This window comes from Ciconia boyciana, chromosome 1 (genome assembly GCF_034638445.1).
Source record: "Ciconia boyciana chromosome 1, ASM3463844v1, whole genome shotgun sequence".
NCBI lineage: Eukaryota > Metazoa > Chordata > Aves > Ciconiiformes > Ciconiidae > Ciconia > Ciconia boyciana.
Window position 1 is genome coordinate 39633715 of NC_132934.1, and position 72089 is coordinate 39705803.

Below are 72089 nucleotides of genomic sequence, written 5' to 3' on the forward strand. Positions count from 1 at the left end.
CAGAAGTTGCCATATTCTAAATCTGCTCTTAAAGAAAACTGGACCTCAGTGTTATTTTCTGGTTAAAATCTACAATACTTAGAAGAAAGGGCAACATTTGAGAACAAATGTGATGTCCAGAGTTTAGTGAGGCACCTGATTTTAGGATGCTTTATACTTATAGATGAATGGCCACAGCACTTTTGTTTTAATCAGTGAGTTGTGTGAATGGCGTTTATGCAACTGATGATAGACTTCCTTACACAAGTTACTGGCAAGTGCATTGATTGTAGACGGCTGGCTTTTTGGGAATCATCTTTGCCTTCTTCCGTGTGATGCTCATGGCAGAGTACTGTTAGGTACTGTTTTGTAAGTCGATGTCTTCCTCACAGCTGCTGGAACCACAGCATGTCCCTAGGGCATGTTCTCTGCCTGAGCCCCTGTCTTTTGCAGCTACTGTCATTTCAAAGACTTCACATCACAGTGCTTGGGGAAGATGAGAAATGAAAAGGCCTCCTTGTGGGAGATTTGATTGCTCGAGGTTAACTTTTGGGTTTGTTTCCCAAACAAATGTTTCTTCTCAACTGGAGGTGTGTTCAAAGATTGTCATGTTTCATGGCTGAGATATTCTATTGATCCTCTGGTTATCCTCTCATGTAGATTTTGGGGGATTTTGCTCCACAGTAGTAAAGAAAGTGTTCAAATTTTCATGAGGATAGGTCAAAATAAATTGAGGAAGTTTCTTTATCTCTCCATGCTAATCTGCAATGCAAACTTCTAAACATTTATGGCTTTCCCTGTAAAAAGCATGAAGCAGTAAGGTGTCATGCCTGATGTTGATGGCCTCTATGAACGGCCTTGTCAAACAAGTTCCTCTCCACTGCTACTAGCTCCCTAGAAGTGAGCATGTAGGATCTGTTATATTCAACTGTTGTTACAGCACACCTAATGCTATGGTAGTTGAATATTTACTCAGAAGCCTTATCTTCTCAAGGGATCAACATGTTTTGATAATTTATCTTTCCATTTAAAAAATAAATATGTACATATCTGAAGCAATGATTTTCTTCTGTGTATACTTCTTTGCACTCCAAATTTCAGCCAGAAAAGAGAAAACTTTTTTGAACTGAATGCCATGGGAAAACTCTAGAAAATGGACCAAAAGATTTTGTGTTCTTACAGGATTTGGGAAAAGCTGTGGAGCAGTGTGGAATTTCTACTTTAAGTCTTGGAAGCAGCAACTACAACTTTGGCTAAAAGCCAAAAGAGGAAAATAATTTAAAAAACACCCCAAAAAACAAAACAGCTATCCTTGGAAGAAGTGTGCTCCATTCTTATCAGCTCTTGTGCCTCCGGTCCTCTGGTTTGCTTCCTGTGGTTCTGGCATTTTGCCAATACAGACTTTCATCTCTAAAATTAAAAAAAAAAAAAAAAGTTAGTGGCACTTATGTATACTGAATTGCTTCATTAAAAAGCCAGAGAGGAGCATTTGCTTTGAAAAAAATGTTTTAACTTTCTTTTCGGCAATATATATGTTATTTCTGTGTTCAGTGGCACTCCTCAGGTACAGAAGATGTCTTAGTTAGGCCTGTGCTTTAACTTCACATCACACACAGCCTGCGTTACCTCTCAAAAACAGACCATTTAGTACATATACTTGAAACTGCAATTTAGGTACAGTCGCCAGTCTGGCACCCCATTAAAACTTCCAGGAGAAGACACACATTTCTTTTCACAACATCTTTTTGCTGCCTGAATGAATCTGTATGTATCCAGTGGTTAAGGAATTCATCCCTTTGACCATGCCATTTTGAGGTGCCATTAGGTTCAGAAGCTCTGAATTTTTGTCAACTTGCAATAAAGCGTTTTCAGTAATGTGGAGACCATCATGCTATACAGGTTATTGCACAGTGACACAAAGCTTGGTGTGCCTTACTGAGCAATTTAAGTGCAAGGTGAAAATCTTATCCAGGAAGCTAATTGTGAAGATGTCATTGCAACGACAAACACTTGGCTGTCAGGGTACCATTCATTGTATAGTCCTCCATGACAATAAAAAGCATAACAGTGGAAGAGGAGGACCTCAGCATATGGGAAGAACTCGCCTCTGCAATTGCAGACTGGATAAATCTATCAAGTTGGGGGGAGGGAAGGAAGGACCTAGAAATAAATGGAAAATGGGATAAAATAAAATATGGATTTAGCTGAAACTAAATTGACCTGAAACTAATGAGCTTTTAAGAAGTCCGTTCCTTAGAAAATTTTCTTTCTTTAATTTACCTATCAGGGCTCCAATTCCCTCACCAAGAGGCTGCCACTAGCTGGGTGCCCATTCCCCTGTGCTTCCTTGTGCTGCAGCTACTCTCATGGGTAAGTGCCCCAGCCACAAATTCTGCAGCTGTAGGGGCAGGACTAGCACAGAGCCCTCAGGAAAGAAACTGAGGAAACGGTGAGCTATTTCCATTCAGGGAAGTCCCTGAAACTTTGCTCAGCCCTCTTAAACCCACTGATCCTTCCCAGTCATCCTCTCACACTTCCAGCTCTCCTTTCTCCTAGCTGATGCCCTGCAGATAGCAGGACTCCAATCTTCACCCACTCTGATTCCTGGAAGGGAGCAGCCCTGTGATGGCACAATTTGTTGGGAGATGGACAGTGTGGCAGTGCAGGGCTGTGGTCCATCTGCAGCCTTCCTATTGACTGAAAGACAATGCTAGGAGAAGAAACAAAGACAAGAAGTCGGAGACAAAAAGTTGACTTAAAACAAGAGAGCACAAGTGGAAGCAGCACTGAATTCAGACAAATTCAGACAGAAAAAGACAAAGGTCAGACTAGTAGGAAGCTAATGGCAGAAAATAAAAGATGCTTATGTTTTGGTTCTTAGCTTCATCCTCTTTACTCTTTCTATGTGGCTTTCCATAATCTTTTTCATGTTATCTTTCCTACCCTATATTGTCTTCCTTTCCTGCCTCTTAGGTATTTACTGCCTGTTTTTCAGTGTGTTTTCTGTTTACAGAAGTAGATCATTAGCCTTTACAAACTGAAGTTAAACTCTACTTGAAAATACTCATTCTGATTCCAAATACTGACAAAAACTTTGCACACTGCATGACTGGGGAGATAGAATATGACTGTACTGTATGCAACATTCAAAAAACACTTTTAAAGTCTAACCTCACAGCAATAGTCTTTTTCTTCTTTAATTTCTTTTCTGTAACTTATTGTCTGTCTGGCCCAGTGAGTCATGAATTCCTGTTTCCAGATTCAGCAGCTTGTAGTTTGTTGCACACCTTCAGAGGCTGAAGGTTGAAGGTATTGACCTTTCCCAAATTAGTGCTTTTGCAATTAGGTTATTGTACAGAAGGGGACTCTGTGATGACAGTAACTCTTTTTCTCAGAAGGATATGCAGACGACATCTCCAGAAGATGTTCTTGAGCTGGCCAGCTCGTGCAGGGTGAAATCTCCGGGGCATTCCAGTCGCCCGTGATTTCTGTCTGTCTGCTTTCACACCACTTTGCAGCATACTTTTCCAAGCACTGGAATGAGCATTGGCACCTATCTTTTCTGCCACATGTGATTTCCTTTTATGAGCTAGGTACTTATTAGACCTAGCCCCAAATGTTTAACGTTACCCATTTCACACACAACTAAACCTGTTTATAGGGAGTTACCTGTAGTTAACAACCTCCGCCTTTCTGCAAATTAAAATTAAAATCACAGCTAAGCAAATAATTTGTTCTATAATTTAAAGCCTGGATCCTAACCACAGGTGGAACTGTGTGTGAGTGGTCCTTTTAAAATCAGTGGAATTAATTTTACTAATAAAGTAGCACACATACAGAAGTGTTCCCTTGGGCCTCCTTTTTCTTTTTCTCTATTTGTAGAACATCTGCAGGAATTCTCCTTTGTTTACTTAATTTTCCAAATTATATAATTATTTTATGTTGCAATTTTCTGAATTGATTGTGAACTGTTTGTGTGCTAATGTGCACATTTATTCCTTTGGAAGGAGATTACAAATAATGGTAGTGAATTAAAGCCTCTGTTTCATTTTCACATCATGTATTTGCTATTTTTCTTCTCCACCTCTTCACATCTGAATACACACATCCACCAAGCATTCACGCAGCAGTCTAAATGAGAGGCTGGGCAGCTTAGGGTACTTCTACGCCAAAGGACCAATAGTAAGATACTGAAGGGGGAACTGGGGAGATCACTCTTAACTTTCCCTCCCCAATATAAATATATGCCTGCACATCTCTTCTTGTTACTCAAATATCAGTCTGACCATGCCCACTTAAAATACTTTTTACACTCCTGAGATAAATGGATAAGGGTAAGGAGGCTCATTACTGAGGAAAAAGTACTGTGTATGTTGCACATACAATCCTTAGGAAGCACGGCCAGGGGCTCCTCTTATCATGCACATTCAACAGATGTAGTCTATGTTTCCCAGTCTAAGTCCATGTAGGGCTTACACCCTGTGAAATGGGGAGCTGAAGAACTCTCCACAGCTGTCTGATACCTTCAGTTTCCACTTTGAGCAGAGCTCAGTTTAATTCAGCACATCAGGTTGGTTCTTTTCTTGTTGCCCTAACAAACCTTGATTATATTTTAATGAGAAAGTTCTTTCCCAGCATGTAGCCTTAAATTTGCTTTTCAGCAGGTGGCTCATGGTTTAACTCAAAAGTCACCATGTAAATCCCAACAGTAGATTATACTAGTTAATAACATAACACTCAGGCCCTGGGACTTAATGATTCATTTTCCTTTTATTATTAATAAATTCTGCCCAGAGAAGGCCTGGGTGAGGAAAAGAACTTGGTAGGAGTTCTTTCTGGATTCTGAGTTCCTCAGACCCATTATCTTTTAATTATGTCTCACTTTTGTAGAGCAGTGATTTTAATGATTTTAATGAGCTTTATCACAAGTGAGCAAGATATGTAATTTCTCAATTTCAGTGCACCCTGTGAGATACTGGGCTCCCTGACTCAGGGGAGCTGAAACCTCTCAGCACCTTACAGAATTAAATCCCAGCTTCTATGAAACGCTGCTGTGGAGAGTAACTGACTCCCATAAACCCTTTAAAGTTAAGTCTCTTTCAGTTTCACATGTGGAATTGGACAAGCAAAGGTTACCAGGGTTTCAACAGCTGGGACTAACCCTGGTGTGTGAACAGCTGGTTTTGAAACTGAGTAGCCCACACAATGCGTGCAAGAAAGATCACACCAAGTTTCTGTATTGATTTTCAAGGTGGTTAGAAAAGGAAACTGAATTTAGAGAATGATACAAAGTTTAACAACTTTGTGGTTTCTCTCTGAAACAGTTTGGTAGAAATCCTAACTATCATCTGCACACTAAACCTGCAGTAACAGTTATTTTATAGGACTTTTTTAGGAAAGACTAACATCCAAGTGACATGAGAGCCAGTAGTTTTAAATGATGTCTTTGCAATTATCACATCTCCCTTGTTTGCGTAGCTGGGGGAATGGAGGGGCTTCACAGACAGGGTGGGAAGGGTCCACAGAAGAAGAAGGGCCAATGACACATATATCATTTCCTTCTTTTCTTGTTCCAGAGGTTCACTTTTTTTCTGAGTTCATAAAGAAGGGTGTGCCAGCAGCTGAAAAGAATCAGCCACCATTAGGTTTTTTTCTCTGAGATTAGTTTTATATTAATGCTACTCCACTGACTCCATCAGGATTGCTTCTGCTGTATGAGAGAGGAAAACAGGAACCTTTCTCCTCCCATTACACATGCTGGGAGTTTACACAAAGGAATAAGTCTAATGTTCTAATGAATATTAACACTCTAAGAATCCAGAAATTATATAGAACATATATAATACAGAGACTTAGAAACATTGGCATGGTCTGGTGAAAAGGAAAAGCATTTTCCTTAATATGCAATTTGCCAGCACTAAAATACAAATATATTGTGAGATAATCTCCTGCAAAATAGCTGTAATAGCATAAGAATAAAAAATTACTCGTATGCTTGCAGACGCGTAGGATCTCAGAGTACCTCTTCAGGGTGTACTCACTGATCACTGAAACATCCTTTGTTGTGTCTTAATACTGTAACAGAAGTGGTGACTTATGTGTTCTTAAACAGCAGAAAGAGCAAACCCTTGAACACAGAATAAAGTTTAGCCTCAACAGAACACACACTGGAATAAAGGCCAACAAACATCTGAACCTGGCAAGCCAGTTTAGCTTCATATACCCTCATGTCAGTATGAATATGTACTAGCAAACTGATCTGTGGCAGTGATTCTCTGCACTCTTGCTCTGAATACATAACCTCATTTTTTATAATTGTATTGAAATACAATTTTACCCTAAGCTACAGGTGATGCTTTGCTGGGAATTTTTTTTTGTGGGGAGGGTAGAGAGAGAGTGGAGTTACAAACCTTACATGTGTACCACACAGTGAATTGCGTGTTTGAGAGCTAGTTGAGCCCTGACCTGTGTGCTTTCCATCTGCAATGCTAGCATTTGTAGGTTGCTGTATTTTGAAGCACCTACACTGTTCACAGCATGATCTGCTGAAAGACCACACTGTAGTCTACACAGTCCTGCTCATGCCTACATTATCCACAACACATTAATGAGAACCTGGTGCTGATTGTGTTCAGGCCATCCTGAGGCAACCATTTACTGGGCTTAAGGGTTTACTTTTAAAATACAGATTACTAGCTGAGACAACAGGCTTGGACCTATGTTTAATTGATGGTGAGACACATCCTAAGTGTTTTAATGTCTCCAGCTCAGCATCTGAGGCCTGCTTCACAAAAACAATGGGAAAAATAATGTATTTTTTAATGGCTTAGGTCCTAGAACATTTTGAAAGATGTTGAGAGTGAGTATAGATTCTCCTTCTTATGCAAAGTCTGCTTAGTATGAGAGGATGATTAAAAGGTGGCAGAAAACGACATTTTTACTTTCTTTGTTCTAGGCTTGTCTTACCTCTTCTTTTCATAGAATCATAGAATCATTTAGGTTGGAAAAGACCCTTAGATCACCAAATCCAACCATTAACCTAACACTACCAAGTCCACCACTAAACCATGTCCCTAAGCGCCACATCCTCCATCCCCATCATATGTTTGAGGAGCCTTGTATTTGCTGTATCTAGCGGTCATTTATCTACAGCCAAAATAGTTTGCTGTGCCCGGTGAGAACAGTCAGAGCATAGCAAGGTGCTGAGCACTCACTGCACCCGTCACTGTGGGAGCCCCCAAAGTCATCACCACAGCTTTGGACACGCATGGCTTCTCAGGAATTCCCTGGTGTCTGACCACATAAGCGTTTGCTAATACCACAATGGCAGAGATGCTGTGTGACTGACCAGCCAGCCTCTCTCGCCCTACAACTACGTACCAAAGCCCCATATAATTAAACCCTAACCAGCATCCACTTTGGAAAGGTAAGAGGACTCGCATGGGAGATCTCACAGCGATGCTAAGGACAGTGCTCTAACAGGACAACTAGATATGAATTGGGTCCCAAGGCAGCCTGGCAAAATAGACCTCAGCAAGCCCTCACAGTTTGCTTGGAATTAATATCTGTCTTGGTCACAAGGGCCGTGAACAAATGGCTCAAGAAACACAGCATGCTCTGTATCTCTCCTCACTGTACTAGCATATTATCTTCAATAATGCATTTTAATGTACTATGTGGGCAGGAATACTTTTAGACAAGGATTTACAGATAACATTTTTTATTCTAGACTATTCTGGTTCTGTTGGGTTTTTTTTCCCAAATGAATTTTAATTTTCTCATTCAATGGTTGTGATTTAACCACTTTATTTTTACCAAATAGTTGCTAATTTTTGTTCTAGAACACTTTGTACAGTTTATCACAGGAGGATGACACCTGTAACAGCCCAACCTAAGCCTCTTCAAGACAGCTGCAGCAAGCAGCCTTCTGGTCCCACCTGCAGCTCCAACTGCTGACCTCTTCACCTCCTTCCTTAGGTGGCCACTGTGGTGCCGAACTGGTACTGCCCGTGTTCCACTGAGTTGGCACTTTCCAGTCTGCAGGCCTGTTTGGGTACCCATCTGGAAAAAAAAGTTTTCAGAGATTTCTCTTAAAAACAAATGCTTTGATGACACTACCTTACAAGCCCCTTGCAAGTACTCTGACACTCATGAACACTCACTAGATTTGTTTGCAAGAAAGGGAAGACTAATCTTCTGTCATTACGGGTTTGTTCACACTTTTGGGTAATAAAAGCTGAGGGAGCAGGAAAAAGGATCAAGAAAACCCTGATTCATTTTGCTCTCTACTTTCTGAGCACCGTACACTTTCTCCTGTCAGGTGCCTGAAACATATTTCTGTCCTGGGAACTGAAGTCTGTTGATCTCATCTTGCATAGTACTGGTCTAGAAAGTGCTGATATGTTCAGTTGGCCTGTATCAGAAAGAAGAAAGTTTTGTGGCCGCTCAATGGGACATAGTTCAGGTTCCTGAATGTAACACTTGGCATGAAAATAATTAATCTTTGCTTTGTCTTTGAGTATTTAGGCTTTGCTTTCTTCTTTTCTTTGTAGATCTGCGACTCTGATTTTGAAGAAGGCTGTTAAAGGCGTTGCTATTTGCAGCCACGGTATTTTACAATTATATTAGCATGTTCCTCCTCTTTTGTCAACCTAAATCCTGCATGAAAGAGGCTTTTAAATTGAAGTTTCTTGTATTGCATTCAGAAGGAATCAAGATGGGCTTGCCCTCATCTTGAGTTCCACTTCAGACTCCATCAGGTACTATCCTTGACAGCAGCTGCCAGGATGGATTGCAGATGGAGAAAGAGACGGAGAGAGAGAAAGAGAGGCATCTAGGCAGGCCCAAGCCCACTCCGAGGTTTAAAGACTAATGCTGAAAGCTTACAATGCACACAGTTTTAGAAAGGGAATAGCTGGACAAATACCAATGTAATGTGTTTCCACTGACTTAACTAAAAGATTGTTTATGATGTGATAGACTAACTCCGTTTTTCACATAGTTTTTCATAGTGGTCCAGGACTGAACAAACTGTGGAAGGCATATTGTGAACAGTATACCTGACTGGAAAGGGGTTGAAACAGGACACTTAATGGGCTTTCTCTTGTCTCGATGTTTAGGTGTAACTAACCCCAGAACATGCCATCTGTGACTTTGACAGTCAGACGACACATAATTTAAGATGAAGTAAGAACTCCTGCAAGCCCTGCAAAAAGATAATTGGTATCAACTTCAGTTTTCTTATCTAGCTTGAATGTGAACAAGCTTCTTGCCCCTTCCCCTCCTTAGTCTAACTAGAAAAGTATCTTTTTCTTGACCGTTCCTTAAACATTTATGGTATCTCACAAAGAACACTAATATTATCACAGTGTTTGTTACTCTGATGCTTTTGATGTGCATGTGCTGCTTGTGAAAATGATGGGAAAATACTGAGAGTAACCAGAAAACAGCATTTATACACCTGTCAGCCAAGGGGAAGGGACATTGGGAGTGCCTGTGGACATCTGGGAGGATGCTGAGGAAGACAAAGCCTTCTTTCTGCTACAGTGAAGGGAAAAGATTAGGTGGGTGTGGGCGGGAGAAGGTATGATTGTTTTCTCTGCAGAACAGGAGGGGTTAGGGAAATTGTTTATTTCTTTGTACCAGTACAGGAAATGTCTTTGTTTATGCATGTATCTGTGGCACTGGAAGAGGCAAAGTCTTGCTCTCTGGCAGCAGGGACGGATTATTTTTTTTTTTTGCTTAGGCATAGGAAAAGGGGAGATTTATTTTTCTGTCTTTTTCTGTGAAAGGGGATGAAGGGCGATCTGTCTGCATATCTACCAGCTGTTTCAAAAAGGAAAATATGCATGGTCTGTACAGACTTCAAAAAGGGTTGAGCGTAGGTAGGAGAGTTCATTTCAACACTGTCCCAAGCTGAGCAAATGTTCAGATATCTATTTTTGGCTGTGGTGACGTTCAAACTGACAAACCAGGAATTCAAGGCATTGTACTCCACAAAGCACGTTGTACAGTTTGGAAAACAAGGCAAATACGCCCCCCCCTCCCCCCCCCCCCCGTTACCCTCATTCTAGCTTGAAGCACTTATGACTGCAGGGCAATCCCAAAAGCTCTTTTCCCTCGCTGCTATTTTTTAAGTTTTCGTCCCATTACACGTTTATTTATCCTTCCTCCCACAGTGTCATTTTTGTCCTTCCAGTTTGACACAAGTGACCCCCGCTGCCTGAGGAGTTGGTGATCCCCCGACTTCTCCCCCCCCTTCCCCCGACTCCCACACACTCCGATTTCCCCGCCGACATCGCCCCCCTCCCCGCCGCACACACCGGCACTGTCGGGGCGAGGGGCCGGGCGGGCTACCAGCCCCTGCTCGGCACAGTCTGGGGGCGACGGGGAGAGGCGCTGGCTGCCTGCCGGCGGCCAAGATGGCTGTGACCCGGGGGTGACCAACGGCCGGGCGGGCACGCGCGCCCCACCCCGCGCCCAGGGGCCCGGCGCGAGGCGGCCGTTGGGCGGGGGGGGGGGCCGGGGCGCGCTCCCCGCCCCGCGCTGAGGGAACGTGCGGGTGCAGGGGGGAGCGGCGGGCCGCGCCGCCGCCGCCGCGGAGCGGAGCGGAGAGGACAGGAGCGGTAGGGGAGGGGAGGGAAGGGGGCGGCAGGGAGGGACGGAGGGAGGGGAGGCGGCCGACGGGGCGGGGACTGCCCCTCCAGTGCGCTGTTTGTCCCTGTTCCGCCGCGCGAGGAGGAGGGCCCTGTCCGGCCGCCTTCTGCTGCCCCCTCCTCCGTGTGAGGGGACCGGGGCGACCGGGGCGGGGGCGGGGGAGGTGATGAGCTTGGGCCGGGGGCTGCGGCGGCGGCGCGGCTGCTGCTGCTGCTGCGGCGGCAGGCGACGGCGGGCCGTTGGAGGGTCTGTCCGGCCGGCCCGGGGCCAGGGGGATGCAGCGGAGGACGTGTCTGGGTCTGGGTGTAGCTGATCGGAGAAGAGAGGCAGCCGCCGACCGGAGAGGCCGAGGAGCAGCGGAGGAGAGCCACCCTGACATGCCTTTTCCTCTCCCTCCTCTCCAGCGGCCATGTTAACCAGAAAACCCTCAGCTAGCGCCGCCGCTAGTGCTGCCTACCCAGCCGGTAAGGAGAGGGCCGCCGCGATCGCCACCGCGCCGGGCTGCGGGCTCCCCGCGCCGCCCCTGCCGCGCTGGGCCGGGCCGCGCCGGGCCGGGCCGTGGGGGGGGGGTAGGGAGGCTTGGCCGCCCCGCGGCTGCCCCCGCAGCTGCCGCCGCAGCGGGGCCGTGCGTGTCGGAACAATGATCCACCCTCCCCCCGGCAACCGAGCCCGGGGGGCTGGCGGGGGTCTGCGTGTTCGGCTCCGGCGTGCTGTTGTTGTGCGGGGTGGCGAGGTCGCCTCAGGGAAGTGGGGGGGGGGGGGAAGAGAAATCACTTAGAAAAACGACCCAGGAAAAACTGGGAATCGCTGCGTTTGCCGGAGCGGCCGCGTTTGACAGGGGGCAGCCAGTGCTCGTCTCCTCTTCCCGCTGCAGACTTGTGAACTCCTGGCGGGTCCCCGGCGGCGCCGGGATTTCGCCGGGCCAGACGGCTCGGGGGGGTCGGGCGGCCGTCCAGCCCCGAGGCGTGTGCGGGGCAGAGCCGGCTTGTTCTCCCGGTTAGGCGCCTGCCGGTGGCGGGTTAATCTCGGATGAAGGGTTTAGCCGGGCGAGCGTGGCCCGCCCGCGCTATTAGCCGGATCGGTGTGTGTGTGCGCCGCGGCGATGATTAGCTTTTAATGGCTTCTGCCTGAAGCAAGACGGGCGGCGGTGCCGGCGAAGCGCCGGGGCCGCCGCCGCCCCGACGGCCGCGCTGCCTGAGGGGCCGCCGCTGCTCTCCGTGCTCACCCCTCTGCTCTCCGCAGGCAGGGCAGGGGACAGCGGCCGCCCGCTGCAGTCTTCCCCGGGCACCGGAGCCGGGGTCTCCCGGGCAGGAGCTGGGACCGGCCCGCCGTCGCCCCTCGCATTGCCGCCGCTCAGGGCCAGCAACGCCTCCCACACGGTGAGCCCGGGTACGGGGCGGGGGGCCGGGATGGGGTGGGGGGGCGTCCGGCCCCGGGGGCTTGACCGCGCCGCCGCCGCTTTCCTTTCGCCGGGTGTCCCCCGCGGCGGGACCGAACCCCAACGGGCACCCCGGGGTGGGAGAGGGCAGGGGCCCCGCCGCCGCGGGCGCCCCGTCCCGCCCAACGAGGTGTTTGGTGCTTAAGCAAAGTGCATTTAATTTCTGCAGACTCGAATGAAATCTGCATGTTTGTTGTGAGGCTGGGACTCTGTGACTGCACTGAGAAGCAGCGTTCTCCCCCGCCCCCCCCCCCCCAGCCCCCCTTCAGTCTGGTTTTGTGTCTCATTTTCAGTGACAAATTCGATCTTCCACACTCACACAGAGGAGCTGTTCTGGTAAATGCGTTTTTTGAGATGACATTATTTTGGCAATGAGGTTAGTCACTGTGATTAAAGGGTCACATGAACTGTGGTGAAAAATGAAGGCTGTTCTCCCCTTATATGTCTGATTAGCTCGGGCTGATAGCTGTCTTCCCTAGAAATAGCTATCACCGTACACGGGGACAATGATTGGATGAATCCGACTTTTATTGCTGCAGTAGTTTACCTAAAGAAATAAGCACTGATGGCATGAAAAGGATGTTATTTTCCGGTTCTGTGATATCTCACATTATCTCCCACTCCTAGTTAATCTACTAGGAATGAAACTTCCCAAGTACGCCACTATATATGGATGAGAGAGGGTATCTCTGTCCTGAAGGCATGACAGAGTAGAGAGAGGGGTCTATACGTTGTCATGTTAACACTAAATATCTGAAATTTTTCTTGCATACATTTCCTTTTAAATTATGAAAGATTTCGTACTGACCCTGAAAGGCATTGATGGCATACTTTTCTTAGAATTAATGAGTTCTTCATGGATGCTCACATACTATCTTTGTAAACATATGGCAGAGCTTTAAATGGTAATGTGATTATGAGCTAGTGGAAGGTGAAACTATGCATTTAGATATTAGTGTTTCAGTGACTTCCTATGTAGCTTCAGGGGTAAAAGCATTTTATTCAAATCCATTTATAGAAAGAATTGGCTTATATTAAAAAAAATCAATATATGTAGGATGTTCTCAAAAGGAATGATGAATATTCTGCAAATTCAAGGTGGAGCTGCATACTTGAGATCAACATCATTGTATATTTATGTAGCTAGAGTATATATCTGAATTGTTCATTAGTATCAAAGGCCAATTTTTTCACATTCATATACTAGTTAAGTGCTGGTTGATTTTTAGAGTTGGGGCAGCAGCTTGATTTTTTTATAAAAACAGAAAAGAAGGAACATAGTACAAACAGCCTGGACACCCATCATGAAACTGCACATACAGGTGGGCCTACAAATAACAGGAGCCCACATGTAACAGAGCCCAGGCTTAATTTAGGATTTGTGAAAGTGCAGTGGTCCAGCTATATATCTGGGACTACTTACTAATTTTGGAAGTACAGAACTCTGGTATTTTTATACATAGATTGATATGTGTGCATGTGTATTATCTATAGTGTCTGTGCATACATACAGATATTTTTATACATAGATTTATATGTGTGTATTATCTGTAGTGTCTGTGCATCTGTGCATATATACATATATAAAGATGAAGTCTTTATGAAAGCATGCAAGGGGTGTTCAAGCGTTACATTTCTTTATTTCTAGTATTTTTATACATATATCACTGTATATATGCATATGTTTATAGCATATGTGCATGTGTATGTATATATATGTGTGTGTATATATATATACACATAGAGGTGAAGTACTTATGGAAGCACACAGGGATCATCAAGCATTATATTACTGTCTTTCATGTCCCTCTACATTCTGACTGTTGCAAACTCTGCCTTTCCTTTGTGATACAGAGCCTACTCTACAGTATTTATTTAGCCTTGGGTACTATTACAGTAAATACGTCAGACTGCCTGTCTGAATTTTGTAGGTGGTTATTTTGTGGTTGGCTAACAACTTTTTGCGGTAAGGATCAGATGTGACATCAGAATGTTGGATTTTAACCTAAAAAAAAAAAAAAGGGCTATATCTGTTATGTGATCTTTCTATAAACTTCAGGTCTACTGACCTCAGCTGACACTGACTGATTGAAACCATTGGTTTTGCATCCCACTACTTCCTCCAATCAGACCTATTTAAAATGGAACATTTCCGTTTTCTTAAACCATTTTCCTTCTTTGTGTTCATTTACTTACTCTGTTTTCATCCCTGTTGTATCTGTGTGACTTCTGTAATAGCTAAAAATTGAGAGTATTTATCTTTGTGTTTCAAACTTTCAGAAGATATAGTTTGCTGAAGTGGTTGAACTTGACAGTGGCTGGATGTAAGCATGTGCATTGTATATACACTAGTTGTGAAGAGAGACTGAGATTGAAGATAGTTTTTCGTTTAAGTTAAAGAGTTTTGCTTTTAATTCAGACAGAGAAGAAATCCACTACCTGTCGTATTTCTTGCAGCTGTGAGTTGTGTGATCTAGCCTCTAGTGAAACTGTTGTCGCCTACTTTCAAGTGAAGTTTCATTGTTTGGTAGAATATAAGAGCATGGGAGAGCATGGGTAGAAGGGGGGAAGATGCTGTTTTACACAGGCTTCGTATAACAGGGCAGAGGTTTTGGCTGCAGTCTCTGCAATCACGGCAACCTTTGTTGCTAAGCAGGCTGTTGTGTATTGTACCAGGGAAAGGCTTTGTTTATTTTTTAAGAAAATTTGTGGCTTCACCCTAGGCTTAGTTGTGTCTGCTTCCATTCCTGACTATCTTTTTGGCTTATGGGAGAAAACATGAACTTATTTCCAGCCCTTGTCCTCTTAATTTTCCTCTCCAAAGTCATTGCTTTCTCTTTTGAAGCCTTAAGTTCTTTCCTTGATGATTGGAACCTTTTTCTATTCACTCTCTCCTGCTTCATGATGGTGTTCGTACATCCACTTGACATGCTGCGGTAGAGATTATCTTGCTTGCCTGCTGCTCTGCTCATGTAAATCCCCACGCGTCTGTGCGTCCCTCTCCCAGACTCTTGTCTCTGTCTTCTGCCTACCTCCATCTCTGTTCGTTCTTATTTGGCACGTATCCCTGCATTCTGCACTCTTCCTGTTTCTCTTGCAGTAAAGCAGTCTTAATCTTTTTCTCCTCCTGTCTAGTACTGCAACAACAACCCATTTACAGTGCATGATTCAGTGCCCTCCCTTTTCAAGCCCTTTCTAAGATTTCCCTACAGCAAGCCTGTTTTCTTTTGCCACCAGGGATGAATGTCTATCCATATACTTTTGCATCAGTCATTCAGTCTTGATCTTAAAAATTTTAAATTTAAAAATTTTAAAAAATTAATTTACATTATAATGGAACAGAGATTCCTGGACTCTGTTAACATGAAGATCTGGTGGGTCACATGCTGCAAATTTTTATTGTGGGCAGCTGCTTTAAAGTAGGTAAAAACAAAGAAAATACCTTCCTATTGTTGTGTTTTCATGTAATAATGCCACAGAAATGCTGTCACATTTGAGTGGAAATAACTATACAGTCATGGCCTGGACTTTGCTGTATCTAGATTTCTTTGGATGTTTCTTCTTCTTTTACATAAAACTTGTGTCTAGGGGGAATATGAAGCTATGAAATTTGGGCTCCAACAGTTGGTGGCTGTGTTGTGGGGACCGCAGTACATCTGGGCGCATCTCTCGTGTACACTTCAGCTTACCTGAAGGGTTCAGTTTAGTGTGCATTGACTGTCCTTTTTGGTTTCAACATGCGTAATACATGCAGGGTGTCCCAGAAGTATTCAGACTCACCGCACCTGCATAGGCCTGACAGGAGGAAAAAAAATTATGAATTGGTATCACTCTTGAGGCATAGTTCTGTCTGTGAAAATATTTGCTATATAAAGTCAAAGTTAACTTTTCAAAAAATAAGCTTATATGGAGCAGATATGACAGCAGTAAAAAGTCCAAATGGTGTGTTTTTTCTACAGCTCTTGAGCCACAAGCTCTTTAGGACAAGGGCTTAGTCTTTTTCGGTGTATAAAACCCATAGTCATAATAAAACTGTTATGATAATCCTGCATTATTGTTATCATACTAATTAGCAGCTATTTTTAGTTCTGAACAGAGGAATGCTGTTGAATTCATTTATCAAGGAAAAAAAGGCCTTTTGTACGTTTGCTCAGGCTGTAGTCAACAAAATAGGCAGTGACGCGTGCTATACCTGATACTGTATACCTCTAGCATGTTAGACACAGTAGGGCTGAAACTGGCATGCCCAAAAATGCTGTAAAGAAAGGGGTATATAGTGTAACATTTATTCTTTAATTAAGTTACTACTTTGGAACACTATTTCTCCCTTGTCCTCATCTATGCAAAGTGATAGCAGATAAAGACATCTTATTCCTGTGCAGTATTTCAGCAGGCCATTGTGATTGCTTTATTATTAAGATTCATTTTATAAACCTTTTTAGATTCTGATTGACAGCCAAATCTTTTTGTCTGGGGTTTTGCTCAAAATAAAATGATAATATATAGCTGAAGTGTGTGTCTGTCTTGGATAGTTTTATAGGGTGCTAATATCACACCAAGTGACTTTTACAAAGATGGTATATGATACAACTACATAATGTCTTGATGCTTTTAGAAGATAAAGTTGAGAAGAGGTATATGCTCTGGTGGTGTTCAATCCTATAGTCATAGTCTTGTACAAGGTCTTGAAACAGACCGTTGCGTTGGCTGAGTGTTACCGCAAAGGAACTGTCAGTTGGTTTGCCTTCTTGTTAGCAGGGTGGACTCAGTTTTATGCTACTTCTATGTTGTTACAGGTCTGTAGTCTAAGTATAGTAAGTTACTGTTCTACTTCTGTCCCTAAACCCATTTGTGAAAACAAAAAACAAACCCCAAACACTCCCACCCCCTAAAAAAAGTGGGTTTTTTTTCCTTTTGCCTGGTGTCTCTATTTCAAAGCTTAGGTGAATGTTTTTGGCATAGCCATCAGCTTCCATAGTCTAAGCAAACCAAAGTTAAAGCAAAATGGTAGTGGTGATTTTGAAGTTACAAAAAAGTACTGAGAGAGGAAAAAAATCCATTGTAATATTTGCTGTTTTGTAATTGATGTTGCCAGAAGATTCAGGAAGATTAGTTCTTTGAGTTCAAGCTTACCTGTTATTTCAATATGTTTTATGGTGAAATGTGTACATCAGTAAGGTTTTGAAGATGTGCGCTATAAAAATATGTAAATCTTAGGAGGTGTAGATGGGTCTGAGTACAGGCAGTAAAATATATAATAAGTAAGCTGCATAAGTGCATGCAGGTTACCAGCTGTGTTGGTTGTTGGTTCTGGAATTTACAGGCCCATCTGCAGAAGCAAAAGGGAGATGTGTTATAAACCTCTCAGGCTTATGGTTTCGGATTAAAGGCTGATGGAGCTTCTGTGTGCTGTGAACAGTTCGGTACTGGACTAAGAAGGCTGTAGTCCTTTGTAGCTTCCCAAGCCCATTAGTTGTGGTTCAGGGAACTTACAGCGTCACTGGTGAAGCCTGTGGAGCTTGTAAGCAGTGCAAGCCTGAACTTGACAGCAATCTCAGGCACCTGGTAGCCAGAAGTAGATAGGCAGAGCAAAGGGCTGGTGAGAATCCAACCCTCATCCAGGCTGGAAATAGAAGAAGAGGTGGTGATTCTTACGCAGGCAGTACCCTGAGATGGGGAAAATCCATTTTTCATATTGACTTTGTGATTGTGATGTGTCCGATAGCTCTGAAACTCCTGTTGGGGTTTTTGAAAGAAAAGTGAGCTCTCGTCTCCCCCACAGCTTTTGGAATAGAGCCTGTGCTAATTTGGTGTCTTTTCTTCCACAAAGAAAACCAGTGCTACTGTCTGCATCTGCATTTGCATTCCCAAGCAGCAGCTGACTGAAACAGGCAAAACCGGTCACTTTGGATTTGGGGTGAAGCTGGGATAATGCTGGTGATTTCATTCTGCTGCTTGGAAAAAAAAGCCAACCTGTGAGCAGCAAGAGAAACCATGAGGCTGCCTGAAGGTGCAGGAAGCAGAACTACATGGTTTACACTTTAGAATGTGTTTGCAAACATGCTTTTAGGAAAAATAACTCTTCAGTCCCTGTTGAGAGTGGATAAATGTTTGGTTTTTTCCAAGCCCTGATACAAAGCAAATAACTGAAGGTTTGAAGAATTCCCCAGTACATTTATTGAAACAAGCAGTGCTTAAGAAGGGCAGAAAATAGTTAACTCTGAAAACAGGTGACTCGAGTGGAAAAAAAATATTAATTCAAGTTGTGAACTGTGACAGTGAGTACTTGGGTTAAGAAATTCTTAAAGATGGTTTTCTCCCCTATGCTCTTTCTTCCTCCTTGTCTGTACATTAGTATTGTCTACTCTCGGTTTGTCCAGATATGCTCTGCTTTGTTGTTCAACCAGTGCTGCAGAAGAAATGTTTGTACCTGGAATTTCCTAGCTTGAGTACTTGTAGTCTGTACAGTTACTCTGCTGCTTCATTGTGCATTTCTCACTTACGCAGTTTTGCAATACGGCATGTGCTGAACCTCCAACACATCTTACTTACTAGATCGGGGTCTTCTGAGATGCATCATGTAGCAGCTCTTGGGGCCGAATTTTCTTTTTTTCAGTAACTGCTGTTTATATAGGAAATCAGGGCAACCTTCAGGAAACTGCTACTGCAGTGTGCTTCAAATTTGACCTGAAGGAATTCCCTCTAGGCATGATAGGCTCGTTAAATTCCCTTGATGATTTAATTCCTGGTGCTTTTGAGACATCAAACTAGGAAGGGAATTAATGTCAATATCCTGTATATCTTCACTGTGCTTAAATATTACAAACATCTTTGCTCTGAATTGCAATTGTGTGGTAATGCTTTCTATGAGATTGATCAAATTTGATAGTGTGAGCCCAAATTGCTCTGCAAATAAATGTACACAGCCACACTGCAATGATGAAATAAAATGGACCAGTTATTCAGCATGAGTCAAAATGGAATCAGAATAGCAGTGAACTCAGCAGAATCAATCCCGGAGAGCTCTTGTTCTTACATTGTGTGAGTTTCAGAGCTGCAAATTTAAAAATCTTATCCAAAGGTGAAGCTGGTGTCCAGCTGGCTACTCCTTGGGAACAAGTTACTGAATTTACAAAAACATGCTTCTGCCATATCAGACTGGTACCTTAACAGAAGCACAAAGTTACCTAGAGTCTGCGTTGCATGTCTTGGTTTTCTCATTAGGAAGCAGCACAGATTTCATTGCCTCATGTCACAGCACACAACTGTCATTTTCATTTCAGCAACCTTAAGTGAACAGGGAATGCGTTTTCCTTAGCTGCCTAGAAAAAATAAGGTTCAGATTAAAAGTGCTCTCAACCCTGGCTTGATCATCTGTCTGACAGTATCGGTGAACTTTTGGTTAGTAATTTGGCATAAATATTAAGACTGGTGAATCAGCTGGAGAGACAGCAGGGGAATTCTTCCCACGTTTGTATAAGACCAGGCAGAAGACAAACTAATTATCCTCTACTTTACAGCGAATGAGGAATTCTAAGGACAGCTATTTTAGTGGCAAGTATATGCTTGTAAATTTCTCATTGCTCCTTAAAAATAACAGGTTTTGAGCAATAGCCTTTTTCACACCCTGGTACTTCCAATGTTTCTTTGCTTGAAAATGCTGAATGCTGCTGTTTATTCCCTTGTGAAAACTGTCAAGAACAAATGTAATTTCTAAAATCAACTAATCATTTTTTCCGCTTCTTTAAAATCAAGTTACTTGTATGTTCTTCAAGGCAAAGATTTTCTTTCCACTCAAGGCTGTATTGGGCCCCAAATCTCATCTTGGTTAAAAGTTACTGTAAGACTGGTTTGGGAAAGTGCTAAAGGATATGTGTATGCTTCATTGATCTGAATGCTGTGCTAGATAGTGACTGTCTCAATTGCAAGCAGTGAATGGCATCTCTTGAACTTCAGACATGAGCAGGTTCTTTTCCTCTTTGTGCATGTCACAGCACATTCCTTATTGCTTAAAGTTGTATCTGGAGCTTTTGATATACAGCAAATTCAGGAACAAGTTAAAATCTTGATTTCTGAGAACAGGTGACTAGGAGAGCCTTAGCCATGTAAGTTCTAGGCATTATATATTGATCTCCAGCATCAATAAAACTGCTAGTATGTTCTGTAAAGTCTAATTTAATGTCCCTCAAGCATACTTCTTGATGTTACAGGACTGTTGCCTTGAAGATTCCTTGGAGGAATTGTTAGCTTATCATGGTAGCACATCTGTGACTGCCTTGTTGCACACATTTTAGAGAGTCATGAAAGTGGCATTTGAGAAACAAGGATCTGGAAAATTTAATAGCATCTAGCAGTGTCACAGTATATGTGCTGTATTTTTTAGATTATCTGTAGACAGCTGACTTCTAAGAAGATACTTAGTTTTGAGGTGATTTAGGCAGGATGGCAGGTTGCAGAATGAATGATGAAGCATAGAGTTCATGCCTTTCTTGTTAACTGGGTATGTATTTATTTTCAATTTTAGGTTGGAGGCAGTAAGCACACAATGAATGAGCACCTCCATGTTGGTAGCCATGGACAAATCCAGGTTCAGCAGCTGTTTGAAGACAATAGTAACAAGAGGACGGTTCTGACGACACAGCCAAATGGACTTACAACGCTAGGCAAATCTGGATTGCCAGTGGTTCAGGACAGACAGTCAGAGAGTGCTCACAGACGACAAGGGAGCTCCAGCTCTTTAAAATCTACAGATGGAACAGGGAAGGTGAAAGCCTCCGTTATGACACCAGAGCAGGCAATGAAGCAATACATGCAAAAATTAACAGCTTTTGAGCATCATGAGATTTTTAGCTACCCTGAAATATACTTTTTGGGTCCAAATGCAAAGAAGCGGCAAGGTGTGATTGGTGGTTCAAACAATTGCGGGTACGATGATGACCAAGGGTCTTATATACAAGTACCCCATGATCATATTGCATACAGGTATGAAGTCCTGAAAGTTATAGGGAAAGGAAGCTTTGGGCAGGTGGTGAAGGCCTACGATCACAAGATGCATCAGCATGTGGCACTAAAAATGGTGAGAAATGAAAAACGTTTCCACCGCCAAGCTGCGGAAGAAATTAAGATCCTGGAGCATCTCCGGAAACAAGATAAGGATAACAACATGAATGTTATTCACATGTTGGAAAACTTCACATTCCGCAGCCATATCTGCATGACATTTGAATTGCTGAGCATGAACCTGTATGAATTAATAAAGAAAAACAAGTTTCAGGGCTTTAGCCTGCCTTTGGTCCGCAAGTTTGCCCACTCAATTTTACAGTGCTTGGATGCTTTGCACAAAAACAGAATAATTCACTGTGACCTTAAACCTGAGAACATTCTGTTGAAGCAACAGGGTAGAAGTGGTATTAAAGTGATTGATTTTGGCTCAAGTTGTTATGAGCATCAACGTGTCTACACTTACATTCAGTCACGTTTTTACCGTGCACCTGAAGTCATCCTTGGTGCTCGTTATGGGATGCCCATAGATATGTGGAGCTTGGGCTGTATTCTAGCAGAGCTTCTCACTGGTTATCCACTTTTACCTGGAGAAGATGAAGGAGACCAGCTGGCTTGTATGATTGAGCTATTGGGCATGCCTTCTCCAAAACTCTTAGATTCATCCAAGCGAGCCAAAAACTTCGTGAGCTCTAAGGGTTATCCCCGCTATTGCAGCATCACAACCTTGTCTGATGGCTCTGTAATACTTAACGGTGGACGCTCTCGGAGGGGAAAACTACGTGGCCCACCAGAGAGCAGAGAATGGGGTAATGCATTAAAGGGATGTGATGATCCCCTGTTCCTTGACTTCTTAAAACAGTGTTTAGAATGGGATCCTGCTATCCGTATGACACCCAGCCAGGCTTTGCGGCATCCCTGGCTAAGGAGACGGTTGCCAAAGCCTCCAACTGCGGAGAAGGCCTCGGCGAAGAGAATTGCAGAGAGCACTGGTGCTATAACGTCGATTTCCAAGTTACCTCCAACTTCAAGCTCGGCTTCAAAACTGAGGACTAATTTGGCACAGATGACAGATGCCAATGGGAATATTCAGCAAAGAACAGTGTTGCCAAAACTCGTTAGCTGAGTTTGAAGAACCCAATGCTGTTAATATGAGAGATACAATGTGGCTGAGCCTTATTTGTATGAAAAAGTAGCTCAGATATACATTTTTATTTGCTCAATAACTTTATTCATTTGTATCTTTCAGCACTCATTTTAAATGTAAGAAATGTTGATTTTGTTTTTATAAAAACACGGGGACAATGCTTTAAGTTTTTATACTTATTTTTTAAAATGTTTGTCTTCTACAGTACAATTAGCCTTACTGTAACTAGTGTGACACAGTAATAAACATCAGTGGCAGGCCACTGGTTACAACAAGACTGTCATGCATTGCAGCGTGGTGTCAAAGGTATTAACCTTTCTCTTCCATGGTTCATATTAGGTTTCACCTGGGGTAAATTTGTAAGACTCTACCTTTTGGATTTTATGGGTATGGTTCTTGATTCTGCAAACACTCACACCTATGCCTGACTGGACGCCAGGGAGAATACTCAAAGAAATACAGTTAAGCACCTGTAAACTTGTAATTTGAAGTGGAGCCATAGCATGTTACATGGTCATTTTCTGTATGGTAGCCCAGAGAAAGTAGTAGAGACTATATCACTAATGATACGGTCACCTCCTATGGAATGCTTTCTCTATTCAAAAGTAATGCTTTTTGATTAAAATGAGCATTTAAATATAATGCAAAAAATAAGAACTTCCAGGGCTAAAAGACTCTCTTACCTTGTATGCTGTGTGGTAGAGTGAGAGGAACGGGCAGTCTAGAAAGAATGAAGATGGAAGTGTGTCTGTTCCTCTAAATCTGAAAGTGACTGATGAGTTGGTAAAGCATATAAGGTATATAACAATGAGCATTCACACTGGGCTTCTCCCCCCTTCCCCCCGTTTTCTTTTCTCTCCTAATGTGCAGCCTGGTCTCCCTAAATCACATAGGCAGAAGTGGTCGTTCTGTCAGTTTTACACTGTAACTTCCAGACTGTTATGCTACATGGATTTCACAGATTGCTTTTATTTCTTCTGACAATGTTTGTCTGAGCAATTGTGACCTCTCTGGTACATTTACACTTCAGATTAAATCTGCGTGTAGGGGCAAACGCTATGTTACTACATTGCTTTCTGTAGAAAAGCACTTCACCTTAGACAGCATAACTGTAGATGGAAAGATCCTCAGTGGAAAGCTTTTGAGTTGGCAGATGCCATCCTAGATACTTTCTAATAAGGGAGAATTACCAAAGGAAAGTAAAATGTTTGGAATTTGATTTGGTCTTTGGTATTTGTAGCTGAAAATTAACTTTGAAGGAACAGTTAGAGATATGTGTGGGTTTGTTCATGTGTGTGTGTGCTAATGCTTGGTTTTTCTTTTTTACTTTTAACTGCATTCATGGAAGAAAGATGGTCTTTACTGAGGAATAAGATCTAGACCTATGAGAGAAATATTCACGCATTGTAGCATGTTTTCAACAGGAACAGTTTGAAATCTAAGATCAGTATTTCATCACATACAATGGCTGTGGTCTACACTGGATGTATAAAACATATGAAAAGGGAATTTTAAACAAAGTAGAACATAATCTAGAAGGGTTTATAGACGGTAGAACAAGACATACTAGAATGGGTTGCATTAAACCTCAATAACTTTACTATAAGCAACATTTATATGCACAGATTGTACTGAGTTACTTGTACAAATTATGAGAAATACTTAAAGCATGGTCCCCTGAGAGGCCAAGAAAGTTTCCGGTTAAGTTCTCCTTCATATTCATTACTTTACCACTTACAGCTTAATTTTTTTGGTTGGTTGGTTGGTTGATTTTTAATTTAATGTAAGACTGGGGGAGGGATATAAATGCAAAATGACAGAATTCTCAGGAAACATATCGCTTAACTTCTTGCCAAAAAGTCAACACCTAAAGAAGCTCCAAAAATAATTTCTGAGTAGAGGATGATATTTGTTGATTGATAACTGTAAAAATTAGAGCATCAATCAACCATTTTTCTTACTTTTTTTAAAAAAAAAGATTGTTTCCTGCCTCTAGTCAAATTAAATTATTTAGTGTTAAATGTTCACAACTTTATACAATGTGTGTAAGTGCAATATGTAAACATGTATGAAATCATGTTAAAAATGAAATATAGTAATACAGCTAAGAAAAGTGGCTTTTGGAATATAAATATCCAGTAAGTTATGGTCAGCAAATTCTAAGTCTGGAAAAGAGATATATTAATTTTCATATAAAATTAACTGACTCTCATGACTTTGGGAATACAATACTGTGTATTTGTCTGCAGTAACTGGGAATCTTTACTTCCTCCACCGCCTACTTGGCTTTACCACTCCTTTCTACCTTAACTCTTCCAGCAAAAGTTAGGAAATAGGGATGCTTATGTTAGGGGCAGAAGAAGAATCACCTCCCTTAATATATTTTAAAGGGAACATTGATACATGTCCCTGCCTTTCATGGCAATTTAAGGTGAAAACATTCATAATGTTAATGGGTCATTAATGGGCTAAAACCACTAAATTTTCTTTTTCATGTAACCAGTTCTTAATGCCAATAATGCATTTATGATCCACCTTCATAGATGCTACCGGAAACTTTAAGGCCAAAATATAGTGTGCAGAGCTATTTTTTTAACCCAGATACAGTGCAACTTCCTCTATACTAAAGGAGCAGCTATATCAAGGTTTTTAAGTGGTGTTGCTGCTTTTTATTGTAGCTTATTTATACCTGTAAAAAAGGAGGGGGGGGGGGAGGATGTTGCCTCTTGCTTTGATGTGATTTTATTCTAAGGGCTCTGATAATTAGGCTGATAGAAGTTGGCTTGGAAGCAGTGCTTAGTCTCACATGTTACCATTGTCTGGGGATGTCTGAGCTATTTTCAGATTTAGTAATAGCACAGTGTTGTCTTGTCTTTGGTTGCAGTCTCACTTGGCTCAGTTTCTTGCACCACTGGAGTGTTCATTACCACTTAAGTGTATTGGAACAACAGAGTGATGCAAGATGTGTAGATTAACAATAGAGGATGGATTGTGCCCTTGGTGTTAACAATGTGCCTTTTGTTACAAATGCCGTGTTGTAGGGCATGCATCTTGGCCTCTTTAACCCTTTGAATACTGGATAGTAGGGATGAAATCTATTTTTAAATTCTATACCTGTCTTAAAACATCCTGTAGATGATCGAGGCCTTAATAGAGACAATAAGGCAATCCAATCACACTGCTAGGCTGGAGAGGACACTCTGTTCTTGTAGTACGTCTTGTTAAGGGGTTAAAGATGGCCCTTCCTCATTGGTTGTAGTTTAACATCAAATTGATTTTTTTTTTTTTAAATAAATTTTTGTTACGGTGACAGTAGACAGAAATCAACTGTATTTGTAAAAATTTACCTCAAACTCTTTAGTTTTATAGTGTGATTTAATCCCAGGGCATTTGGTATGAACCAAAGTGCATTCCTTTTATATGTGCCTGGCTCTTATAAAGGTGGCCAGGGATTTTTACAATTTGGGTGCAAGGCACTTAAGCCACTTTTAACTTGGTGGGTGGTTTGGAGTTATAAATGACTTCATGGGAATGTTGAAAACACTTTAGACATAAGTAGCATCGGGCAATATTAGAATCTTTGGGAAAGGGTGTGCATTATTTGATGCTCTCCATTTTTTAGTATTATTTTTTCCATCAATAATATTTGTGATAAGTACAAAAAGAACTCTTTTTCCAGTCAGCAAAGATTAGAATATTGCCCAGCTTAATGCTATGGTAGCATTTAAATAAAATAACATTTGTGAATTATTGTTTCTAGGGGCTTGTACATCTCTGCTAAAAATTGTAATTACTCAGTTCAACTGCTACAATTATGTCTAAGCAGTAGCTTGGGTTTTTATTGGGCAACGACTTAGACACGTGACTGTAATATGCTGCAACTGTGTGTACTGAAAACATGTGAAAAATGATTGAATGTGGACTGTGTATATATGTATGTATAATTTTCTGTGAGATGCTGCTGTTGCCACTTAACATTAAAGATGTTGTAGTGGGTTTTAATCCTAGTGGCCAGTTTTATGATACTGTATGTATTGTACAGCTGATGACAGGAGTTAAGACTGTTCTAGTGAATATTTGTTACATTTTATTGTTGTGGCCAGAGATCATTTCAGAATAAAATTTTATGTCCTACTTTACTTCTCTCCACTGTACTTTGGGTTTTTCCTAGTCGTAAAGAGAGCCCTTAGAGTGCTGGCATTTCTTACACACGGAAAGGCCTTCTAGCCTGCTGAAGTCAATGCCAGCAGTGCCTTTGTCCCCCAGCGTGCTTACTGGTATCTGTATACAGTAATTACCCATTGCTGGAGGATGACTTTGCTGCTGCTTTATGTGTCTTGACAGCCTTGGATATTGCCCAAAGGCTGCTTTTGCCCTGAGGTTTTTAAAGTTCTTCTCAGGACTTGGAAAGTAATATATTATGTATTTTTATTTGCCCCATACTCGAGAGGAAACATCTTTGGCAGGAATTTTGCCTGCATGGGTGTTTTATTTTTTTTTTAGCTGCTTTTAAAAGATTTTTTAAAATAACAATAGATCTGATTTTATAAGAAATATTTGATTGAGAAAGGTGTAGTGTATATTCTTTTTCTTAAAACTGCTTTAAAAAAGCCCAGATTTCTGCACTGATTTTTGAGTCAGACTGACTTTTCAGAACTTGTCAGACTTAGTAAAGTCCCAGGATAATGAGAACATACTACACAAAGCTGGTAGGCCAGACTGAGCTAAATTCTGTTCGCCTATACATCCAGAGTAATTTCACTGTTTAGCGCAGAACTGTCTTGTGAGTAATTGGCCACATTCTCTTCTTGGTAAGGTCAAAGTACACCCAAAGCAGTTTCATGGAAAAGCTTTCTGATTCAGGTGAGCCCAGGCTGAAATCAAGGGATTTTAACTGCTCTTTAGTGTCTCCTTTTCAGCAAACAGAGTTTACAGCCCCAAAGAGCAGCAAGCCAAAAATTAGAACTTTGTGGATTAAAACCTATTCGTTTAATTACTGTGCTCTTCTGAGGACAAAGGCTTTTTTTTAGTTATTTTAGCTTTTTTAATGAATTTCTTTTCCTTCTAATCTGTCTCTCACCTTCTCCTCCAGCCATCTATCCCTCTTGCCAACTCTTGTACACTTCTGCCACATCTGTTTTTTCATTTGAAGAAGGGTAGGGGCCATCTCGCCTCATTTCAGTTGTCTGGAAATTGGGTTTTGGCCTGTGCCATTTGCTGAGGCTCCCAGTAGCTCATGGGGAAAACTGTGTTGCCCTCTGTCAGCACTGCTCCCTCCCTGGTCTCTGACAGAGAGCTCAGATCCCTGTCTAAAACGGGACCCTCGGAATCCCACCCTGAATGATGGTCCGTAGTTGCTGTTATCTCCACAGTACTTCCTTTTGCGAAGAAATTGTGGCTTCCTTTGGATGTCAGCTGTGCATCTCTTGGGTTTTTTTACAGCAAACCAAGTAAAGAATGTGAGAAGTGTAATTATGATCAGGTACCATGTTCTTTACTTCTAGGTGCTGCTGCTTTTCTTAAAAATACCATTTTGTCCCCTTTTTTTAAGATCTCCTTATTGAAAGATCCAGCATGAATTTTACCTTCATCAGAACGTGAGAAATTCAAAAGCAGGTAAATATTAAGGAAAGTATCTTTATAGGGCTGTCTACAGTCAGGAGCTGGTATTTAGAGTGAAACAAGATACCTGTAGGACGAATAGGGACAAATTTGAGGTAAGCATGATCTTTCCTGGGTTCAATGAAGGTTCAATAATTACGGCGAGATCGGGTTGAGATTGGGAAAGTCTTAAATGCATCTCAGTGTCTGAAAACGGTTAATAACCTATTGTTTCAGTGGAAAAATACCTTTCCTTGAGAGCTTGCCATTTTAGACTCTTTGCTAATAATTAAGGGATAACATTAAAGGGTCTTTTCTGTAGCTAGAACTTTAAAAAAATTATTATACATTTCTTTAAAAAATGTGATTTATAATGCTATTATACTGCTAGCATAGTCTTGTGTTTTATATTTTAATGTTCCTGAGAGGAAGAACATCCTTGAATTTGTCTTGAGTATGTGATACTAGACGTCTCCCAGCCATTAGATATGCTATAGCAGAGTAAAAGTGGCATTGACAGAACTGGTTTCTGTTCCTTCACGGAAATCCTCTGCAACTCTTGGAACTGGGGTTTCTCTGTGTCGTTTTCCCTGTTTGGTTTTGTCTGTTGTTTGTTTGCTTGTTCATTTGTTGGTTTTTAAGAAGTGCTTTCCAGCCTCTGGCTGTGGTGAGTCTTGGATCTCTGCCGACTATCAAGCACTTTGGGATAGGGAATACTGCAAAAATAATGTTTCTTTAGCTTTTTCCCAACAATAAACAGGAAGTCTAGCTTAGTACCAAACTCGGAAGACAGGGAATGCGCATTCACCTCCAGCTGCTGGGTTCCAGTCTCCACACCAGCTGTTAACCTTGTTCTTTAACTTCGGCATGAAGTTCAGCAGAAATGCCAAGTGCTACAGAATGAAATGGCTTGTGTCCATCACTTTGAGGGGGAAAAAGGGACTACAAAAGCAAAGTCATTACATCTTTTTGGAGAAAGTTTGGGATATAGCTGGAGTTAGGGAGAGGTTCTGCTGAGAAGTTCTTGGGCTGGGAGCTCTACATAACACCCTGGGAGGTGACAGCGCAGCGTTCCTGCTAGCAGAGCGGGAACTGTTTTCCCTTTTTTGTAGCCTTTGTTTTCATTTCTTCACTTTGGTTTGTTTCTCTGCAAGCTGGACATGACTATGCATACCTTACGTACCTAAAGATACTATCTGGAGTAGCTGCAAACAGTGAAGTATTACTTTATAACTAACATTGGTGCTGGGAAAACCAGAGGTTCTCATTCAGAGTCTGTCTGACCTGACAGTGCCCTGTGCATAGCACCCACAGAGTCCATATAAGACCGTCTAAATGCAAAGCATTGCAAAATAGAGGTGCAGTGAAGTATTAAACCTTGATTAAACATAATGTGTGACAGATGTGTCCACCAAGCAGAAAAGAAAAGCAATTGACAATTGTATTATAAAGACTTTTCGGCCAAACTCAGTTTTCAAGTATAGTATTGATTTATTTAATAAGACCTCTTTAATTTAATAAAAATGATCTGAATAAAGAGATAACATTAAGATTTTTATTTCAGCTTCAGTGTGGCAGTAAAAATTCCACACTGAATTTATTTTTTTCCCAAGTGTGTGGGGTGCTTACAGACGCTACAAAAATACTTCACTGAAGCCACCTAGGTATAGAGATCTATGCTAATATCTCCTGACAGATGAGCAGGACCTAAACTTAAAGAATGTGTGTGCGTGTGTGTACAACATATATATATGTATGTATGTGTGTATATATATGTATATATGATTCTTTGAAAAACAATACCAAAAACTCTGCAGGCATTCTTTGTAGTGCTTTACAAAGAGAAGAGATGTGGCTTCGTTTTCCCTTTGCCTCTTTGAAGGTTCAGTATAAGCCCAACATCTTTGCGTTACGCACACGTCAAAGCAAACTCTCATTGCTGGAGTCCCCGTTTCACCGGCGGGATGCGCAGAGTGAGCAGGAGGCGGGTGTCACCCCAAGGACAGGTGGTCCTTGTCACTTTTCCGAAGTGGACTTTCACCAACAGGAGAGCTGTTCTATAGTTTCCCCTCCTTGGCAACTGAAATTTCTCCTTGCCCAAGTCCATGCAGTTATACTGGGTTGATAAACTTCAGCAAAGAAAGAAATCCCAAGGCCAAAGCCCGTAGCTAGAATAAAAATGGATTTCTAAAGATCCCAGTACCTGTCACATCCAACTGTGGCACTTCCAAAACGGCCTCTAAGATTTGAAAGACCTTACCAGAGGTCTGTGAAGAGACAGCTTTGCCCAGGACAGCCCTGGGCTGGTGGCCCTGCCTACCCTGCACGCAGGTGGCAGTGCCTGGGGCTCCCCTGCGAGGCTGGTGCCCCTCACAAGCTTCCAGCACTTCTGGCTTCCTCAGGGTACAAAGAACACTTCATGGACAAAAAAAAAAAAAGAAGCGTTGCTAAGGAGAAACGAAACATTTGTGTATCAAGGGCACTGCACGCTAGCAACGGGACGCTGCGCTGCTATTTGCCTGGGTATCGGTCCTATGAGCTGTTTTGCCCTGCTGGACCTGCTCCTCCACAGACATCTCCCAGGCCTGCTGGCACCCATCTGTCCCCCATGCTGGGGTGGACCGGCAGGCCTCATTCCTCCCGAGCTAGCCTGTCACTGCTCGTGGCTCTGCCTGCAAATCGCTTGCCAAAGACAGTGAATTGCTAGTGCAGTGCTTTGAAGGTGAAGTTGCTGCCATGGGGTGTCCCGGCAAGGTGTCCCAGCCCACCGGTGGGAGCTGGCCTGGGAGCTGAGCACATGTGCAAGGCTGGCACTGTCCCTGCGCCCCGCGGGGTGCTCCTGTCCCTACCGGTGCGCGGGAGGCAGGGACGCTGCCCCTGGCCTTTCCTGCGTGGATCCTGCAGAACCGAAGGGTGATGCTCAAGTAAAGCTCTCTCCTGCTGCAGGAAGAGGAAGGTGCTCCCTACCCCGGGGCTGGGGGCGTCAGGCAAAGCAGCTTAGAACTTGTCAGGGTGGGATGTGAGGAGGCCGTAACACACTGCACTGCTAGCATGGCGGGGGGGAATGTCTCCAATCATAAGCGTTTGCAGATGGCCTGTCTTAATTAGCTTTGACAAGTACCTAAGTTGCTGTAAGTTACACCACAAATGGGATCCTGAAGCTTTCATTTTTGTCACTTTTAAATAAAGCTTTCTCCCTCCTCCTGGTACATTTTTCCATTTCCATTTTAGTTTCCATGTAAGGCTCTTGAGAAGAAATGAGATCTTTGCGTAGCCGAGGAGCTAGGTTTTGATTGACTAAATGATTTATAATTAGGAGGTAGCTTCTGCCAGTGCTCTTCATATGTTGATTGAGAATTGCCTGCAGCAAATCAGTGCAGGCAGAGCTGCCAGAAAGGCACGCTGATGTCTTCTTACGGCAGATAGATACCTTTCAACCCCAAATTTCTTCCTTCCTCTGGTACTGACTCAGACAAATTATCTTTATGGCCAATGACTCTACAGGAGTTACAGGGTTGCACTCCAAGGGCCTCCAGTGAAATACTTACCTGTGCAGTTATTTATGACCTATTGTGTGGGAGTAGCAACACGGGTAGCCTTTTCAGAGCCTGTGAACGAAATGTGTGTGAAATCAAGCTGAAGGCAAGTATGCCTCTGCCTTTGAAGGGTGTGAAGCAGAAACCTTTCCCCACCTGGTAGAAACCGCTTGGCCTCCTTGCCAAAAAGGTGGCTTGGGCAACATTAGGAACAGGAGAGAGACAGCTGCTGTGGGCCTTTGAGGAGGTACAAATGGGGTTTTTTTCTCCTCTGACGAAACTATGGTGTAACAAGCACCTGGGATGTTCTGACCAGGAAGGAGCTGGGCCCATAATCCATCCCTGGCTATAGCAGAGGACCAAGCTAAGACTTTGTTCCCACTTTCTTGGTTTTCCCTTGGCTGAGGTGGGTCTGGCAGTGCTGGGCAGACAAACTCCCCTTTTGGCCAAAGCTGAGGAAATCCTCATGAGACAGCCTCTCTGTGGATGGGCAGGCTGGACACGGTGCTTGCAAAGGAAAGGCAATAAGCAATAAACAAGGGATCGCTTTTTTCCTCTCGCTGGAGTTCATTCAACTCTATTGTGTTTGACTTGGGTATCATTGCTTGAGCCATGAGCACCCTATGTATTAAAAAAATGGATTCAAGCCACATAAACTCAGGAGATTAAAAAAAATTGTTACCCGTTTACTTTTGTTTAATTACCTTCAGGGATGTCAGCTCTCAGAGTTTACATTTACATGTTTCTTTTCTACCTTCCAACCACGACAAACAAAACGTTTCTAGGAGCATATAGCCTAAGGGAAACCCACTATCACAGCAGATACCGTGTCATAAAATCCCTTACATAAATTTACTATTTTTCTGCTATAAAAGTAGTTAGCTTACTAGCACCTACTGCTGCTATTGGAAGACTGTTATAAACCACTGTTTCTCTGATGGTTAGAAATGTGCTTTTAGCTTAAAATAGTTGATGACTTTTTTCATGCTATTTGTTCGTGTGACAGCATTGTTTATAGCTTGAATGATTCTTCAGCCCTTCTGGTATTTGGGCATGTATTTATAAAGTGTAATCATATCCCTCTCAGCCTTTCTTTTGCTAGGCTAACCCTATTGAGCTATATTTGTCTCATCAGTAAAACTGACTCCCCATTCCCATCCTACTAGGTCTCTGCACCTGTTCTAGCTTGAGTTCAGCTTTGTTAGAGCTGTGGATGGCATGCTGGTTGCAGTCTCGCCAGGGATATGTACAGTATGAAAAATACCTCTCCCTGCCTACCACGGTACTTCACCCAGTACATCCCAGGATTTTTCTCCTCTGTGTCATGCCAGCAGCTCAGGGCCATCCCTCAGTCCTTTGGCTGCTCCCCTGCCTCTCCTCCCTTCTGCCCCGTACAGCTGATGAGATGCAAGTTACAGCAAAATTTCTCTTGGCTGGTATCTAACTGCTTGACTTTGTTCTATTAGATTTCCATCGCCTTGTCATGAGAAATGAAACCCCGTGATTCTTATGAGTATATGTAATTTGAGATGCTGGAGCTTTTAGGAAAACATTAGAAATGATGTGACTGTAAGAAAAAATAATCATATTCAGCATTCATTTTTCGAACATACGTTTCAGGATGTGATGCACTTGGCTCTAATCAACATTGATGTATCAAGGTGTTGCTGTTACACCAAAAAAAATAGCAAAGATGTTTTTACTTTTATGCTGCCACCTCTCATGACTTCAACTGGTGTTTTTCCTCAAATCCTCACTGCTAGAATCGTTATTATACAGTTACATTTTCTGGCCTTTTACTGAAATAAAAGTTTCTAGTCTCAGAGCTATATCTGGAAAGAAGTATGTTGTAAACCCCAAATCCGGAGAACAATTCCTATGAACCTAAAAGGAACAGATTAGAAAAAGAAAGCAGATTTCAATTCTAGACTAGGGAATTTTCAGGACATGTATCAATATTGCTAAGGTTTTCTGAGTGTTCAGAGTCCTCGGTGTTATCAAACCCATGTGAAATAGTATGATTTGAAGCAAAAATCCTGGTTTTCTACACACTTGAGAGTTACTTCATGGAGAGACATCAAGCCAGACGTGGTGGTACTGTTGTGCCATACCTGGCCATCTGGCATCAAAATGTCTTACACTGAGCGCTCAGGTACACTGTTCTTACTCTCTTAAAAAGGCACAAAGAAGGAAGAGGATAATAGTAAAGCAGCTGGGGAAAATGGGGAATATTAAAATTGCTGGGGTGAATTTAGTCCCTATGAAGAACTAATAAAGAGACTGAACTTTGTGGGGCATGCTCTTATCATGGGTCATAAGAAAGCAAGATACGGGCTGGCTGCTGCCTCTGCCAATTCCCACTTCCATGTCACTCACAAAAGGGTTGCAGATGGGTGAGAGGGGTTGGATGTGCCAACTTGTGGGCTTCAGTAGGATTGGCTAATGAGTTTAAGTCAAGGTTTGAAGACATGTCTTCAAAGGTGGTATGTTTAGACTGTATTGACCCCTAGTGCTAGCTGTTCTGTACCATGTGCATCCCAAATGTAGGGATTCCTCTAAAAAAATCAAAGCCTACACTGATGACCAGGGAGGAAGCCTCAGCGTAAGTCTTCACTGCCCGTCCTTTTTATTCTGTTTAACAGTGAACTCCCTCCTGTACAGAAGAATGGAGTTTTCTTGCAAAGAAAGGCTTCTGCTTGGGATTGTTTCTGCTCTTTCCTTCAATACAAAATTTCCTGGACAAGCTAAGACAATACAGTGAATGGAAGGGCAAGAAAGTATTATGGATGGCTGCTTTAAAGCTAGAAAAAACATTTTTCAAGCACATTTTGAATATTTATTCTGAAATATTGTCAAAAGCGTGAATTTTTAAGTGTTAGGTTTTGCTTTTGTTTTTCTTCCCGCGCTTTACAATTTTTTCTTTCTTTCCTTTTTGGCACTCACTTATTTTGCCACAGGAACCCGGTGAGAGGGAGAAAACAGGTTAAAAGTGAAAGAAGCCAGAGGAAGTCAGTTTAAATGTGAAACTGAAAACACTGCAAAAATTTTGCATAGAGCTTTCATTTTCAGACACACAGAAAATCCACTGAAAAAAAATCACTTACACAAATGAAACAGGTCTACATTTGGATTTTCTGTACACAGAGGTTTTATCTGACTAAAACTCCAATCCTACAAAGATTTTATTGCCTGTTTAGCTTAATACACATAAACATTTATTATTGCCAGGGTGGATTAGAAGTTCTGTTCAAAGGGCTTCTGTGAAGCTTTTAATTGCTCTAAGGTCTGACAATAAGGACCTTAAGCTCAGAAGAACCCACTTCTTGTGGTGACTGGAAAACATGACAATATTACAGTCTGGCTTTGGATGAATGACTGAGGAGATGACAACCAAGGCCCATTGCTGAATAAGTAAATATTCACACCCAAGGTTTTGCTTTATTTTTCAAGGAGGGCTTAGGGAGCTTGCGGGTACCTTTGCTTCCTGAAGATGATGCTTGGATTAAGTCAGTTTAGGAGAATAGAGTTGTTTCTACTTGACGACAAGCATAGCCACATACAACTGTATTCTGGTCCGAGGGTGGGATAGATTTTGGTTTGGGCATTATTTGCCCACCTAAATGCACAGAAGTAACAGCATCTATTTTTTTCTTTATTGCCGCCTTTCATACCAAGGTTATTAGGAAATAACATCAGCCCAACTTTAGCCTCCAAAATGGGCAAGGGAGCTGGCTTGTAAAATAACCTGCTCCAGGAGCTGGTTTGTTTGTGTCCATTGGGTGATGCAAAAAGCCAAGGCGGAGAAGGAACCTGGTTTGATTACTGGCAGCTGCTGTCCAGCTGATGTAACTCGGTAATAGCTGGTGACAGGCAGAAACTATAGAAGATACAAATGATAATTCCTTGGGGAGCTCCAGACATAAATAATTCATCAAAATGAATTTTATAGTAGGGGTCAAAAGAAATTGAAGAAAGCCTGAGTGTTAACTCTCTGAGGGAGGAACTGACAGACTGTTTTTGTACAAACTATGTGGGGGGGAAATACAGGCAAATTAAATGTAAATGAAGAATATGACATTGTTCCTATTACCTGAAACCAAAGTAAGAGAGACATGAGAAATAAAAAAAGGAAGGATGATTAAGGAAATGTCAGTAACTGAAACTGCTGCTGGATAACAGTGTCAGTCTGAGCTGAGGCACACCATCAAGCCGTGCCCAGAGAGATGCTGGGTGATGGCAACAGCAGAATGAGTTGTCACAGGTCCATACTGTCGCACAATGTATATATATCATATGGTCACATAGAAGAGTGTCTTCTTAGTAATCAGCTTGGTAACTTACCCGTAGTTAGGAGCTGATTAATCTTCCCCAAATATTTCATGTGTCTGAGTAAGGAAATGCTGCCTGTCTGCATGGGAAGGACAGAAGTGCTGGCGTGGGACATCGTTGTGGCTCCCGCAGGGGACATCTGCACGGGACTAACCCACAGGGTGGCCAAAGCCATTCCCCGCTGACCGTGCCATGGGCTAAGTCCCCCCGCATTGCCTGGTGCCGTTCTGGGGCTGCATCCTGATGTGAGGGGCTGTGGGTTTCCCACAGTGCAGCTTCTACCTCCAAAAATGCCCTTGGAGGCTGGTTTTCCAGGAGCAGGAAAGCTGTCGTGCCCCATGCAGCTGAGTTACCCAAGGAAAAACAAAACTGCTTCAACTGAGAAAATTTAAGGTCTGCTTCTCTGAGACTGCTTGTAAAAACATTTATTGGTGAAGCTCTTTTTGAGCTCGCCTAACACAAGGTGACTATTTTTCCACATACCAGCCTATAATTCTGCAACTCTTTGTGTTTGTGGTTTATGTTTGCCTTAGTTTGTGAACTCTGACTTGTCAAATAACTTCATCCTGACCAAAGAGGGGTGTTTTTGTCGTATTTGAAGAAACGCCGGCTTAGGAATAAGTTGTTATAAGCCTGTGAAAATGGTATGTTGCTTATGTGCAGCACAAAATTTTCCACCCAGGCTCATATTTTCAAAAATGGCCTCTAATTTTGGGTATCCAAATTTAGTCTCCTGGAGGCTGACTTTCAGAGATATTGCCTGTCCCCGAGTCTGAGCATGTATACTTTATGGTCCCCAGAATAGCTTTTCCAGGCCGGTCTGCTTTGTTGCAGAGAGCAGCCCTTGTTTTGTGCTATTCTTGATTCATATTTTGTCATTGTCTGAGAACTGCTGGCTCTCTCATCTAAAATGTTTTCCACACTGTAAGTTTTGTGCTCCCTAAATCTGGGAAAGTTTCTTTTCCGGGGACTTTGATATTGCCTTAGATCAAAAGTCTTCTGCCTATCCAGACCCAGAAAAAAAAAAAGTCTTTATTTTCCTGTATAGTCACTTGCAGACTGCAACTATTAGAATAAAAGGAGAGACGCTTTAACTACCTCAATTATTTTAAAGCAAAAAGGTGTGAGAGAAGGATCATCCCTTGTTACAAAAATCCACGAGGCTGGCTGGTACCTCACTGTACCTGATGTCATCTGAAAAAAATTCAGTTTGGTGTGTCTTACTCCTGTTTAGCTGAATAACCCAGAGGAAATCTCCTTTGAACATAATGGGGTGAGGGGAATCAGAAACTAAAACATTTAAAATGTTAAATTTTTTTTGGCGCTAACCTTGTAAAAGGCAGGGAGTTTGCTGCTTTCTTGCTGCTTTCTCCCCTTGCCTGCTTGCACCTTTTCACAGGGAGGCACCTTTTCACATTTCTTGTTTTCTGATCTGAGAAGTTAAAATGCAATATTGTCTCTTATGTGCAGAGGTTTTGCTGTGATTTAGGGAAAAAGGATGTGCATGTGGTAATGTACCAGTTTCCAAAAATAAATAGAAGGATACCCTGGTGAATTGTGCTGATTGCAGGATTAATGCTCTCTCTTATTACTGAATTCATGCCGGGTGCAGGTAGCATTAAAAGAGGCTGAAAAACCACAAGGGACTCTGTAGGTTTTTTTTTTTCTTTAAGACAAAAAAGCCTGCCTCTCCTGTCAGTTATACTGCAGTTGCCAGAGCCAGAGGAGAAGCAATGACATGATAAATAAATGCCCTGCGGCGCATGATAGGACTGGCCCATGGCTGGATGCTGACGTCTGTCCAGGCCGTTTCTACAGTAGGAACATCCAAGCAACCCCTTGTACTCTGGATGCTTAAAAATCACTCCTTTTAATCCAGTAGGTAAAGCACATGCTTGTAATAGCGGGCACCACTTTCATGGCGGTATAGCCTAGAAAATAAGGAAGCAGGAAAAGCTGCTGCACCACTTTTGAGAAAGCAAGAGGAGGCTGAGCCCTGTGCGAGGGATCTCGGCTGTTGCCAAAGAGGAGCGCGTTTCTTGACTGAGCAAGCAGCAGAGTGTGAGAGGCAGAGCGCTTACACAAGGCTGCTTGCTGGGAACGTACCAGCAAGCTCTTCTCACGTTTTCTTGTGCAACAAACCTGGCATTGATTGACAATTTTGCAGATGTACTTGAGGACCAAGGATGGAAACTTTCAGCTCTTCTGCCACGAGGCCGCACAGTGCCAGCTTTTGCCCATCTCCTGCGATGCCCAGTGGTGTCTGTTGCTGTCTGCTCCCATTAATTCGTTCTCCCTTTGAAGAACAAGGGATGAGGTTAGAAATCATGGTGCAGCCCTGATGGGGCATGGGGTGGTGGCAGGACCCCACAGTGTATGGGGCAGGGGGCAGGGGCCAAGGTCCCCCCCAGCTGCTCCCATTGCCATAAGACTGAGCACAGCCTACGCCTCTCTCACGCTCATCAGCTTGGCCAGCGAGCCCTCGGGCTAGCAGGCACCGAACCGAACCGTTGCTTGTAAATGCCCCAAACCGAAACAAGCAGAAATAAGCCAGGAGCGTGAGTCAGAGGAGGAAAAGGGGTTTCCTCTGCACAAGGTCTTGAGTGAGCAATGGCAGGCGGAGAGATGCTCCCACAGTCGGTGTGAGGCAGGTGTCCTCCAACCAGGACCCCCCGCCACACGCGCAGGGGGTCCCGGAGGACGTGGGCTATGTCCAGTCCATAGTAAAAAGCCCCAGAGGCTTATAACGCAGGCATAGGATTCCCAGCAGCGATGGGTTAGTGCTGGACCATGGCTTTTGCTAACGTGGGCAGTTTCACCCACATAATTATAATAGAGAGAGAAAACGAGGATTTTTCTCATTTTACCTCTCCATCCCTGGACACTGTCTCCTTTCCTGCCCTTGTAGTGGGAAAATATAGTGCCGCTCTTCCTTTTCAGGGCCAGACACATGGATATGTATCGGCACTCCCTAGCTGCAGCATACAATTCATCTTACGTTTTTATATAGGTCTCCCTTGCTGTCAACTGTCTGACTTTTGGCGTCAGCACAGGGATGGCAGCAGGTCCCACTGTCCCCACCGGAGCTACTATAGCCTTACCCCTGCAAAATGCCTTTGAAGTGAGGCACTTCGGTCCGGAGTCCAGTATGAGAGCGCCTATCAAAACCTGGCACTCCTGCCCAATAAATCCCTCACAGCGCTCTGCTCTCGCTGCCGGGGTAATTAAACAAAGGGATGCCACAAACCCTTTCCCTGTGTAGGGTTTAAACAAGCTGTCCACTTGCTGTTGATAGCTGGACATTACTGGAGGGCAATTTTGCTCATTTAATTCTCCGGAGAGAGATATTTGTTCAATAAGTTGGTGCTGAAAAGGAGCATTCGTTTTGATTTTTGTGCACTGAGACCACGACAGCCACTCTACAAAGTGTTAAGTGCTTCAATCATTTTTATGGGTGTTGCTTTTCCCCACGCATTTGTCAATTTTGGTTAACATTAATTTCCATTATTTCCTCTGAAAGAGAGGATTAACCTGTAGCAAATTTTTATATCTAGACTTCACTCGAAGACAGGGGTGTCTGCTTGTTTAGATACAAGTGCATTGGCAACATGACACGCTGAAACATAGTATAATGATGCAGTCGCATGAATTGCTCTCCGTAAAGCTCATCTAACCCTGTACTCTCCGTATTGATCCTGGGAGTGACAAATTCCATCTGAGGAAGGCAGCACTTCGAGATATTAAAGTGTAATTTATGGATTCATTTACTGGGGTTCCAGAATTGATTTCCTTAAATGTTATAGAGCGTAGCTGATGCAAATCCCCTGGGATTTGGAACAATATTGTAAAATACCATCAATTCCTAGTTCCCTTTGTAATCATTTAATGAAGGCAGAATGTCCTTTGTTAAATGGGCCCTTTCATCCTCTGGGTGAATTAGGTACAATTATAATTAAACTTTCGTTTAGAATTGGAACTAAATTAAAATCATATAAATAACTGAATCTTCAGGATTGCTATTCCTAATTAATAAGGCAACCGCTCTTGCTGGAATAGACTTTTTATGATGCATTAATAACTCCCAATTCCTATTACATATTTATCTAAGGCAATACATTATATTTCAAATGTTTAACAGAAGACTCCCATAAGGAAGGATCTAATAAAGTACTCTATTAGATATCGAGTAGTTTTAACTGTACTGCAGATTATCTCAGTGCCTCCTGCTGCTCCTGAAAGATGAGACAATAAAATCCGCATGCAATGTGGCGCAACATTTTATCTGAAACTGGGTGAGGTTCTTGGAGTGCCATGCAGAGTGCTAGCACACTGGCTTGGGTGACCTGAATACACGCACCCCTCCCCTCCCCATCAAATAGCATAATTTCATTACTTCTTTTTTTTTTTCCCCCAGGGCTAGTTTGATATGCACTTCAGAGGCTTTGCAAGTCATTCTGCAAGTAGTCAATGCCGAGGGTTTATGATTCGGATTGCATTTCAGAGTAATACAAGCATTACTCTAATGTCTTATACTGAACCTTTTGTAAGTATTTATCTGTGAAATCAGAGTCCTCCACAGATATCATGCTCAGCATGTGCTTATTTTCAATGTGGAAAGAAAGTACTTAATGTGAAGCTATAACTATGTAACATCCAACTACTCTTACCTCCTTCTTCATATCTGTAGTACTGCCACCAGCTTTGGAGTCCATAGTGTTCACTGCCCCAGGGTGACAGACAGCACGAGAGCTTGGATAGGCTCCACTTGCTCCACTTGCCACCCTCCAAGCCCAAGCGTTTACCTTCAGCTTCCCTGAGTCCTGCCAAACCCAACTGGGTGACTTGATTGCAGGCTACCCCAAGTGACTTTGGCTTCTCTAATGTGTCAAAAAGAAAGGAAGCTGTAAAACAACAGCAGAAGTCATGAAAATAATCATCATTAGGACATAACAGTAGAAAGTGAATATAATCCTCTCTTAGGAGAGGATAAGAAAAGGGAAAGCAAAATCATGGAAGGCGTTAACCTCTTTTTAAAGATGTTTTGATGATAAGACTAGTACAAAAAAACCTCATCTGGAATATAATTCTCTGCTGGCAAGCAGCAATTTTGGACACCTTTAAATCATTCTGATATCTAGCTGCTCATTACTAACATATGTAAAATGCAGCACAATTATTCCATTGAATGTTGTACAGTTTATGTAACTACACTTTTGCAACCTGCCTTGATATTTTTGCAACAGAAGTGTTTTAATTTTAAAACACAGTCAACACCAGTAAAACAATAGCCTTCTCTGATTTACTGAAACGTACAGAACTATAGAATTTTCATGCCAGAATATATCTGACAAAGTCGTTTTTCACCAAGCTCAGGCCTTCTTATAGGTAGATATACTGTTGACCAGTACAACATGAACCCAATGTCCCAAAGAAACCCAACAAACCCAAGAAAACCAAAATTTGATGGCCTTTTGTTGCTGTGAATTCCTACTTATGCTCAGGATATCTTGCTTTCAGAAGACATTAAACTGAAACAAGCTTTTAGGAATGACACAAAATGAAGTTAATTTTCTTAAGTGTTCTCACTTATCAAACCAATTTTGAATAAGTGAACTGCAAGTCTGCTTCATGGATTGATATAATTTAAGGGTAATATAGTTTAATGAATATATTAATAGTGACTAATGAGTGGAATTGGAGCAGTATATGAGACAGTGGCACAGAGCAACTTTTGTTTTTAAGACTCCTTAATTGCAGAAGAAAAAAATTTCTCTCACTCTTTGAGCACTGCGATCATTTTAGCAATGGAGCTGAATCTTTTGAGGGTGGAGAGTGCAGTACAACAATGTTGTGGTTTGCTTTAACTGCTCAGATCAAGGTCCCAGTTAGCCTTCTGGCACAGATCTACTGGAATGGACTTCATCATCTAGGGGCTGTTCATGCTGTGTTTTGTAATCAAGGCATTTAATAACTGTAACTCTGTGAGTCCTGTATATAATTTCACGTGCGTTGTTATAACACTTGCATTGCTGATCCTTAACTTTGGAGGTAGGAGGCATTGGCTGTGAGGAGGGGAGAAATATGAGCAGTGGGCATAAAAAAGTCCCTTTGGTCAAAACCTCGTAGCATTTTGCAGTGCTTTCTGCACAGATGTTCCTTCATGACTGTAAGTTGTCATATTCATGTGCAGAGGTTTGAGCCAATTATACCTTTTTTAAAAATTAAAATGGCATCTTTAAAAATAAATCCTAACCCTCCTTTCAATCTCACTAACTGTATACAACACAACACAGGCTTTGTACTGAAGGTGCAGGATGTCTCTCTGCTGCTTGCCCTTTCCAAACAAGAGAAGTCATGTCAAAATGTACATGGGCTTTTAAAAAACTCTTACTCTGTTTCCCTCTCATTTGGAGCATTCCCACCCCTCCAACCCCCCAGCTCCCTTTATTGTGGAAAACAGGAAAAATCAGTGCCTGTTTCACATTCCCTTAGCTCTTCTCCAAACTAAATAGGTCAAGATGCTGATTTTCCAGAGATGCTGGGTAACCACATTTTGGCAGAATTTGTGTTTGGTCAAATTTTCTGAGAAGCAGGCACCTCAGAGCGGGAGTGGGAGGTATACTCCCTGTTTTGGTGTACTCTTCTCATGTGGAGTCTCATCTCAGCATCCCAAACGTGATAACTGAAGTAATTTCCTCCTTTTGGGACCCTTTCCTTCCTATCCCCTTTTTTAATGTGACTTACACAATGAATACAACATTGAAGACACTGTCCCATCAGCATTCACGCTCTGTAAAAGCTTATTTTAAAAAATGGTAATTCTTGATTCTCCCACCTGGCATAATTTTTCTTTGTTTTACTGCAGTTGTATGGAGCTGATGATTTTTATTCAGCCATTCCCAGTGTACTCAGATCTTGTCTCTGAGATATTAACAGCAATACAAAACTGAACTTGGTTTGGAAAGAACAATACAAAAGCTTCAACACAGCTGTGAACTCCACATTTCTGCTGCTGTTATGGTGTCCTCCATCTACTAACTCATGGCATAGTACCCTTCCCCTGTCCCTGCAGAAACGTGGAGCGCAGTGGTGCACTCCATCTGCCCTGGCCTCTGATGGGAAGAAGGGGAGGAGGCTGCCACTCTACTGCCTGCTCCCCCTCAACCCACTGCCCCAGTCCCCACACTCAGTGGCTCTACAGCCCATCTTCCCTGGGGTGCTGGTTGAGCTGCTCCACCACCACGCTGATTTGGTGTCATTCGTGGTGCATCTCCCAGGCTCTGATTAGCCCTTCTGGTTCTCCAGAAGTTGCCGGGGCTGTACAGTCGAGCAAGGGGGAACCCTGCCTGGATGGATTCTGACAATAGCAGTGTCTGTTTAAGAGGTCTATATAAAAATGCCAAAATTCATTCTGATATCATCTTTCAGCCTTTCAGGAGAAAATAGCTTTCTAGGACTTTCTTCTTGTCATGTAACTGCCTTTGGGCTGGATAAGTGTTCTCTAATGCTGACCCTATCAAAAGGAGTACAGAAAAGCCCCAATATCCCCAAGCTGTCTACCTCAAGCCTGGGTAATTTTATCACAAGTCTTTAAGAAATTATAGAAGAATTACAGAATCACAGAATAATTTAGGTTGGATGGGACCTCAGGAGATCATCTGAGCTCATCCCCTGCTCAGAGCTGGGCTAACTTAGATCACATTGCTCAGGGCTCTCTTTGGTTGGGGTTTGAATATCTTAAAGAATGGAGACTCCACAGCCTCTCTGGACACCTGGTCCAGTGTTTGTTCATCCTAGTGGTGATTTTTTTTCCTAACGTCTAATTGGAATTTCTTTTGTTGCAACTCATGTTGACTGTCTGGATAAACTTGCTGGATGAAGGACCTTCATGCAACGTGACATCAGGCTCCATTTGCTGTGTCTGTACCAGTGAAATCAGAAGTTATTTAACTGTAGGGCTACTTGGACTACTTGAAATCAGTCGTTGGTCTCAGTCCAGTAATGGCACCTGTGTCACAGAGCTGCCAAGGTAATTTGAACAGAATGTCAATCTTTCTAGCACTGAATGAAGAAGATAAAGGCTGAAAGGACAGACAAAACCATCCCCTTCATGCCCAATAGAGCTCTTTCCAGGCAGGCTTAAAGGGTATTTGCCAGCAGCCACCAGTGCTTTGCTGGTGTCTGCCCTGAGTTTCATCTCTTGCTAAGGAGAGGGATGCCTTTTGCCAGTGCAGTCACTGCAGCACCTTCTGTGAACACCAGAGGCTGGCTCTCTGCACTCACTGAGCTCCAGTGACTGCTGCCAAAGTGGTGCTCTGTGGCATGGCCTGTTCTCCCAGCCCATCTGTCTCCTCCGTCAGGCCCAACGCTAGCCCTAAGCTAGCACAACGTTGGCAATACGCTCCCCATCCCATCACACACACCTCTGCGCAGTGAAGGGAACAGAACAGTTGCAGTCCCGGTGTGAAACCCCTCTACCCACCAGCCCACCTTCTGCAAAGCATGGGTATTCTCATTTGCTCTTCAGAGAAGTGCCAGGGATAACACACCATTGGATTCTGGCCCATTTTAACTATTGCACCCACCTCATCTTGCAGATTATTGTAGGGTGGACCTGCCTTCTTGGCCCAAACTTTATCTCAATATTTTCACCTTAACCATCTGGACACGCAGGGTCTCTACAGGCTCCCCTGTGACAGCTATCAGTGCAGAGTCTGTGGTCCAACTGCATTTAACTCCAGCTATGCTTTATTTTTATTTTGCCTTGACAGAGCTGATTGATTGTCATTTCTTTGGCTATTAACTTCCTTGTTCTTTGTCGTGACATCAAGAGATCCTGCAGTGATGCAAAACAGGAAACGTAAGGGATGGGACACCCTAATCATGGTAGCATAGTGTTATAAAATAAAAGAATATGTAGGAAATAGTCAAGGAATATGAGAAGGTAGTGTGCCAACAGCCACTGCAGTACCCCAGACACATGGGGACATCATTGCTGAGTAAATGTTTGGTGCCTATACAGAAAGAAGTTAATCCAGCAGAGATAACCTTCTTATCTGGCAAAAATTGAGACTGACCAGAGAGATTTTCATCTATTCATCTATAAAGCTCTCACCCATAAGGCTCTGATCCTGGATAGTTGCTTAGGGCAAGGCTCTGACAGCACAGGCTTTGTACTGCAGGTGCAGGGTGTCTCTCTGCTGCTTGCCCTTTGCAGAAGGGTGCCTGGTCTGTCCCAAACCTGCTGATTCCAGCATGAAAAATGGTCTTTTTAGGTTGCTTGGAGACCCTTTCCCACCTCTGGTTCCTATTAAAAACCTCTCTGGGTAGGCATCCTTGGGGTCTAATGTCATTTGATTTGTGTTCATTGCTGAGTATTGAGACAGAGATAGAAAATGTCCTTGATTTCAAGCATTTCTGTTGTCATAGACCTGACTTTAAAGGCCAGAGAGAGACTCTGCTGCTGCCTGGTCCACCTTCAATCCACAAAAATGATCAGAGCAATTTTTTTCTCAGTAAGAGAAAGACCTTCTTCTTGGGGGTAGGGGAATTTTCTCCTGTTACTCAGTGTAATGTTTTTGGACAACAGGGAGGAGATATAATTGGAGGTAGGCTTTCTCAAGTCTGGTTTTGGGATTTTTTTTGGAAAAAAACTTCTCTGACAGATAAATGTATGGCTAATCTTGCTTGGTAGCTGCCAGAATTGTCTTCTAGTTCTTTGCTTTAGCTAATGTTTTTCCATCTCTTCCCTTTCCGACCCTCTGTACTTAAAGTCCCAGGGTCAAGTCTAAAACTTGACCAAGTCTAAAACGGAGACCAAACCCTATATGCTAATCATCAGCAGAGATGGACAGTCCTCAGGGCAACAAGGGCACGAGAAAGTCAGAGCACTGTTTTCACTGAAATGTTTCTTGTATTAGGGAAGGGAAGAAAAACATGATGGTTGCCTGTCTTGGATGTCTTGGCTGGGGTTTTTAGCTAAGGCCTCCTGCATGCCTCTGAAACACTGAAGAGCATTCTGGACATCTTGGCCATGCTGCCAGACCTTGGCTCCTGCATAACTGGTCTGACTTCCAGCATACTTGGAACATAGGCTGACTTCAAGGGTGTTGGTGGGTTGAAAAATCCAGCTGCACTTCTGAAGCTTAAACACAGACTCGGGAATCCAACTTAAGCTTTGATTTTTTTGGAAAAGTATGCCTTCAGTCAACAAAGCGATACAGGACTTGGCCTGGCTTTCCTTCAAAAGCCAGGAGTGCATTATACAACTCATGCAGTCTCTGCTCTGCTGCGAGCCTGCCTTCAGAAGACTGTGGCTTTCTAAGATAAATAGAGCCTTATCTAATTAGTTATTTAAATATCAACAGTCCCCATAGAGTGCTGAACACTGTAAAATTATATTATAGGTGTGAGGAGGAAATTAAGCTTCATGCTTTGAAATGGAAGAAGGCATTAACAATTCTGGCAATGACTTGTTTATTGCTATGGCCCTTCACATAGGCTCTCTTTGTGATATTGTTTGACCCCTAGGCTGAGCTCTGGAAAATAAGTGCAAAAGCCCCAACCCTGCATTTTTTCAGAGGTCAATACCTTCCAGCTACTCACTGTACCCCCTCAGCCCCCTCGCAATAGCGGTGCAGCCCCGCTAAGCCAAACAGCCTCAGCTCAGCTTGGAGCGGTCCCTCCCCAGGAAGGAGCCAGCGAGAGATGAATTACAGCCCTTTCACGGCTACTGCGGTCTGCCTGATGCAGTCCAGACAACTGTCTGCTGCGAATTTGATTGAGTTCACCAAAGACCTCCGCAAGTTACTCATTTTAGATGGCGGTCCAAAGGGCGAAGGCTCTCTGTCCTGTTTGCAATCCAGTCTGCCACTTAAGCATTTTCCCCCTTTCTTTAAAGGTCAGAATTAAATGGATATCTCTTTACCACTTTACAGACAAATGCTTTGATAAGTGAGTGCTCAGCAGCCATGGGGATGAATACAGAATGCGGTAAATATCCTGATAGACAGATGAGATTTTTAAAATATGGGATTGTGCTTGTAATATGGAAGAGGAGGTGAATTTCTGATTGTTAGATTTAGCAGGAGTGGCTATCTTCTCTTCAAGATATTATCTTCTGTGCTGAATGAGTACTGACATTAGAGAGTCAAGCTGCATAACACATGGAGATTATTAGTATTCAGTAAACAGATATGCTTGCAGCTCTCCAGCCCTAGAAATCTGCAGTGAAAATGTTCCCTCTGGCTGAAGGAGGCTCCAGCTGCCACGCTGACAGCAAGAGCCAGAGGTGAGGTCAAGGTATCGCTTAGGGCCAGCCTGCTCCCAGTAACAACGAAGACTTCTCCAGGGACACGAGAGCCTTTTCCCGTGAAAAAGGCTCCTTGCCGGTAGCCAGAAAGAGTCACGGTCCCTGCTCGCAAATGAGTATATGTTCCCTCTGTATTTCCATAGGGATCTGGGTATCCACAGACAGCAGCGAGGAAAACAAGAAGCTGGCTGTTTGTTAGAGCCACCCAGCAATGTTGCAGGAAAACTAAAAGGTTTTGCAGAAATGTGTCAGCAAACCTCTGCCAAAACACAGCCAGAAACCTGGCTGCCTTTCTGCCAGGCTGCCTCAGATCTCCTAGGATCCTGCATTTTGAAAGAAAGAGGAAATCAAATGGAATTAAAAAAAAAAAATTGACAAACCATTTTTGTAAATCTAATGAAACACCTCAGTGCATACAGTAAATGGTTAATGCCAACACAAACACACCTGGGGCGTGCTGACCAGGGTGTCCGTGAAGGTTGCTCCAGCTGGTGTCACGTGCATCCCTTCCACGGAAGACCCTGAGATGAAAGCCTTTGCCCTTCCTCTCCCTTATCAACTTTCTGGAGGGTGATAAAGAGGGAAGTTCAAAATTCAGAGCGCACCTTCCCCGGTACTTTCACTTACTGGAAGACTTCTGCAAGTTGTTATTCTTTCTATTTGAAAATGCTTGCTTTCGTTCAGTGCTGGTATATCGGTGGGTCACTTCAGTCAGCCTCTGCACTAAACCATATTTATTGCATTCTGCCATATTACAATTGACTGTACCCTGCCATTCCTCATCTTTATAACAACAATAAACCCTTAAAATTAAAGTAATTTCATTTTGGATAGAAAAATGTAATAAGCCCTTGAGTGAGCCTCTAAAAGGTCACAGTTGTTTTAAATAAATATTAAAATTGATGCATGATCTTGGTGAATTCTGATGAGAAATCTTTATTAAAAACTGGTCTTATTTTTTAATAAGAGAATCTGTGAGACTAAACATCGAGGGTCTTTATGTGTATATACATGAGCATACACACATATGCCATTGGCATGTGGCAGCATTGGTTGTGATTCCAAATTCTGAAGTCTTTCACAAACACTAGTTAAAAGAAATATAAATTCTTAATATGAATTAGATCAAAGTAGCAAGATGATGTAAAAGGCGAGAGGAATTTTTTTCTTAAGTCTCATTACTAGAAATGTGCTACTAGTAATGTTTTCACTTAATGGTACTTCCATGAAGCCAGTCATGGCAGAGGCCTCGTTGTGCAGAGTGTTATGCCTAGAAAATCATAGTCTTGGTCTTCAAATACGTGCGATGTGCAAAACAAAAGGAAGCAGGAAGAGGGGCAGCGTGAACCCTCTTTTCCTCTCATGGGAGTGGAAGAGCCAGCTCGCTGCATGGCCATCCTTCCTCAGATTGTTTCTTCTGGATAGTTTGTGGGGAAAGTAAGCTCTGAGGTGGGTGCGTGAAAGTTGCTTCCGTGAATGCTGAAAGAGATTTTGCCGACGGTAAGGGGAGAAGCAGGAGAGGGCAAACATGGGCTTGTGGGCAAACATGGGCTTGTGGGAGCAATGGAGATTCAGGTGACTGAGGATGCTCCTGGTGATGGAGTAACCTTCTTTAAATGAGACAATGTGATAGGAATTGTATCCCAAGGAGTTTTGAGAGATAGGACAAAAAGCTGGTGTTTGATGTGGTGGAAGATGGGGTGACTTGAAGGGGTCAGGAAGGAAGTATAATAAAAATGGTCTTAGCAGCAATATTTCTTATATTTATTATTTTTTTATGCTTGTGGTGGTCATGATGTCAAAGGAAAGGACAGCAATGTTTCCAGAACAGTTGCCAGAGAGGAGGTGGCAGTAACAGTCAAGAGTGTGGAAGAGGTGAAAATCTCGTAGGATGAGGGGAGACGGTTTTGGAGTTAGGCAGGAAGAAGCAATAACTGTAAGAGATGGCCTGAATACCAGGTTTTGGTGGAGGGGACAAGCAGAAGATAAAATCAGAACACAGACCAGAGACATAGATCATATGTTGCTCCTGCCATGATGGAGGAAAAGCAGAGAAGCTAAAGGACATACCACCTTGCTAAAATCCTTTGCACCTGGAAAGTGAAGAATGAAGCTAAAGCTCAGTGGCATAGGTCCTAAAGTATTGAAGCGGTATATATTTAAAAATATAACAAAACCCCAAAGCTTTTTTTTCTAAGTAGCATTTATTTATCTTTGCATACCTCTCAGCTTGCACAGTGAGATTACTGCCCCTCTGCCTCTCTGCCTGGTTGCAAGCAATGAATTTCTGCTTCTTACAGCAGCTCCCGTGCATTTCATGCGGGTCCCTCTGCCAGGCTGTGCTGGGCAAGCTGGCGGCACTCCAGGGATGAGCTGGCTGTTTAGTGTGGCTTGACAAGCTTCAAAAGTGTTGTGCCCCTGCTTGATTTATAGTGCCAGGGCTGTGTTGTGCTCAGGTTATATTTTGTTTATTATTTCATTGTTCATTTCTTTTCAGCAACCTCAGATACTTCCCATTGAAACCACTCCTTGTCTTTTGCATTTCTTTGCTCAGAACAGTGTTTAAAGTACAGCTTGGTTATCTTCCCTTTTTGATACCCTTTCTGCTCCTGCCGTGGGGTAACTTGTGACACAGTTTACACAATATAATGAGGGTTATCATTTGGGTGATTAAATCGCCATGTTTAAACACCCTGTTTGAGCTTATTACCATTGGAACAGACTGTGTGGTTGCTGACATTTTCACAATGGATCCTGCAAAATTGCCTAGTCCTCCTGGGTTTCTGATCTTCTCAGCCTGTGGACTGTGGATTATGTGTTCAGAACATGCATTTTGTTGAAGGCAGAATGAGGACATTATTCTGTCTTTCACAGCCTTTAGAGAACTTGCCCAGAAATGAGAAATGCTATTGAAAAAGCCTTGCCTTGCAGGAGCTGAGGTTATGGCATGGAATGATCGGCACGCAAGCTATGGCGCATGGCGTGCAGTACACGCCATTACGTGCTCCATGTCTTAAATTACAGAGCGGAAATCAGTCTTGTAATGAGCCCCTGATTATGCTATTTGCTATTGTTACATGCTGAAGGAGGAGAGCATCTGCTGCTTCTCTTTAAACACTTCTTTATGAAGCAAGTCTTCCTGCCAAGAATATAAGCGAAGGACTGCTTGTATCCCGCCTGTAGGAGAAAACTGGACTGGGAGATATATCTAAGGTTCGTGCAAGGTGTGGGATCCTCCTGGAGATGGGATGGGGAAATATGGCTCCATGGCCATCCCCCTGTCCTCCATCCTCCCACAAGTTCAGAGAAGCCTTCGTCTGCTTTTCAGCCCTTCTTCTGCAGGGGCTCGTTGCTGTGGAGCAGTGAACGCTGGCCCCACCAGCACCCGTCCTCTGCAGCTTTTGGCTACCTTGCTGTTTGTCCGTACTAAGGAACCTTTTCACTGTGGTTTTCTTGCTCTACTTCTGTTCCCCAGGACAGCCCTTTGACTTGTAGCAGTAATTTGCTGGGTCTCCACAGTCTTTGAGTTGAAATAGCAAAGCTGATGTTTCCTTCTTTGTACTTTCCACATCCCCTCTCCCAGAGATAGCGGAGAGCCCAGGAACCTGGCAATGAAGAATGAACCGTTCACTTCAACAGTTTCAATCTGCACTTTCTTTCTGGGAAAACAAACCTGGTAAAGGGCATCGTGAGCTCTTCTCTTCAGAGTGCAACAGTCTCACTGGTTTTCTATTATTCGGTCAGATTTTTAAAGCAATTGAGCCTCTCCTTGGAGCATTAATACTTGTTTGGGATTTCACTTTAAAAAAATAATGGAATAATGGTAAGCTAGAACATCCAAATAACTTCTAAATTAGTGCGATCAGTGCCAAGCATATCAGCGCTAAGCCAAAAATTCAGAGCCTTGGACAACAGATCGTTCAGCTAGTTGATGTATATTCATTAATTGGTATGGGAGTAGGGAGGGAACAATGCACAAATGGAAGTGAATTCTTGCTTTTAGTTTATGTATACAAATACTAAAATGGGGCTGGTTTTGTTTCACTGTTAAATTCCAGAGTTTTTTTCAAAAACACACTCTTAGTCCCAGCAAACAGTTGGAGAAACAATAGCTAATTTAATTTATCATCTTTTGCATGCACAGCTGTGGATGGGAAGGAAAGCTCTGTTTTGGCATCAAAGACCTTCAGGATTGAGCTTTGCTAGCTTTAAGCCATTTTAAGAAGAATGCTTGGTTACTAATCTTTGTGTGAGGAAATTCAGAGCTCCTCGAAAGCTGGAAAGGTTGAGTTCACAGCTCGAAGTCTGTTCCAACCTGGGGGCTGGCTCCCTGTGTGTTGTCCTCTCTGTTGCTTAGCACTGCCTGTCTTTCACAACATTTAATCGCAGGCTTGCAAGACCATGTGGAGAGCGGGCTACAAATACTTGCAGGGAAAAGTCAGCCTCAAGAGGGTTTCCCCTACTTTCTGAAAGCCATCACTAAATAGTGACACAAACTTTTTCTTTAGCGGTTGTCCATCTCCTGTGATCTTTAAGATAAAGCCACCCAACTAAATGCCTTTCTGAGTGTCATTTTGCTACTAATCTTGGGTTAAGGGATAAAGGGATAAAAAAAGGAACGGTGTGTGATTTGTCACTCATTAAAAGGGTGACTGGTGGCTCATCTTGCATTTATGCTCTTAACTTGAAGTTTGCCATAAATCAGTGAATCCACATGAACTCAGCGAAATGCAGGTACTAGCGTTTAAGCCAGCTGACAGGCTGTGCCAGTGCATGCATAGAAGGGCTGGTGGCTTGTTCTCTACTCTTTAATGGTTTTTCTATTCAGGAAAGTGTGAGAGGAGGAAATGGGAGTGATTCCCAGTTCTGCCTCCCTTCTTTTGGCAATGTTGCAGGAGGAAAGTCTCTATTCCTTCCCTGTGCTGCTGGTTTGATTGAGCTCTCCTAAGGCAAGAGGCAGAACGTGCACGTGGCAGTCGAGTATGTGGGTGTGTGGGCAGTAGAATCCTGTTTCTAGCCCTCTCCCAGTCCTGTCAGTTGGGACTACGCTTTTCAGAGGGGCACCAGAAAGTGCAAAGGGGAGGAGGAAAATTGGTCCGTGAAAGGGGCATTGCTGTTTCTGGTACAGAGCTCCAGGACGCTCAGTGCACAGAAGAGAGAGTAGAAGGAACAGAGGGAATATGGGGGGAAGTGACATGCTCCAGCGTGATCACGCAGCTAGTCCACGGTCCTGATGCGTGTGTCCTGTTTTCTGGCAGGCTGTCATGCATTATATATTTACAACAGCCTCTTCAGAGAAAGGGGGTTTAAATGTCAGTCCGTCACATTGCCTTGATGTGTGGCCATAGGACTAGCTGATTATTTCCATGGCAGCGCAGCTCAGGGAGCGGTGCTGGCACCAACCCCACAGGACCCATCCAGGGAGACCTGGGCAGCACACGTCCCCACGGGAGCACCGAGCACCAGCCTCTGCCCTGCTGGAAGCCAGGGCTGCGGATATGAAATGTAATTTGATGGCTGGGAGAGGTACTTTCCATGAGTGTGTTTACAGTGCTTTGGCAGGACACGTGTAACTGCTGTGTTTGAACTGCCCATTGATCTGAGTCTGCAGGCTCCTGCCTGCTCCCTCAAGGACTGGCCCCGGCTGAGCGCTGCGGGGATGCCATCCGCGGGGATGCCATCCGTGGGGATGCTATCCGTGGGGATGCCATCCGCGAGGATGCCATCCGTGGGGATGCTATCCGTGGGGATGCCATCCGCGGGGATGCTATCCACAGGGATGCTATCCGCAGGGATGCCCTCGCAGCAGGGCCTTGGCCAGCACTGGCTGTCCCGGCAGACCTGGAAAAACTCTGACAGGGGCTGTGAGAGGGACGCAGAGCAGCTCAACAAGGACAGATGCAGGGCGTGATGTGCAGTCCTCGAATGCACTAGCCCGCAACAGAGTAGAAATAGCGATACTAAAAATGAGCAGGGATGGTTTTGGGTGCTGAGGGTTGGTGATGAGAGAAACACAAGCAGGAATTTCCTGCTGATTTTTCACTGCTTTGAATATTACTGAAGCGTCTTGCGTGCTGCCACAAAAGGAGATGTTCAGTTTCTAGGCAGCACAAACTACCAGCTCAACCGTGCTCAGGCTTTTACAGCTGCATGCTTTGGAAAGTAAGCACTACACCCAGCTAAAAACTGCACCTGGCTAAAGGCTGAGTGAAATAAATGCTGAAGTGACTATTTAAGCCTGAAAATCCATGTCAGGGTTGAGATCACTGAAGACGTGATTGTGCTGTCTGCAGGTAGATTCGTCTGAGCTGGCTTCACTTTAGAGCCTACATCTGTTAGCCAAAATTACTGTGATTTGAACAGCAAGAAGTAATTGTGTTGTATGGGACAAAGCTGACTAGAACTGAAAAGCTGAGTGGGGGAATTGCAGATTTTCTTTCAAAGCGTTTTCATCATAAGTGGAGCCCTTTGGAAAAAAAAAAAACAACCAAACAACAAACACTTGACATTTGGGGCTATTCTTTTTTAACATCCTAGAAAGTATGTCTGCTAAAAAGATTCCCAGAGCTGTGTCCAGATCTCCTTTCAGTGATGTTAGCCCAGGCTTTAAAGAACAGACAAGTTCTTTCTTAATTGTTTTTAATATGATCTCTTTTTAAATTGTTTTAAAAGCTGCTTTGTTTGTGGTAAAGAGGACCACTTCTTCTGTTCCCACCCAGGGAACGGCAGCACGATGTGAAGAAGCAAGAAAACAGAATATTGTATTCCAGTACAATGTATCCATTAGCGAGGGACGGGAGTCACTAGTTTTCCCTTGAGATTTAAAAAAAAAAAATGGGGAGGAGAAACCAAGCCCTGGGCACTGTGGGTGCCCCAGCACTTGTGGTCCAGGCTGCCCACAGTGCAGGCTGTGCCGCAGGCACGCTGCGGTAGCCCTGCGCCCAGGACCATCCCTTCGCCTCCCGGCGCAGTGGGCCTCCCTCTCTGCACCGAATTTGTCTGCCCTTCTGTGGCAGGAGGTTGTGGGGAGGTGCTGGGAGACGATCGCCGTGGGCATAACTACTCTGCAAAGCAAGCAGGTTTCCAGCCCATGCAAAAGAAGAGCTCATTTTAATTGCCATACACAACCGTGCAAGTAAAATAGGTTAACACTGCTGGCAATGCGTGCATGGAGGGAGCCAGGTAGGAGGAACCTGTCTCCGAGTGACTATATGTCCTTAAGCTTTCTGTAGGTGTTCAGAAGCTTTTCCTCAAGGTTTTCCCTTTACCCTAATGCAAAAGTATCCAGAGAGCCAAAAAATTTCAAGGACTCTCTGCACAAGACTCTACATGTCAGAGTTCATTCTCACAAAGAGCAAAATCCCACTTCAGAATTGCTGGGAATTCAAGTTATCCTATCACATTTTCCCTAGAGTTTTCTACCCTTGTGCTACTTTTTGCTACTTACCAAACAAAGTGTTATTTTCTTGTGGGCTGTTACTATCAATCAGAAGGAAACCCAAACCTGTGATTAAAGTGCTGGGTGGGTGTGTGTGGGGGTGTGTGTGTGTGTGTGGGGGGTGTTCACTACATGCTGCTGCACCTGAAATCTTGTGCCCCCAAAACTTCACTGAAAGGACAACCCTGCAAAAGGGGAGAGGAAAGGAAGTTGCATTATTTCAGGGAAACCAAGTTTCCAAGAACTTAAGGACTGGTCCAACACAACACTCAATTACATATATAATGCAAACAAAGTAGTGGTGATTCAAAGCAGGGTGTTCATGTGCTTACTTTACTGGGGCCTCAGCAACTTTTAGCAGCAGCTGAAATGCTGTCTAGGAAATCTGAAAGAGGATTTTACCCACAGAGGTATCCCCTCATACATGTGAGTCTGTATCCTCCTTGCATGAGGACCTGTGTGACTTGGTGTCTTGAGGAACCTCAGGTACGCATGAGGTCTGTGACCGAGTGGTTGGTGGGGACCCGTTAGAGGTCCTGGCTTAAGGACTGACATGTGGGTTGCAACTGGGCTGTGTGACACTCTCTAAAGGATGTTGGAATATTGTTATCCTTCATTGTCTATATCTGGTTTTGTACTGATCTCATATCCACAGTTACCCATCTCCTCAATCAGTCATTGCATTTTCACCTTCAGAGCACCTGGGCCTGACTAAAATATAGTATGAACCTGCTAGACCAGTACTCTCCTTTTTCTGCTCCCATTTGATCCTGGACTCTGCCTTATGCTTAGCCAGTTTTTAATTTAAGTTTTATCCTGCTGCCATCTAGAAAATGCCTCCTTGTCTGCAATACAGTTTTTCTAATCCACCTGTCACTTCCTAAGCCAATCTTCAACAAATTACTCAATTTTTTTGTTCTTGTAGCTAGTGGATATAGCATCAATTTAAGTTGCTTTTGCCCATTTTTTGTGTGAAATGGACAGCTTGCGTAGTCTATGGAAAACAATTTTAACAGGTTTGTGCCACACTGTGAAAAACACATCAGAATGTACTTTTGAAACTGAACCAAATAAAGCTAAAGCTTCTGGTCAAAGTAATAATTTACCTTCACTGCTATGCAGTTACAGTGATTCATCTACTGAAACACAGATTAAAAATAGTGTTGTGGCCCTTAGAGCCTCATTTGTGTTGGGATATTTGCATATGGTAAGAGGAAATGATTATTACACCTGATAAATGTCATATCTGTAGCTTGGTATAGAAGAGCACTGTATTCAGACCAGTTCTCTTCAGGAAGAATAATAAAATAAGCAAAAATCCCATATTGATTTATTGTTCATTCAGTTGCATCATTGGTATTTATACAAATGCCTTAAGCTTATCTCAAAGTCACTTTTATTAAAGCCACTTTCGATATCACCCTAATAAATGCCAGTTGTTTTGTTTACTCTCCTTCTGAAGCAAAAGTTAGTTGTGATGGGCATGAAAGTCCTATAAGTCTGTGAGCATAAGCAAAAGATGGGTTGGGACTTTTCTTTATTAACAGTCACAAAAAGGTTTACTTTTGAATGAGGTTTAAAAAAAAGATATCTGAAAACTAAATTTCACACAAAAAAGTTTGCACCGAGTAAGAAACAAACTTTTGCCCTTGGGAGTTTCTTTGTTGGAAAGATCCTTCCAGCCAGCCCTAGCTCTTTTTTCTCTGTTGCACTATTGTCAATGCAATACAGCAATACTCTACAGATGACAAGAGGTTTTTTTTTTACAAGCAGGGTTGTTGTCTGGTATGAGTCCCCAGGGTGCACCTTTCCAGGTATTCCCAGCTCTCCCAAGGACGGTGGTTTCCTTGTTTTTCCAACAGCCCCAGCAGAACAGCGTGCCGGCTTCCCGGGGCATTCGCCTGTGCCAAAGAGGGAGTGGAGCCGCCCTGTAAACCCTGGCTTACAGCCCCAGGCGGCTGCTGAGACCAGGCCAGCCTGTCCTCGCACCCTCTCGGAGCCTTTAGTTATGTACGTAACTCCCTTCGAGTGCTGTTTGCATACGGCTTTGCATGCGTTTGATATTGGCTTTGAGGAACAGCACTTAGTTTTCCAGATGAAATTGGAGGGGGATTTGCATAGCTCCCAATGCCGGGCTGCTGAGGGCTCAGGCTCTGTCCTGCTGCCCAGCGTCTCAGCCGGGAAGAGCATCCCTGCTCCCCTGCCAGGGCCATCCCAGGTGGGCTCTGCTGGAGGAGTCCTTTGACATCTTGGTTATAAAGAGTATATTAAACCCCCTGAGAGGGAGGCCTTGTTTGCTTATGGGGCTGAGGTAAGCTTGTTAAGGCTTTAAGTTCATGTGTAAGGCAGCAGGATGATAGCTTTTCACTGGGATTAGATTTTCGTCACGTATGTATGCAAATCCAAACCTTTGCAGCAAGCCCCTGTTGTCATTTTTTATGTCAAAGGTGATTGGCCCGATTCCAATGGGGAACAATTTTAAATAATCTTTCCTATCTATGAACAAACAGTAAGTATAATTCCCTGAGCTCCAGCTCCTTATACAAATACCTATCAACCATACAATACAGCTGCTGCTTGTGTTCCCTCTGAACACAAGAACGCAAAATGAGTTCTCATAGCACAAAGCATATAGTTCTGCACTCCTTTTAATAAAAAGCAGGGTCCATTTGTAGACACTCTGCTTCAAAGTCTGTGAGAGAGGCAAACCTGATCTGCTGCTTTTTGCCCCAAAATAGCATTACAGAGTCACTCCAGTGGGGAAGCCGCCTCGTCCAGCCAGCCGCTGTGATGGGCTCGTTCCTGGGCAGACTTTGCACTGATCGTACTGTGGGTGTGGGGGAAGGGGACCTGCCACAGCTGAGTGATTCATATCTTATGGTATGGGCTGGAGCCCAGAGGGTGAAAGCCTGAGCAAGTCAGGTTGTTGCTTCCTGGTCTCCACAGCTGCTTTTTCTATGACAAAAATGAAGCCTGTTGGCAGGCACGGGAAGGAAAATGGGCACTGCTTAGTGCCCTACCCTGTATCAAGATGGAGGTGTCCCCAAGATGTCCCCGACGCTTCTCCACAAACATCATGTGGCTGTAAAAAGAGCACAAACAGAAAAAATAGCCTGATGACTGTAGGTTTTTACTAGTGATAGGATACAAAAGAGCGAACAGCTTCATCAGACCAGGATAGACCTGCTTAGGCTGCCATTTCTGTTGAGCTAACTCTAAATTGGCAGACTTCAACGTCTGAAAGATTTTTTAAGTGGTTGTAACAGCAGTGATATGGCACTGAACACACATACACTCTCACAGATCAGTTCCCCATACCATGTACTTTAAATACAACTCCCTGAGCTGCTCCATTCATGGCCCTGAAGCCGAAATTGGAGTGATGGGATATAAGGTTATGTGCCTGTCAGCCCAGCCTCCCCCAGCTGAGCCTTGTCAATAAATACATTGGATTTCTCTACATTTGTGAATTCCAGGAGCGAGACTGCTGGCCGTCAACTGTAAGTGTAGGAAACTACTTATCCCTAAGATGGTAACAAGGCAAACTGGCACCCTTTTTTTTTTTTAGCAGGATTATCTACCCTCATCAATCACATCTCATGCTTGCAAACTAAATTAACAGTTTTCCATGTCAACTGAGTTTTTGTTGCCCAAGCTCAGCTGTGATCGCAAAGAAACAATGGAAATATTTGCACACATAAATACCAGGCACCTAGGCAACAAAATAGAGGAACCTGACCTGCTTGTGCAGGATGTGAAACCAGCAACTGCAGGGAGGGCAGAGACATGGTGGAGCAGCTAAAGTCGCTAGAACACACATATTCAAGGGTAGGCATTGCTCAGAAATGGAGATGTAAAGGTAGAAGCAGTGGCTGTCAAGGAATGTCAGGGATATGAGAGTGGAAGGAGCAAGGGATGCTGTAGCTAATAGAAAGTTGATATCAATCCAAATCATTTTGGGGACAGAAGTAAAATCTCTGTTGGGATAGTGCTGAGAACTTGCTAAAGCACTTCCTTTCCTCTCTCAGCCATCACACAACTAAACCTGCAGCCTTAAGGCTTCCTTAGCCACCATTCTTTCTCCTTTCCCCTCCCTTGCTGCCTCATGAATCTCCACCTGAACTCATCTGTCCAGGTCTCTTACTGGATTTCTCCATGTCTTTCACTCCCCAGACTGAGCAGCCTCTCATTACAGCCTGCAGGTTATAAATAATGCATCGGGAAGCTTCACTCTTTGTTCACAAAATGTTTGAGCTGGCTGGCAGCATCTGCGTTTCCTGTAGTCGGTGTAATTGCCCAGTTTGTTAAAAAATATGCCCAACCTTGATATTTCAGGAAGGCAAATCTTGGGAGGCAACTCTAGAGAGAACGAGATGTCATCTCTGCCAAATCAAAGCAACATTTTCCTTGTGGGAGCAGCAAAACCTGGCTCTTACTGGAGGTCCCTAGTGCTGTGTTGTGGTTTAGCCCCCATCAGCAATTAAGTATCACCCAGCCGCTTGCTCACCCTCTCCTCCCGGTGGGATGGGAGAGACAATCTGAAGAGCAAAGTAAGAAAACTCATGGGCTAAGATAAGAACAGTTTAATAATTGGAACATAATAATAATAACAACAACAATAATAATAACAATAATAATAATAGTAGTAGTAAATTGTAATGAGAAGGAAAACAACAAGAGAGCAAGAGAGGAACAAAACCCAGGGGAAAAAAAACAAGCGATACAACCGCTCACCACCCGCCGACCGATGCCCAGCCCGTCCCCGAGAAGCAATCGCTGCCCCCCAGCCAACTCCCCCCAGTTTCTATACTGAGCATGACGCCGTATGGTATGGAATAGCCCTTTGGCCAGTTTGGATCAACTATCTTGGCTGTGCCCCCTCCCAGCTTCTTGTGCGCCTGGCAGAGCATGGGAAGCTGAAAAGTCCTTGACTAGTGTAAACACTACTTAGCAACAACTAAAACATCAGTGTGTTATCAACATTATTCTGGTACTAAAATCCAAAACACAGCACTATACCAGCTACTAGGAAGAAAATTAACTCTCTCCCAGCCAAAACCAGGACGTGCCGGCATCCCTGTGGCCCTCCATGCACCCATCCTTCTCCATGGCATTGCCAGTACTGGTGTGGGGTCTGGTCATGCCAGGCCAGATGTGCCTGAGAGGGAGCGTCCTGCAAGGGCTGCCGCAGAAAGAGCTTGGCCACCACCTTGGGCAAGTTCCATGGCCTTCCTTGTGCTCCATGGTCCTCCACACAGGACAGACCTGAGCTGATGGGGGTCACAGTATCCAGCCTCATGGAGGGGCTGAGGATTTTTATCCCAGTATTTATATGCTTTTCCATGGTTGTAAGAAGTCTCAGCTCATATGACGGGGTAGAAAGGGCTTTTGGCAATTGGAAATCTTCCAGACTTGAAATAACTGAGGGACTAAGACATCCTAAACACATATCCCTGGGAGATTATACAGATTGATAATGGTTAAATCCTTCCTGTCTGGAACCAGATAGATGGCATTATACCTAATGTAGCTCATTTGCCCTAACACCCTCTGGAAGTCCCTGATGCCTAGAAGTTACCTGCCAGGCTCCACATCCGTCTGGCAGGACCATTTCTTACATCCAAGACTGCCCAAGGAGTGCTTTCTGTGTCAGTGTAAGAAAGTCCATACAAATCCCTTTCTTGATTTAGATTATATTGCTGTAATTGAAGGTTCAGGATTTAAAAGAAAAATTGACCAAATACATTATTCATCTAATATAAGAGAACATAAAACTTCTAGGAGTTAAGCCAGGAGGCCAGTAAGAACCAAGGAGCACTGTATGTTACGAAGAATAATAATGTGCCTGTGTTAAGTGTCTGTATGATGCAGGGTAAATGAGTGGTTTTAAAATGTCTTAGTATAGATTGAATTGAGATGAATCACCTTAATTTTCAAGGACAGCCTGTCTCTGGCATGGAAAAAGCCAACCAGTACATGCAAATGCACAAATGTGGGAGTTTGTGTATTCAAATCTTCACTCCACCAGGGACTGCTCTGCACAGGATGCCTTTTATGCCTCAGCTGTAGGGATGAAATGGAATTAAAAGGTCAAAATATTCAGCAGTTTCATGAACGGCCCGATGCTCATTTTTCTTGCAGTGGCCCCGTGGAGAGCTGCCCAAATCAGCCTTCATCTAGCTGGCTCAAGTGCTTGGGAAGGTGGGTAAAGCATCAGGTATTTAGCTTGTGCCAAGCTGTGTGTTTCCCTGGGCACGCTGGTACCAGGATCTGCTTTCTGTTGGATACAGAGATGTGAGGGGAACTGGAGGCTGCAAGGTGAGTGCATTAGGAGGAAAAAGATAACTGCAAATGCGTTGGTCCGCTGTGGGTGAGAACTGTAAATGTCTACAGAAGTATGGTTAAGCGATCACCATCTCGGCCTCTGCTTAATATGTCTTGATCAGCCTCTAACTACTGCTTCAGTGCAAGGCTTCTGGCTCGAGAGAGGCTGTGGAGCCACAGCAGCAGTGCTCAGGGCTTAGCTGCTGCTTCTGTCCTCCCGCAATCACGTTTAGGACTTAGCAGTGTTACTCCTCTCTGAGCAGGACTTCTTGCTACAAATGATGGATTAAGTCGAAATGGCATTGCTAACTTTGCTTTCTCTGCCAACAACTTTGAATGAAGCTGATCAGAGATTCCCAGTGCTCTACTGACAGAATCTGGCAAGATTTGATCATTAGCTCAGTTTTTCCCTTGTCAGTAAACTCAGAGGTGCGTCCCACCAGACCCGCTCTGTCACACCTCTTGCTGAGTGTTCACGTGGCAGCTGTGGTTTGGCTGCTGTGCCATCAGTATGCTGGTGACATTCTGCTCCGTGACTTTTTTGCAGCAGATCCAGATGGTGTAATTTCCCTTTTTTCCCTGAACCTGGCCAATACAGAGAGCTGGATGAGAATCAGCTGGCAGACAACCTGGCAAGGTTGTCTGGTTGTTGGGTGCGAGGTGCAAGGTGCGAGGAGATGGGCAAGAGGAGCAACCCGAGATGGGGTTGCAAGTCATGGCTGCACTGTTACAGCCCAACTGTGCCCACCTTTGCCAAGGAGTTTGGCCATTTTTGAGTATTTCCAGAACCCGCTGGCTCTCCGTTTCCCACCTAATAGACTTTCCAGACAGTGTCTTCCAACACAACACCTCACACAACAGGATGGACCTTGTTTTTTCGTGGTCTCACCTTCAAGTTAGAGTATTTCAAGGTGCCGGCAGCTGCCTGTGACAAGCCTGGTGAGGCTTCCTCTAGGAGAGAATCTGGGGGCTGCCTGGCTGTGCAGAGGGCAACAGCAATATCTCACTTCTTTCTATCTGCTTCTGGGATCCGTTCTACCTAATCTACCTCAGCAGATCCACTATGGGATTTGGGCTGTTCCAAGTGACAATTTGAAGCACTCACCAACATAAGTCTGGGACCTGGAAACAAACATAGCAGGCTGCTATTTAAATCAGACTTTTCTGTAGAAAGCCTGGATTTGGCAACACCACCTTGTTTCATCAGTTTTGTTTGTTTGTTTGGGTTTGGGGTTTTTTTGCCCCTCCCCCCTTTTTTTTTAAATTGCCTAACTTTTGTTTTGGGGAAGCAAGAATGAAAAAAATGCTTGGAAACTCAGAGTTTCTGCTTAAACATTCCAAAAGCAGATTGAACTGATTTTCGTATTTGTGGAGATCTTATCTGAAGAAGAGAAACATTCAAGACCCAACAAAATGATGCCTTTAATATGAAATTATATATCTGTATATGCAGTTTATATAGATATATAAAATTGGGCTTTTCTGACCTGCTAGTAGTCTTGAGTAGACAAGCATTTGAATGAAAAGGAGACAAATGACGGACAGGACAATGAATGAATTCTGCTGAGATGATGATCAACAAAAACCTCCCATGTGAGGGGATGTTCATACTGTCTAGCTTCAATGCCCTGAATTGCCTAAATGCATACCTAAACTACCCTGAAGCAGATGAGGTGATTATCGTCCCTCAGTGAGCATTTCCAAGAGCCACTGGTAGAGCATTTCGTTTCAGAGCAATACCTCCAATCCGTACCTTTTTTCTGGTGGCCCACTTCAGTTTCCCTTCCACAGACAGGTGTTTTAGATCACACTTTTGATTTATTGCTGATGAACACTAGCTGGTAGGTTGGATCGATGTATAAAGAGGAGTTTGCTGCAGTGAGGCTTAACAAGGTGGTGTAGGGCAATCTATTTAGTCAATTTATAGTGGTAGAAACACACACCGTAGCTACTGGCTTATTCTGACTATAAATAATGTGTATTTGTCACTTTGAGTACTGAGGGAACCTGAGCAACAGGAACCTCTATTTATCTGCAGTTTTAGCTTCCTTCATGCATCACTGATAGTGGAAATGAAACACAGAAGAAAAAGATGAAAGCTCTGCCATAAGCTTCAGTGGAGCTTTAACATACTGCAAGATGTTCCTGCAGGGATTTCCCATCTGCCTTTACCTACCAGAGTTACAGGAGCTTATCCACCCACAGCAGCCACAAAGATAGAAATGTTTCCAAGATGTAAATGCTTCCCTGAGCTTTAGACCCTGCTAGAGATGTCCTTTATCCAAAGATTTTAGAATTTGGGATGTTTGGTCTCCTACCTTGCAATCTGAATAAATTGTTTCCATTTTCTGTGCATTGTTTCCTCTCCCCCCCATCAATAAAAAGGAACGAGTGGTATTTATGACTGTTTAAGAATGGATGCAATGTGCTATAAATTATACATTTCTAAACAGTAAAGTTTATGCCAGGGAAGTTCTTCCTTCTTCTCCTTCCCACTTTTGTACTGGTAACTGGTTACACTTTCCTGCTGCTTTAAAGTTTCCTTCTCCATGCATTTTCCATGATGAATTCTGTTTCATCTGGCCTTTGTGCAGTACAATCTTATAAAGTATATTTTCCTATAAACCTCCAAAGAGCTGGGAGTCTGTAAATGAGTACTTCTGTTGCATGCCCAGAGGGTGCTTTTATGGTTTGGGAAACCGCTGCCTGGGGCTCAAAGTCCCAAACAGTGTATTCTCAGAGCTCCCTGGTGTCTGCAGGTTGATGGCAAAGGGAGCAGAGATGTTCAATGAGCTAGAGATGCTTGGCAGTTTGGAGAACGGGCTTTGGAGCAAAAATGCTCATTGTGAGGGTGAGGGCAAAAGGTCCGTGCCACATTTGTACCTTTGTTTCAAGCAAACCTGCTGACCCTCTGCAAAGAGGCGAATTTCTTCCTTCTAGCTTTGTTGATTGAGTTCCAGGATCTGTGGCTTCAGGGACTTCTGCTAAACTCGTACAGTCATACAGGAAAGATTTTAAAATTAGTAATAAAAACATTGGCAAATAGTTGTAGATGAAATCAACCATTGCTCTCCGAAATAATCTATCAGGCTCTATCTCCATTGCCTCCACAGCTCAATGCCCCGCAGAGATGTGCAAGCCAGCACTGCATACAAGCTTTGTCCTGCTCATAAAACTAGGATGGGGAGGGTGACTAAAATGATCCCCATGTTGCTTTACATGTCCATTTATGAGCCTAAAACATATTCACAACAAACATTGTCAGCATTTTGTCCCTTCTTGCCCTAACCAGATGTTTCTGTACCCTGGTTTGCTGCCGTGAGAGATGGGGGGACAAGTGGGATTACTTGCTGCTGGTGTCAACTGGGGGTTGCCGTCATTCGGTATTGCACGGTTGTGCACTTTCGTGAGAAGCCAGTCGGCTTCACTGACAGCTGATCTGGAGCCAAGATGCCGAAAGGTTAAGGCGCAGCTTCTCTGTGGCTGCTGCTGCTCAGTTTCCCATGGCATGGGGAGGGACGATCCTGCAGACCCAGTTTACCCTCTCGAGTCCTCCCCGAGCGCTCGCTTGGCTGCAGTGCTCTACCATATTAGGAGTGTATGGAGCAAAGCCCAGGAGCCAGGATCAGGAACTCTCCTGTCAATCTGAAGAGCCGCTGCTATATTTAGTAACGGGCACATGGGAATAGCAGCTTAAATGTGGGAGGGGGCTGCTGGAATGCCGGAATGTGTTTGAATCTACTTGACTCTTGATGGAAACTCTCAGATTGTGCTATCTTTAGAGGGTCTTGTACAGAAATAAATTACATTTGCGTGTTTTTGCAATAAAAAGAAAAGCAATTCAGCTGAGGTATACCTCCACCACAACAGTTCTGATGAACAGCAATTACTGCACAGCAAAATAAAGCCTTCATTAAGTGTTTATTTACCTCCCTGTTTTGGTTGCATGCAAACTAATCAGCAAAAGTGTATTGCATTTAAATGCAATTATGGCAGCCATTATAATGTGAACAACAACTCAGTTGTGGGGTTTTTTTCCTTTTTTCTTATTTTCATAGAGTGTTACTTGAAGATGAGAGAAAGAGACACCTTGTGTTTTAAATGCCTAAATAGGAAAGCGAGACAGTACTGTTAGGAGCAGGAGGACTTTCATTTGCAATTAGCACACTTATATTCCTCTCTATAAACAAACAAGCCCCCTCGCATCTAGTGACCATGAACCAAGAGAGAGCCTCCTAAATGATTAAATTAGTAAAGGATTTAGTGTGGTACCAGTCAGATGCATCTGATGAACCACACTTTGTTTTAACAGAAATATACAGCTGTTCTCCATCCAGAAAAGCAGGTTTTCTGGTTTTCAGCAAGCACAGTGTTCTGTGGTTCTCTCTCCCCGTTTTCCACCCAGACTGAGTGCTCTCTGCGAAGGTCAAGTGACTCCTCCCAGGCTTGGTACTGAGTCAAGAGCTAAATATGGAACCAGGATTCCCCTACTTCCCACTCACCTGCGAGTCACTCGACTACATGATCTCTAGGAAAAGCATGTGGGGCCGAATCACCGTCAGGAAGGCTGAGGGGGCAAATTCAGGTGAAAACCCCTTGTGGAGACTGATTTCCTCAATGCATCCAGGGAGAGGGAGAAGTTTGGCACTAATGATCCATGGAGGGGTTGATGTTTATTTTTTTGCTGAACTAGGAGAAAAAGGAGGGTCTAGAGAGTCCCGTGGTCCTGTTCTGGGTCCTGAATGCCCGAACCCATTGCCCTGCCTCTCGGCAGCGCTGCAATGTTATACCCATTCTGCCATAGCTTCCATCTCCAGCCCTGTAGACAACATACATGGCAGAGGCTGGAAAACCTGATGCAGCTCAAGGCAAATATTAGTCCTTGCTTTTCTTCTGGGGCTGGTCAACTTCTGTCTACATGTGAATATGACTGGACATTTGTTTCTCCAGAAAAGACTGTCTGCCTTTCTTTAGCATTTGTTTAGTGACATTCCTATCTAACTGCTCCAGGTATACAAGATATACCTAGTGCATTCATAGTTATATCTATGTATGTATATCTTGAAGGTATACACACGCATCCATATATGTACTTGCTTTAGAGCCACTACTGCCCTTTGGTGAGATTTGCCTATTCCTGTGTTTTGTTCATTCTTCAAAAAATACCTCTTAATGAGCGCACAATTTGATAACAATATTGTTCAAGCAGTATTTCCATGATGATGTTGTGACCCAAGCCCGGGATGCCAAGAAGCACTCCTGCTCAGCCTGCTGTGGACAGAAACATACGGCCCAGGTTAGGTAACGCATTAAAACCCGCCTCTTCCTGAGGCAACCACACTTACGGTCATTTGGAAATGACTGGAATTGATGGTAATTCCCATCCACGCTTGGAAGTGCATAATTAACTCCTGGATCCAAAACTGCCATAGAAGTTCCTGCTTTTTCTATTGGACTCTCCCTCTCTAGTTATGACAGATGCTCCAGCATTATGAAGGAAAGCTGGTTTTCTATTGTAAATTCCTTTCTCTGGCTTCCTCCACTATTTACCTGGCATTTCATGTATATACTGCTATATCGACATGGAGTTTTTCTGAAAACCTGGAGGTAAATACAGCAAAACAATGAGGAGACACCACAGCTTCAAAAGGAGTCATCTCAATTGCCAGCCTTTGACTGGGCTTAAGTCAATCTCTAAGCAGTTTCAGAAAGAAGGATGTAAGAAGGGTTCTTTCATTTTCCTTACAAGAACAGTCATCCACTTTCTTTCTGTCTGAGCTGCTGCTGAGGAAAAAAGCAAAGAAAATCATGCTTTGTTCCAAAGATTAGGGGTTTTTTTGCCAGACAGACGCAGTGCTCTGTGAATAATGGGATGCATATTGTGTGTGTAGATAAACAATCATCAATACAGTCTGTAAATATGCAATATATACCCAGAATTTGTCCTGAAATTTTTCTTACCGCTGCCAACTGAGCGTGCCTCTGTCCGGAACAAGAGCAGCGTTGTCCGACATGGGAAAGCTGTGGGGGCTGGACTGCCGTGCCTCAAAATGGAAGCTGTGATGCACTCAAGCACACAGTAAACACTGCCTTCCCCATCTGCGGGTCTCCGACGTGTGCATCACAGTGGGTCAGTAGGTGTTTAAGCTTTGGCTTATGGTAAATTAGCAAGTATCAAACACAGTTGTTAACAGCTGGACTTCCAGAATGAATGTACTGCAGGGGTAGGATGTGGGTGGACAAGGGTGGTTAGTCATGCCAAAAGCTTACAGGCTGGGTCTTCGAGGTCTAGAAATAATTAGTAGCACATGCCCATGGGTGTGTATCACAGAGATGCACTTGCACACTGTGTGACAGGGTCACCGCTGCTCAAAGCCACCTCACCCCAGTGGGGGCTCACCCTTTGGTGTCACCGGGTCTGGGGAGACGGACGGATCCTGAGTAAGACCTTTCTGCCAGAACACAGTGCCACACAGAGGATAGTGCAGCTATATTCAGAGCAGCGAAGTGCAGATTTATAGGTGCAGCCCCTTCTCTCCACCTCTCCTGTACTGCAGGGGATTTTGAAAACAATATCTCAATGCAGCAGTTATGCTATATAAGAACAAAGGCTTAAAATTACCTATAAGCAAGGAGCAAATCACTTTGTGTAGGGGAACACTAATGATAAGCATCTTTTTGTTTTCCTGTGACACGGTCACTCCGCCTAGCTCATAGCCAAGTGGTGCCCTACATCTGTTGACTGCCTGTACCTGGAAACACAAATTGGTTGAATGATGAACACTTTCTAGCAGTCTAGAAAGTCTAACCATCATGTTAAGCTGACTTTCAAAGAAACTGTTTTGCTCTACTAGACTGATCAGAGGCATAAACATTTCCTGAGCAGGAAACCCCATAATTTGGCACACAGTGATTTACTGGTTCAGAGGCCTTGATCAGTGGGATATGAAGGAGAGGTTAGGGAGGGATGTTTCAGAGAGGTTAGAAATGTTTCCTTCCTTTGTCACTCTTCAGGTGTCCTTTCCCTCAGAGTATTGACTCCAAAGATCAGAAATTGCCCTGTTCAGAAGTGTTTGCTTGTGTCAGGTATCCAGCTGCTCCTCTGTTTGATCTCTGTCTGTATCCGTCTAGGTTCCTGTATCCCTTTCATTGCTATTATCCCTGCAGACAAATGAACAAATGCAGTTGCAACTTCCATTTCTCTCCCAAGGATATAAAATCTAAAATTTCTCCCTTTCTCTGATAACTGTGACTGGAAGAACTGTTGGAAAGGGCCATCCTGGACAGCACTTGTTTCCAGCTCGGGCAGGGATGCTTCTTAGCTCTGAGAAAATAGTATATCACTGATCTGTTCTCCTCTGTGACTCCTCTCAACCAACGTTAGCCTTGCTTTGCTCAAAATGGCTCAAGATGCCTAAAAACAGCCTCTGTTTAGCACATTGAATTGTAGGAATTGTAACTGGGAAGATAGATAATAGAAATACTTGCTGAGAAAATGTGAGCCTTTGAGATACAGTTGTTAGCCTTTTATTTTAGAAAATCTACGAGATCAAGGGAAAGACTTTAATTATTTGCAGTGGCCTTCAGATATAGCTTTAAGCATCACATTGGAAAATATGTGGGTTTTTTTCCTCTATATCCAGAACTGATCTGAGAAGGAAGATACAATAAACTCCTCAAACACACCTCCCATCGCCAGCTATGAGGGCACTTGAGGTTTATCATCCCTTGTTTCAGTGATGAATGATGCTTCAGACAATCGGTCCCAAAGAGTGTGAAGAGTAAAGCAAACAAACCCAGCTTCTCTTTACTCTAGCAGGCACAAGAAGTCTTTAGGTCTAGATAAAAACACTAAAAACTTCTGTATGTATTTTCCTATGTAGGGTTCTCCATTCCTGAACAACCGCTCTTCTCTAGGGTGGCAGGGAGGGATGTCCTCACTGTAGCCCCACTCTACATCAGTCTTCCTCATGCCTGGATCAGCGTTGCACTTGTACAGACATCGCTCCAGGCATTGGCCCATGCCTTCATACCCTGACAGAGACTTCTTTGCTTACAGTCCTCTTCCAGCTGTTCTAGGGGAGCTGGGGCACTCCTGAAGCCTGAAGTTCACAGCCCTCTCATCAGGCAGCCTGCGCCTCAGTTGTTTCCCCTTCTGCATTTAAACTAAGCCTGTTCACGGACCTTGCATGTAAAAGGATGATAAACATCCAAGAGTTCTTCTGTGTTTTCTTCTGTGTCTTCTGTCAAGTTAAATAACCTCCTCAGCAGCATCCCATGGGCTTTCCTGGAGACAAGGGATAAAGAATGATCCCCACCGCCCTCCTTGCTGAACGCCGGGTGTGCAGAGTGGCACAAGCACGTGCTCACAAAACCAGCACGGTGAAGGTTTTCTCCAACTGCCAGCAAAAACTGCCTCACCTGGGACTTGGTCTGGCTCCAGGTTGAAATTTCATGTGCTTCAGCCACAGGCTGCTTGTCTTGCTCTGAGCAGCCCCATGTGGAAAAGTCAAATCAGTATGGAAGAGTCAAACTGGTGAATACTCAGGTGGGATCTGGGCTCCCTACCAGAACTAAGGGCTTCGAGAAACTAGCAATCTGTAAAAAATGTGGATGTTGGGAACAAGGGGGAGAGAAACAGGGTTGCCAGAGAAAAGAAGTGATTTCACATGTACTCGAGTGAATGTGAACTGTTCAGTCTCAGAGATGACGAATGAGGCTAAATAAATTTGTTGTTTCCTGTGGAGGCTGCACTAGTTTTCACCGGGAGTCCTTAATTCCTTGCACGTTGAGAAGGGAAAGTTTAGGGTTGAAAGTGTAGAGGGATCGTTCGGGGGGAAAGGTCCTTTTTTGAGAGGCATGATTGATAGCTGAAATCCTGGGAACCACAGTCATCTGTTTGCAGAAAGCTTCCCCACAGTACACGCAGCTAGATTCCTGCCTTCATAAATATTGTCCTTTCAGGACATATTTGCTAAATCATGTCCAGTTCACTATCATTTGCCAGCCTCGTTTAAGTTCATTAGCTCTCTGGCCCAGTTCATATTGTTTAAAATGCATAGTGTTTCTTGGGAATGGCACATATGAAATTATGCAAACTGTTTAGAATAGCTTCACTCCAAGCATTCAGCATGGGTAAGTTAGAAGGAATTTGAGAGAACTGCATTGTACTGACATGTTTCATTAAGGTCAGTAATTAAGTAATGTGTGTGCACAAATACATGTGTTTGACAGTAAGAGAAACGGACGGCAGCAAGCACCCTAGCTCCCAGTGGAGTGTAGCCATGTAGGGCCAGATTCCTTGCTGCAGTGCTGCCTGGTTTGGCAGAGTTAGGGCAGAGCTGAATTTGCCCTTTTTTGTTTCCTGTAGCGATGGCAGACATATATGCATATACCGAGCACATAACCATACTGCAACATTGGAGGGCAATCTACAATTTGGGCGAAATCAGCAGGGCTGTGTCTGTTGATCCGAGATTTGATCTGGCCAAATACTTAACAGATGTTGCATATTGTCATTTCGGGGGGGTGGGGGGGTGTACTTATTTTTTATTTTTCCAGACTACCCTGACATTGCCCCTCCCTAGCAGTATCAGAACGGTACTGATGAAGTATATCCATTTTACCAATGTAGAGGAAACAAAGACATGAAAGAAATGGAAAAAAAAAAGTGTACGCCAGCCTATCAGTTTTGTGGACCCCATGGACATTGCCCTTTGCTGCGCAGAGAAGACGGGCTGTTCAAGGCCGACCCTGACCACAGTCAGGGCTGGAGCGGAGCTCAGGCCATGTGAACGGCATTACCTGGCTCTTACCCCACTTCTGGGCACAAGGAATAATCACTGTGGAGGTTTGTTCCCTTGCAGTTACAAATACAGCAGGGGATTGTGCTCGGCTTTCAAATGCTGGAAGTGCTTCTTCGTCCCTAGCGAGGTGCAGATCATACCATCACTTTTGTGAGGCGTAATGCCTTCTGAGTCAGCAGCTCCTACTGAGCCCACTAATTGTTAAATATCTGTAATTACCTTCTAACCTCTCTCTCCCCTTCTTTTTTTCCCTTCCTTTTAGCACATTCTTTGCTACTGTCCTACTAATCCAGGCACCTACCCACATGGGAATGACTCTATTCCCAGATTGAGCATCTCCCTGTAACTTGCATTAACTGGTTCAGAAGGGTAAGGCTTACAGTAACAGACTGTATTCTTCCAGAAAGGGTGCATTTTAGGTCAAAGGATAAGCACGTTGTTGTAAAGACTGTTGAATAGTGATTAAAAACATTGGGAAATTAATTGTTTATTCAGTGAAGTGGAAGGCTGTCCTGGATTCCCTGGCGAGACAGCAACAGGTCAAGGCACCGTGGCGTGATCCAATTGCTCTCCTTCTCCTAAAGCCTAAGTGCCAACCAGGACCATGTCATGAAACTGTCCCAGGCTCCCATAGCCAGGGCAGGATGGGTGGTCTGCACCAAACAGTGGGCTCTCACAGTGGGATCGGAAGTGCAATACCATTTCCACGCTGTTTTGCCATCCTGAGAGGTTTGCTCCCTAGGAAAGACCTGGCTGAAACAGTCTGATTGCCTCTGCAAAGCTACACGAGCTGGTGTTCAGAGCAGGGGATTTCCCTTCTTCAGGGTGCAACGTAGCCCTAAATAATGTCATATTCCATGAACCTCTTCCCCCACCCCTGCTTTTTTTCTTAAATGCTCCAATTCTGTGCATTTCATTTGGGGAGATGCTGGTGGCTGGGATACATTTTTCTCATCCCATAATGTTAGGAAGATGCTGATGGTTCTGCACAAAAGGCCCCACTTACATTTCAGTCATCCACCGACACATGAAATGTTTTGGACACCTTCTGTCAGTGATTTACAAAGCAATAAATGAAATAAAAATAAAGAAGGAACCGTCACGAATGCCCATTCCACGTCTCTCTCTCTGGCTGTCTCGCACACTTTATTGGTATAATTATAGCTCGTCTCCCCATGTTCCCTTAGCAACAGATGAGGAGGTGGCTGGCTGCCCATCCACGCCGCTGCCTCGCTCGGAGGACATGGCGAGCGATGCCACTCTGCCTCCTGCCCCGTGGTGGGATGCTGCCGGGAGGGGAGCTCCTGCGGGAAGACCCACGGCCATAAGTACTCAGAGATGCTGTTCTGAAGTACCAGATGGGACTCGGGCAGGTTTTTCAGATGACACACTGAAATTCTCTTGGTGATTTTGAGTTTTATAAGAAACATGCAGGCAACGTTGCCAGGTCTTGCACACTTTATCGTATTACTCTGTTCCTGATCAGAATGAGTTGTTTTTAAAATATGCCATCGCTAGCACAAG

At 43.6% G+C, this 72089-nt stretch overlaps 1 protein-coding gene across 2 annotated transcripts; it reads left to right on the top strand.

Moving 5' to 3' along the window:
- The first annotated feature begins 10718 nt into the window (after positions 1-10718).
- On the top strand, positions 10719-26346 carry DYRK2 (dual specificity tyrosine phosphorylation regulated kinase 2). 2 transcript variants are annotated; one of them, XM_072863191.1, is made up of 3 exons: positions 10720-11099; positions 11878-12014; positions 20598-26346. In XM_072863191.1, the coding sequence occupies exons 1-3, from the start codon at positions 11045-11047 to the stop codon at positions 22197-22199; spliced, it is 1794 nt and encodes a 597-aa protein (XP_072719292.1). In that variant the 5' UTR covers positions 10720-11044; the 3' UTR covers positions 22200-26346. The 2 variants fall into 2 exon arrangements, with proteins under 2 accessions (XP_072719303.1, XP_072719292.1); XM_072863202.1 differs by lacking the exon at positions 11878-12014 and having other exon boundaries at positions 10719-11099.
- The last annotated feature ends 45743 nt before the right edge of the window (positions 26347-72089 follow it).

Coding starts and splice junctions, on each gene's coding strand:
- DYRK2 (XM_072863191.1), top strand. CDS start 11,045: ATGTTAACCAGAAAACCCTCAGCTAGCGCCGCCGCTAGTGCTGCCTAC. Junction 11,100..11,877: donor TAGTGCTGCCTACCCAGCCG/GTAAGGAGAGGG, acceptor TGCTCTCCGCAG/GCAGGGCAGGGGACAGCGGC. Junction 12,015..20,597: donor CCAGCAACGCCTCCCACACG/GTGAGCCCGGGT, acceptor TTTCAATTTTAG/GTTGGAGGCAGTAAGCACAC.